Genomic DNA, 60,948 nt, shown 5'->3' on the forward strand with positions numbered 1-60,948 from the left:
CCCTTACCAGAGCCCAGAGTCCTGTCCTGGCGGTAGATGGTGAAGTCAGCCAGTGTGATGCCGTTGTTTGGTGTTGCCAAGGAGAGCCATGTCTCTGTGAGCGCTAAAACACAGCAGCTCTCGATATCCTATTGAAACCTGATCCACGCGTTCAGCTCATCTACTTTGTTCCCTTCGTAAGTATACAGGAGAAAAAAAAGTGCGGGAACGAACGACAAACATAGGCGACGCCACAACCAGCGTGCTCAAACAAAGGCTTGCCTGCCATGAGTATGACGTGGGCCTCGATGGCCACCCAAGCTGAGGTGCTTCATCCTCTTCTGGTTCCGTACTTCCTAAGGTGAAGATAATCAGCTGCAGCAGTATAAGTGTGAGAGCATGCCTCAAGTCTCCACTCTTAACTGCTGAGTCTGTGCTGCAGGGCTCTGTGCGCTTCTGGGGTTGTCTGGTCATGGGTGAATCTTCCCTGTGTGTTGTCCACGTGTTTGCAAACGGCTACATTAGCTCCGGCATAACAGCGTGCCGGCGTGCAGCTGAGTGTTTAACTGGACTGATACAACCCTGAAGGTATGGTTGGGTGCGACAGCACGCTTAACTTCATTCATCCGTGTACAATATGGTCATTGGTGGTGGTATTTTTGCGTATTTAGGTGTACGTATTGGCGGCCCGGGAAAACGGGTTCTTGAGGAACGCTCACTGCCCCTAGACTAAAGTAAATTCAGCAGAGAATATTCACCCTTATAGTTTAACTTCCATCTGAAGGCATGTTTTCTTTTAATTGGTAGAAACTCCAAAAGGTTTACATTTACTTTTTCTATTTACATTATCTGCTTGAATCACGACCAGGTCCTGGTGTGGAGTGTTGTCCCTTGGCAAGCCTAGGTGGCCTCCAGTGCATTAAAGCACAGAGCCTTGGATTGGAGCCACTGCTGTTTTGCCTTGCTGTTTTGTTATGCCCGTTTTACTATTTTTGCTTTTCTTGTTTTGGTTTTGTTAGCCTTTAAATATTTTTGCAATAATCAAACTGTTTAGATTTCTTTTGTATTCTGCTTACTTTGTAATGCTCCACTTCATTAGTGGGTATATTTAAATTTTTGTTTCAGGTTAACATTTGTAATAAGCCTTTTTTTTCCTTTGTTCTGTTTCAGAAGGCATAGGTATATTCACTGGAGTATTGTTGCTAAAAGGGTTGCTTCTAGTTATAGTAGCTTGTAGCCAATTGGTACTAACGATTATTTCCCTTGTGTTTCTAGAGTACATCAGTACCTGCAGCACTTCTTGTGGGCTGGTTACCTTCGGACGGCTTCTTCTCTCCTCACCCTTTTACACTTTGTGTGTGGTGGTGTTGGATTCGTGTGCACTTCTCTTAAGTCTAGTATGTGTGTGTGCACGCTGGTGTGATTTTTAGGTTTCTGGAGGTAGGAGTAGAAATGGCTGAAGTGGTCCTTACCCAACCAGCACATTGCTCCTTGTGTGGAACTTGTGCAGCCAGTATAAGTTGCCTGTCCTGCTCTGGTTTTCCCCCCTTTCAATACCATCATGAAACCACATCTAGACAGAAAAACCAGTGCACACTCCACCTGTAATTAGCAATCAACAGCTACCATTAAGTACTTTTGACTGATTTGGGGCTCAGTGATTCAGTGACAAGGCTCACATTCTCGCATTGACTTCTTTCTAACCAGTAACTCAATTACATATAACATCTCAGACATATCATACCCCTGTTTCACTCAAGTGGAATATAAATCATGTACATAAATCTTTCAGATGGCGCCTTAATACTTCTCTCTTAAAAGATTTCCAATTTGATGGTTACATCCGAAAAGAGTGGGCATCCTTCCTAGAAGTAAATGATTCTCCAGAAACTTCACCAACACTTCTTTGAAAGCCTAAAAAGGACTAAGAGGCAAAATAATATCCTACTCCTCCTATAAGAAGAAAATACAGAAAATGAATCTAAAATGCAACAAAAAATGTATTACATTTATCAAATAAGATGTTAAACAACCCCACAGATAAAACTTAAATGAGCTAAGAAAATGTAACACACAATACAAAGAACTCATAAATAAGAAGACTCAATTCCTAATATACCTCTCCATGGATCACCACCTTATCGTGGTGGAGGGGTTTGCATGCTTGAATGATCCTAGGAGCTATGTTGTCTAGAGCAAAAGCTCCTGGTAGGGTCTCCCATGGCAAACTGGTCCTAGGTGACAGGTCAGACAAAGTGTGATCCATAATAATCCCTATGAAAAGACAAAAACAGGACTTGTTTACCCTGCCCGGAACAGGGTTACCGGGGCCCCACCCTGAGGCCAGGCCTGGGGGAGGGGCTCGCCAAAGAGCGTCTGGTGGCTGGGCATTTACTCATGGTGCCCGGCCGGGCCCAGCCCGAAGGAGTTACATGAGTCCCCCTCCCATTGACCCACCACCAATGGGAGGGGCAGTGTTAGGGGTTCGGTGCTTTGTGGATCGGGCAGTGTCCGAAGGCGTGGGCCTTGGTGTTCTGATCCTCGGTTGCTGAAACGGGCTTTTGGAACTTGGAACGTTACCTCACTGGCGGGGAAGGAGCCTGAGTTGGTGAGCGAGGTTGAGAGATACCGGCTATCGGGCTCACCTCAACACACAGCTTGGGCTCTGGGTCCAATCTCCTTGAGAGGGGCTGGACTTTATTCTTTTCTGGAGTTGCCCATGGTGAGAGGCAGTGGGCAGGTGTGGGATTTCTCAAACCCCTCGACTCGGTGCCTGTATGTTGGGGTTTTCTCCGGTGGATGAGAGGGTAGCTTCCCTACGCCTTCAGGTTGGGGAACGGGTCCTGACTGCTGTCTGTGCTTATGCACCGAACAGCAGTTCAGAGTACCCAGCCTTCTTAGAGTCCTTGGGAGGGGTGCTTGAAAGTGCTCCTCCTGGAGACTCTATTGTCCTACTGGGGGACTTTAACACTCACGTGGGCAATGACAGGGATACCTGGAGGGGTGTGATTGGGAGGAATGGCCTCTCTGATCTGAACCCGAGTGGTGTTCAGTTTTTGGACTTCTGTGCAAACCACAGTTTGTCCATCACAAACACCATGTTTGAACACAAGGATGTCCATAAGTGCACATGGCACCAGGACACCCTAGGCCGCAGTTCAATGATGGACTTTGTAGTTGTGTCATCGGACTTGCGGCCATGTGTTTTGGACACTCAGGTAAAGAGAGGAGCTGAGGGTGGTGAGGTGGATCAGGTGGTGGGGGAAGATGCTGGTCAGACCAGGCAAGCCCAAATGTATAGTGAGGGTTTGCTGGGAACGTCTGGCAGAAGAACGTGTCAGATTGATCTTCAACTCACACCTCCATCAGAACTTTGACCAGATATAAGGGGAGGTGGGGGACATTGACCCAGAATGGGCCATGTTCCGTTCCTCCATTGTTGAAGTGGCTGACAGTAGCTGTGGCCGTAAGGTAGTTGGTGCCTTTCGGGGCGGTAATCCTCGAACCCGGTGGTGGACACCCCAGGTGAGAGATGCCGTCAAGCTGAAGAAGGAATCCTACCGGACATGGTTGGCCTGTGGGACACCAGAGGCAGCTGGCAGGTAGCGACAGGCCAAGCGATCTGCGGCTTCAGTCGTCGCCAAGGCAAAAACCCGTGTGTGGGAGGAGTTTTGTGAGGCCTTGGAAAGTGACTTTAATTCGGCTCCAAAAAGATTCTGGCAAACCGTCAGGCGACTCAGAAGGGGAAAGCAGTGTGCCACTAGCACTGTATATAGTGGAGATGGTGTGCTGCTGACTTTGACTGAAGACATCATTGGGCGGTGGAAGGAATACTTTGAGCACCTTGTCAATTCCACCAACACGTTCTCCAGTGAGGAGGCAGAGTCTGGGGACATGGGAACAGGCTCGTCCATTACTGAGGCCGAAGTCACTAAGGTAGTTAAGAAGCTCCTTGGTGGCAAGGCTCCAGGGGTGGATGAGATCCACCCTGAGTTCCTCAAGGCTCTGGATGTTGTGGGGCTGTCTTGGCTGACACGCCTTTTCAACATTGCGTGGACATCGTGGGTGGTGCCACTGGATTGGCAGACTGGGGTGGTGGTGCCTCTTTTTAAAAAAGGGGACCAGAGGGTGTGTTCCAACTACAGGGGAATCACACTCAGCCTCCCTGGTAAGGTCTATGCAGGGGTACTGGAGAAGAGAGTCTGGCTTATGGTCGATCCAGGAGGAGCAGTGCGGGTTCTGCCCTGGTCGTGGAACACTGGACCAACTCTTCATCCTCTCCAGGATTCTGGAGGGTTCATGGGAGTTTGCCCAACCAGTCCACATGTGCTTTGTGGATCTGGAGAAGGCATTGGACTGTGTTCCCTGGGGTATTCTGTGGGAGGTGCTTTGGGAGTACGGGGTACATGGCTCTTTGCTATGAGCTATTCAGGCCCTGTACAAACAAAGCCGCAGGGTGTCTGGACTCTCCCTTAGAGATAGGGTGAGAAGTTTGGTCATCCGGGAGGGACTCAGAGTAGAGCCGCTGCTTCTCCACGTCGAGAGGAGCCAGCTGAGGGGGTACAGGCATCTGGTTAGAATGCCTCCTGGACGCCTCCCTCGGGAGGTGTCACAGGCAAGTCCACCGGGGAGGAGACCCCGGGGAAGACCCAGGACACGCTGGCATGACTATATCGCCCAGCTGGCCTGGGAGCGCCTCGGAATCCCCCTTGGAGAGCTAGTGGAAGTGGCTGGGGAAAGGGAGGTCTGGGCCTCATTGCTTAGGATGCTGCCCCCGCGACCCAAACCCCGGAGAAGCGGAAGATGATGGATGGATGGATGGATGGATGGATGGATGGATGGAATTCCTAATATAACAAGACACAAACATTTTGAACACAGCAACAAATCTGGAAAACCCCTGGCTAATCTAGCAAAACATAACAAAGAAAAAACAACAATACCAGTAATCAAGGATGAGACAGGAAATATTATGCAAACACCAAAACAGATCAATCAAGTATTCAGAAAATTTTATAAAAATCTATACGCAATCTATATTCACAAGAACATGATCCAAAAACAGAAGATATTGGCACTTTTTTGATAACATAAACCTTTCAAGACTGACCAAAGAACAAACACAATTTTCTGTCAATTATTTATTGGTTTAGGCTTTACAGGGTTAATGTGCAGCAAACATATAGAATGTATGAATCCTGCTCTTCACTCACTCTCTAGCTCGCTCAACCACTGCTGCTCTTTCTCTCTTGTTCGTTGTGCCGTAGGGGCCAATTTTGAATGGCGCATCAAAACAGCTACTGGCAAATTCTGCCTTTAAGGAGTCTAATGTGACAACATCTATCTCTTGTGCCTGGCTGGTTCTCACTATTCATGTGGGGAGTTTAGTGAATTTAGGACAGGCAGTTGAATTTTGGCACAATGATGAAAAGAACGGCTTCCTACTTTCTCACCAAAGAGCCATTGAAAAGAACTGCGTAAATAAATCCATTATCTTACCACACATCACTGTGGCAGCCTGCATTTTTGTGTGTGTGTGTATATATATATATATATATATATATATATATATATATATATATAGTTCATAGTATTTTTCATAGTTTCATAATTCATAGTTCATATATATATATATATATATATATATATATATATATAAAGGCCACACTTGCTACTAGGATACCATAGGGATGCTAGCAGAACTGACCTAGTTCAAATTCATCTTTACACTCTACTAGTATAAATGAATGAAATATAATTTTCAGCATAATTTATCATGTTTGTCATCAGTTTACTACCTCTTAACAAGCTTTCTGTTTTTAAGCTAAAATTTAAAGCGTGAAAAAGCACTAGAAATAGGTAATGTCAGCTGATTTAACCCAAGGTTACCTTTTTCTGTTCACCTGAAATTTCTTTGTGTAAATTTCAAGCCACATGTGCTCTACTATGGTTTTGTGTGGTCTCAAAAAGGCTTTAATTTAATGTTGCAAATGTTGCAAAATGTTGAGTGGCACAAGAAGTAACAGTGGAGTGGCAGAATGTCACTGTGGGCATACCTTCATTAAAAGGTATGGCTTCTAATTTTTAGACTTCTGGATGAATATGTTGAGTCATGTTTCAATTCATCACTCTTATGACTAAAATATACATTTATAACTTACATATATTTAAATATATACATTTCACAGTAGTTAAAAATAAGGGATTAACCTGATCCAATAGAAATCTAACCACAAAATCCAATCAATAAAGTCACTACGCAAGAATAAAAGGTTCAAGAACAAACTCGTACAGAACCTGGCTGCCAAGAGCATTTTTGCAATAATAATTCCTGGGAAACCAGCTCAATTTGTGAGCTATGAGACTGCGTCTGGGGCATTAACCCTTAAAGGTCTACAGTTACTGCTGTTGCTTTGTATATTGTTGCTGTTTTGCTGTAAATAATAAATTTAGCAAAAAATAGCAAAAAATATATGCTGTAATGTGATATGAACTCAGACTTATAGTTCATTGAAACAAGAAAAGAAATTCTGTTGAAACTTTTAACCGATACCACATTTGTGTTTTGTAAGTAGAAGAGGAGATATTGTATAAAGATATGACTTTAATGGAAAGCTCTGTACTGTGCAAATTGTAAATAAAAACAAAATGCAATGATGTGCAAATCATGTAAACCATATATTTAATTGAAAATGAAACAAAGACAACAAATCAAATGTTAAAACTGAGAAATTTTATTGTTTTTTGAATAATATGCCCATTTTAAATTTGATGCCAACGACACATTTAAAAAAAGTTGGGACGGGGACTTGTTTACAGCTTCTTTTAACAACACACTATAAGTGTTTGGAAATGGAGCAGATCGACTGCTGTAGTTTTGAAGGTTAAATGTTTTGCATAGGAAATAGGATTTCACCTACTGAACAGTTCGGGGTCTCCTTTGTCATGATTTTCATTTCATAATGTGCCAAATGTTATGAATGGGTGACAGATCTGGACTGCAGGCAGGCCAATTTAGCACCAGGACTCTTTTAATGCAGAGTGATGCTGTTATAATAAATGCAAAATGTGGCCCAATGGTAAGAGTCACTCCCAGTCACAGGCTATTTCTTTTTTTTTTTTCTAGGAGTGCAGGGAGTTCAAAACTAGTTCTGGTGGTGGGTATGAGAACACCCACAGGTGTCTTCCTCATCTAATACAGACTTAGTCAAAGCAGTTCTACATTCAGGTAAATAATGTGTAAATGAACCTTAATCAAATATGTGACCCCCCCACAGCCCAGAAAGATAAGCAGCTTATAAAATATGTGAGTGTGTGTGTGGGTGAATGTGACTTCTGTTTCACTGTATAAAAATACTACTACCATTATGTCTATGATTAGTTCTTAAGGTATATTAAAACTTAGTGATGATTAAATAGAAGAAGATCAGATATATTCATCCAGATTTGCCATATTGGCAGTGTCAAATTAATATCTTGTTGTTCAGCTTTAATAAACTTGAATGGCTCTACCATGTTTGTTAAAATAACTGGCAGACAGACCAAACACAGTGTCATTGGTAAGATTCAGTCACCAAACATAATGTTCCTTTTAATAATGTCAGCAAGAGTTGTTCTCAGTCCAGCCTTGGAGGTTCCCATATGGTCTTCTTCTACCCAGATAGACAGAGATGGGTTCCAAGTCCTGTACCACACACAGTAAAACAGCTGCACTTACTTAATTTTCTTGTTTACTTTGCAGAGAGTGCAATTGGTGGACAAAACGGTAGGTCACTTCTAGGCCTCTTAACTTCAGAACGGTTTAAGATACAAACATGGTCCACAAATGATCATTCAGCAGACCTGCCCCTAACTAGCAATCGAGCTGTGAAGTCAGCATCAGCGAGTAATTCGGCTTGGAAAATCACCTAAAATCCTGATATTATTGGTCTGCTGCTTGGCCTTCATATTCCAGCAAAGGGTTAAAACAGTGACATGATTCACACATCTGATCACCCATTAGACATTCCTCTCACCATCCAGAGTGATTTCATCCACCTGTGACCATCCATCAGCCAGCAATCCAGCTCTAAAATCACCCACAACCCACTCACAACTGTTATATTACATATCTGCTTTTAGCCTTCATATTATAAACAAAGGGCTTTCAGTTTACATTGATTATTAAATATATCTGATATTAAATATGCAACCCAATTTGTAATAAAAAATAAAGCCTGTCTTGCTGTGTATGAGCATGAATCCAAGAGAACAGAAAATCAATAAAAACATGTATGCCTTATGCTAATTCTTTATATTTATTCATAATAACCAAAAGCATAAATCAACATAAAAATTATTTCACTTTCAGCTCACAGATACTCAAAACTAACAATTTCTGAAAGGTTGGCTACAGCTGCACTTGTTTTCAAGCCAGCACTAGGTGAATCTTTTATTAGAAATGACCAAAATTCATAAAAATATCAAATTTCTGTAAACATTTACATGTCAAACAATGACTTATCTGAGTAGCCCAGGGTCTCCTGAAAATAACAACATATGGCGTTTGTGACTGTCACATGTAGATACTTCATAACTGTAATTGACCCCAAAAAATAACAAAAAATCACTGAAATATTAGTTTTCTAAGGGTTAAAATAAGTTAATTTAAATAAGTCTGCAGAGTCTTCCCAGCATTCTTTGGGGTTTCTTCGTTGCTGTTAGTCAGCTGTTATTTTTAATCTATAAATATAGTTTTCTTTGTGAAACATTATTTTTGTGTTACAGCATGCTTAGGTACTTCTGTAAGGGCATGGAAATGGTACAAAAAGTACTGTCTAAATGTGAAACATGATCACGACAAAGAGCTGAGAACACTGAGATAAGAACAATCTGCTGATTGACATATTCTCTCTTCAATGTCGAATTAGGACCTGACGATCCCATTTAACCACCTTATACACATCTTATGAGCACCTTATAAAAAATAGCAGTTTAGGACCATCTCAGTGAAAGGGGTGTAATGACTCAGGTTATTCTGCTACTATGGTTTCATTCATTTATTCGTTCGTTCATTTTTTCATTCATAATGAATCATTTATAATACACTTTAACGGTGAATTCTTGTTTTGAACTAAATTGAGTTCTCACACAGAGTATGTAATTAACATAACATAACTGTCAAACAATATTCCATCAACAGCCCAATGGTTTTTAATATTTTAGTGGATTAATACAGATTTTAGGTGATGCGTGTAGTCAAAGTTTTTTTATAGAATTTCATAAAACCTTCAAACGTGGCTCATGCAAACAGATTTTCTGTTTATACAGATATAAACAGATGTCACTATGATATACTTGTATCTGTTTATAAACACTTACAACCAGGACTGGGACGATACGAAATTTGGAAAACTGATGAATAGAGACAAAATTGTACACTAACATTCAGTAGACCTAGCCAGCTTCCATTTGTGACAGAAGGGGGCAACAATGCCCAAGGCCTTTTTTTGACTCTGAGTTATGGAGCTTTTATAGACAAAAGAAAAGGTTTGGACTGAGAGTATCTTTCATGAGGTCTGGACTGGACTTTTGGATCCCTCTCATGGTCATTCGTACAAAAGTTTGGGCACCACATTTTGCACAAAATGCACCACATTTCCACACAAGTGGAAATAAGCCAAAACATCCTCTAGAGAGACTCACTTTGGCACATTTTTATACATTTGCTAAATGTAGCAAAAAATAAAACACAAAATGTGGTCTGTGCATTTTTTTCACCAACATATTAAACACACAGGAATCATGTGTGAAGTGAAGTCTTAGCTCATGCAAATATTGAGGCACGGTGTAGATGGATAGAGAGAGAGAGAGAGAGAGAGAGAGAGAGAGAGAGAGAGAGAGTACGAGAGCTTGCCATCTCTGTAAAAATGGCAAATCTGCTCCACTTTAATACAATAATCATGTTCTCATAATATATTGCTTACCAGGATCCCATCTGGATTAAGAGGTGAATGGTGACGATGATGATAATGATAATATATTTCTGTTACACTATGGTTTGTTCCAGGTGATGATCTGCCAGAGTATAAAGTTCTACAGTGAACTGCTCTGAGCCCCAGATCTTTACATGCTCAGCCAATGTATCGTCCCATCTGTACCACTATACAGTGGAAGGTAAAGTGTTTATCTGCTTGTACGTTTCCACCAGGTGCATGGATAATCTCAGAAATCTAGGTGCAGTCTTGCAAACAGTGACAATGCAAGATTCCTAGTTTTTGCTAAATCATAGTATGTGACTAAAATCCTGTGACACTGTCTTTAAGAGTGAGAGGGTGTCAAACTTCAGTCTTTTCAAAGTATTCTAGTGTATGGTTAGCATTAACAAGCAATATGTGGTCTCTTGATATAACATTTGTTTTATAATAAGCATTGCAGCATTCCTAAACTCAAGGTCCACTAGTATCAATGATTAAAACTGAAACGTATCATAATGTCAGAATCAGATAAAGCAATTTTTCTGTTACAAGAAACTGCTACAGAGAAGGGCACATACATAAAACTAAACCACCACAGGAGGTCACAATGAGCCTTCCATTCCCACTTCTCAGTGACTCCCTCTCAACACCAAAACACCCAAAGCCTATTACCACACCTTTATATTAAAAAAACCCTCACACACACACACACACACACACACACTGCAGATGGCAGAATGCCAAGTAAATATTAAGTACCACCCTCTTTTTTTTGCTATAAATGTCTGACAAAATAACGAGTACAGCCATCAGAGCCAGCTGACTCTTCCAGAAGAGAGAAGGACAACAGGCAACAACAGAAGAACAGAAGCCTTTCTTACATTTATCTTCCTGCGCACTTCAATAAAGAAACTTCCAGAAAGGTCAGATAAGTAAAGCTACGTATTACCTTATTATTATTATTATTATTATACATTTTTACACTATTATTGTTGCTATGAAAGCTACAACTACTGCAGCCTTTAAAAATCTGATGGTGGTGGAAAGTGATGAGCATTGATGTGTTTTCCCCCATTTCAGGAAAGCAATGTGACAAATTATACTAATGACACTTATACTAATGATACTAATGAGTACTTTGTTGCATATTAATCAATGAAAGAAGTGTCCATACAAAAATAGATTGTGTACATATATCGTACCAACAGAGCCACATTTATCTTAGATTTACATTTGCAGATACATTATCATTAAAACAGATGCAGGTGTATTTTCATTAAAGCCAGTTTGTAAATAATGTGTCATTTGTCAATTAAATGTGAATGAATTTTGGCTGAAATGTCTTTGGCGGCATGGAATGGAGACTAAATTCCTTACGGGTACTAAACAAAACTTCTTTGACTTAACTTGCTGTAATACATCAGCACCTATCATTAAGGCATTCCTGACAGTGCATAGAGCATAAAAAATAAGAATCCCACATTAAACATGACAGAAAAAGTAATATTTTGCTTCAGGTCATGTCAGTACTAAGATATTTAGTACAAAAATACACTATATTGCCAAAAGTATTCACTCACCCATCCAAATCATTGAATTCAGGTGTTCCATTCACTTCAATGGCCACAGGTGTATAAAACTGAGCACCTACTCATGCAGACTGCTTCTATAAAAATTAGTGAAAGAATGGGTCACTCTGAGGAGCTCAGCGAATTCCAGCATTGTACCGTGATCCAAAGACACCTGTGCAACAAGCCCAGTCGTGAAATTTCCTCACTACTAAATATTCCACAGTCAACTGTCAGTGGTATTATAACAAAGTGGAAGCAATTGGGAATGACAGCAACTGAGCCACGAAATGGTAAGCCATGTAAAATGACGGGATCAGTGGATGTTGAGGCACACAGTGCGCAGAGGTCACCGACTTTCTGCAAAGTCAATCGCAGACCTCCAAAGTTCATGTGGCATTCAGTTTAGCTCAAGAACAGTGCAGTGCAGTTTCCGTGGCTGAGCAGCTGCATCCAAGCCTTACATCACCAGGCGCAATGCAAAGCACCAAATGCAGTAGACTCTAGAGCAGTGGAGATGTGCTCTCAGGAGTGACCAATCACGCTTTGCCATCTGGCAATCTGATGGACGAGTCTGCTTTTGGTGGTTGCCAGGAGAACGGTACTTGTCTGGCTGCATTGTGCCAAGTGTAAAGTTTGGTGGAGCGGGGATTATGGTGTGGGGTTGTGTTTTCAGGAGTTAGGCTCGGCCCCTTAGTTCCAGTGAAAGGAACTCTTAATGCTTCAGCACCAAGAGATTTTGCACAATTTCTTGCTCCCAACTTTGTGGGAACAGTTTGGGGACGGCCACTTCCTGTTCCAAGATGACAGCACACCCATACACAAAGCAAGGTCCATAAAGACATGGATGAGCAAGTTTGGTGTTGAAGAACTTGACTGGTCTGCACAGAGTCCTGACCTCAACTTGATAGAACCCCTTAGGGTTGAATTAGAGTGGAGACTGCAAACCAGGCCTTCTCATCCAACATCAGTGTTTGACCTCACAAATGCGCTTCTGGAAGAACGGACAAAAATTCACATAAACAAACTCGTAATCATTGTGGAAAGACTTCCCAGAACAGTTGAAGCTGTAATAGCTCCAAAGGGTGGGCTGACATCATATTACACCCTGCATGTGAAGGCAGACGAGCGAATACTTTTGGCAGTATAGTGTACAAAGCAGGACAAAATACTGAAAAAAACACAAATGCACATGAATGAGGACTAAATCATCATACGGTACAAATAATATAAATGTTCCCTCAAAAAGAGTCTCAAAAATATATAAAGCACAAATATAATGCATGAATATTAATTTCTTTCTAACTGTGGTTTCAAGGTCCAATTGTGTACCTTGAATAGATTTTTCCAGGTGAAAAGTACATATTAGCACCTTTTCATAAGCTAATTCTGTTTTAAACAGAACAACAAAATAAACCGCCTGGAAATGAGATGCGGTGTGTGGAGTCAATAGAACTGCCCCAGTGATAGTTTTGTGCCTTTATTTCTGAGAGTGTAGAAGAAGTGGTGAGAAGTCTATTTTTGAAGGTTTTTGAGCAAACATCTGAGATGAGAATCTCCAGGACTATAAATACACAGGTAAAAACTTGTCTTGTATTCGTCTTGAAGCTGAACATTTTTCATTTAAATGTGGGTAAATCTTCTCTGCTGTACAGCCCAAATTCGCTCACCAGTTCAGTTTTACCTCGTTTTTGATCAGTTACCTCGTGTAAAGTACTGTAGTAAATTTAGTCCAGGGGTCAGCAATATGTGGCTCCACAGCCGGATTAGCTTTTTAAGTAAGAATAAAATAATCCTCCTTTGCAGTAAAATAAAGCTCTGCTGATCATTCTAACACAGTTATAGCAATAAATGGTCTTAAACGCCGGAGTTTTATTAAGTGTAACTGCTAATTCACCCTTTAACCTTGAAGGTGGCGTGCAGACTGTTGGTCACTATAGTAACATGGACACCCTAGCGACACCCTCGACATTGGTAGATGAATGAACTTATTTGCGATTATATTTGTTATTACATTTGTAGACAAATTGACTTATTTGATATTTTAATCACACCAGCTGGTTTCCTGATGCGTTTAATCACAACTTGAAACTGTCAACCATTATAAAGTCACAAAGCTAAAGTCAGCTTCTCATTCAAATTCTCCCATTTCACATTAAATCATGCAGCAATTACATTCTGGAGCCTCAGATACCATTTAAGCTGGTGAATAAGAAGCTGACAGTCTTGTAAAAAGTCAAACATTGAGAGACATTTTACAAGAAACTGTTCTGCGTTTGAGGAAAAATTTCATGCTGGAGATGTGAGAAAAGCAGCTATAGCTGAGCTAAAGCTTAAAGCAGAGCAAAGTAAGTGTTTTTTTGTTTTTTTGTTATGTGTACATCTTAGTCTATACTAGCACATCAACACACACACAGATATATTTAGAGCCAAAAGGGTAAAATGGACATAACATGCTGTTCTTAACATTTTGGTGGCCGACCCCTGAGTTTATATATATATATATATATACTGTCCTACTCAAAACATCACAGGTTTGTTGTGTTGGTGTGTCAACAGCATATAATACATCTTCTGCACCCACAACATAGGCAATAAACAGAGTGAATAACAAAGCAAAATGACTCAAATTATCTTTCTGTTTTTTTCATTTAACCATGTTTTGGAGAAATTGTCTAACCAAAGAATTGTCATATTAATCTTGACTGCATCCATTTGATTCCTTTTCATTTTATTTATCCCTTTATATGGATCATTCTTTGACTTTAGACTAACTCTTTTGCTTTGAGTGACCTTACACCTTAAAATATGTTCATTTAAAAAGAACAAAAAGACAAAGTTCCATTTCAATTTTAGCTAATTTGAACATCTCAAAATTGCAAGCCAATACATAACTAGCAAACACAGCTTTGAACAATTTTACACACATAAATTCATATATTTTATACAAAACAAAGTGACCATTCTTAATGTTCCACACTGACTTTCTGACTTTGGGATACATGTACTTCAAAACTAAGGGATTTCACTGCTGACTATGTGGCCATGACAGATGCAGTCTCACTTCCAGCTCTAAAATGCAGGGATGTAGCTAAAATAAGCCTCCACCTTTGGACTAAAACAGTTCTGGTAGTAACATGAAAATGTGCAATAGCGTTTTTGGAATAAAGCATTTTATTTAAAAATTAAACTCATGACAAAATATTTCAACTTAACTTTAAAAGAAATTACATTTTTTACTTTACATACAAAAACTGCAAAAAAAAGAAAGGATTATATTTTTCAGTTGAAATGTAAGAGTTAGGATACGGACCAGCTGCTTCCCTATAGAAAACCATAGTACTCTCAATTAATGCCTTGGGTTTAAATAAATCATAATCTTTGTAAATATCTAAGGTCTAATTATGTAAATTGTAATTCTTTGTTTGCTGTGGGATCGTAGTTTGAACTAATTCAATAGAACCGTCCAAATATTCATTTATTTATTGCTTTGTTTATTCATCTTGACAGTCATGGAGCCTAAAATGATTGAAATGGCAGCCCTGGGAAGGGCCCTGTATCCTGGCATGCTGTATGACTGCCGCAGAGATTCTTTCATTCCAGGTAATATAGTGTTGTATACTACATGAAGTATTGTTTACTTCAAGCAAACTCAAGGGAACATATCTGACCATTCATATGTATTTGTCTAACACAATACTTAGAGGCCACAACTTAGTTATTTACTTATTGCCTCATGTGCTAATTGCTAGTACACATAACTTACAAAATGATGTGGCGCAGAATTTAGTGTGAGACATTGGCCCTTAACAAGTGTGCGTAAAACAAAGCAAACAACAAAGCATTTTAGTTGTTTTTTTTTTCTAAAGATGTTTGAGTGCGCAGTGTGATTACAATACACCTATAGTGAACTAACAGGGGCAAGCATATAATAAAGTGACCAGTGATCAAAGAATAAACTTTAGACTCACTCATTTCAGGTGTTACTCTATGGGATAAACAGTCTTTGTCCAAGGATTTGGATGTGCATCGACAGCCCAAGACTGATCTGAAATTTGTTGCTTCTGACTCACTCCGGGATAAGACCAGCGTCCTTGATGTCAGCGCCTCCCTCAAAGCCAGCTTTCTGGGTGGTTTAGTGGAGGTTGGAGGCTCAGCCAGATATTTGAGTGACAAGAAGTCCTCAGACCGTCAGTCTAGAGTTACTATGCAGTATAGCCAGACAACAAGATTTGAGCAACTTACTATGACCCAGCTGGGCAAAATCTCCTACCCTGAGGTGTTTGAGCAGAAGACCGCCACTCATGTTGTTACAGCTGTACTGTATGGAGGTCAGGCCTTCATGGTGTTTGACAAAACAGTGTCAGAGAAAGAGGACAAACAAGAGGCTGAGGGAAATCTAAGGGTAATGGTTAAGAAGATCCCCCAATTTTCCATAGAGGGGGAAGGAGCTCTGAAGATGAATGAGAATGAGAAAAAAATGGCTGATAATATCAGCTGTACGTTTTATGGTGACTATGAGCTCCAGGAGAACCCCACTACATACATGGAAGCCTTGCAGCTTTACAAGAAGCTGCCATCTTTGCTGAGGCAGAGGGAGAATGATGCTGTGCCTGTGAGGGTTTGGCTCTATCCCCTGGCACGTTTGGACAGTAAAGCAGCTAAGCTGGAGAGAGAAATTGGAGAAACACTTGTAGCTAAAGTTGAAGTCTTGTTGGAGGAGCTGGGAGATGCAGAGAGACGGTGCAATGATCTGGGTCAGAACACAACAGTAAATGATTTCCAGGATGTGAGAGAAAGGCTGCAAACATTTCAGGAATCATTTGGTATCTACAAATTGTTGTTACAAAAAGCTGTGGCCACTGTCCTTCCTGCTATTCGGGGTGGGCAGGCAAAAGACAGTTCACTGGCTGACATTCTGACTACCCATGCCAACTCCCCCTTTAGGGCTAGCAAGCTAAAGCAGTGGTTAGAGAATGTTAATGGTGAAGTAGATGTGCTGAGTTCCTACACCAGGGAACTGAATGAAGTCCCGGTAATCACATCCTCAGCCCAGTTCAAAAGCATCCTCTTCAATCCCACGGTGGACACAGTCATATGCTTCTCCTTCACTTCTGTGAAGTATGAAGATCCATATCTGCAAACCGTAACAGAGTTCCTGATAGCAGATCCATTTGAGAAGCAATCAACAGTTCAGAAATCAAGTGACCAAGACATCAAGCCTTGGTTCAGCAATCCTGAAATATCTAAAAAGATGAAAGAGAACCTTTGCCTCTTCAAAAGTTTTTTTAATGCCAATAAGGATAAGAAGACAACCAGGTTTGTCATTTCATCAATCTCAGACCCCTCCAATCCTGGCATCTCCATCCGCCTGTATAAACAAGAGAAAGTGGATGACCGCTTTCAACCAGTGTCCAAGCCTCCTGCTCCCAGTGTGGACATTCAGAATAGGAATGTGATTCTGAAGCTTCAGAAGTCCCCAACTGGAGTGACAACGCGGTACAGAGTAGAATACAAAGTAACACAGCCCAGTGCTTCAGGAGCTGATGGTGGCACTTGGCAGACCATAGACACTCCAGATACAAAGGAAACCTTCATATTAACTGGACTGCAGCGGGCCAAGCAATTCTGGGTCCGGTACAGAGCAGTCAGTGATGGTGGAGTGAGTGAAGTCAGTGAATCTGTCCAGTTCTCCTTTGAAGGGAAGGTCACCGTTCCAATGAACAAGTCATGGGTCAGTGCAGAATTTCTTACTTTTCTCTTTATTGTTTTTGTAGCATTTTGCAAGATTTCACATGATCTGTAATTTTAGCCTTAGGCTTTGGTAAAATCTGAGCAAAATCATTTAAAACTGATATGCAAATCACATGAACCCTACATTTAATTCAGAACAGCATGAAGAGAACACATCACATTTTGAAACAGAAAAATGTTATTACAAATGCACTTCCTATGGAGCCATGCAGTTGTAATATATGTAGAACTCGGTTTTACGCTGTCTTGCTGAAATAAGCAAGGGCTTCCCTGAAATAAAAAAAACCTCATCTGGATGACAGCATGTGGTGCCAAAACCTGTATATATCAATCAGCATTAATGGTGCCTTCACAGATGTCTCAGCATGTAGTTGAAATAAAAGCTGATGCAAAACAAGAGTAAGGGATAATTTTTGCTTTCTAGATTTGTCTAGAAACAATAAAAAACAATGTATGTATACTTGTGGTGTCTCTGGTGGTTTGGAGGCCCTAAGTGAGAAACAGACCTGGAATTATTTTTCTTCACAAACCTAAAGAAATCAAATCAAGAGAATTAAAAAAAATTATCTCATGGCAGTTATCAAATAATGCTCAAATCACTGAAAAATCTATAATATCCTATCATATGTTTGCATTCCACACAGAACTGGACCTCTTTCTCCCTCTTTAATGAACTAAGGAAGAAAATAATGACCAACTTGGGCATCTCACGGTGGAATCTATCGACCATCATGTCAGAAGTTTCAAATCAGCTCACCGATATTGTGAGTAGTTTCAATTAAAGTGTGGGTCAAGGGTGTAATAACTTCAATGAACATAATCTGCAAAATTCTAAACCACCTACTTTAGTTACTATGTAAAACATGTTAGCTCAGGCTGCCTGGTAGCATCTGAAACACTTGTATTAACTTCTGAAAACGTCTGCAGCCCAAAGGAAAATGTAAAAGCATGCAGAGGAGTACATTTCAAACCATTATTTATTATTATTTAAGAGTTAACTGGCTTTAAAAGATTTCTGGAAACCATGTTTTCATTAATCAGACCAGGGAAGTCTTCTAGCCACTGAGCATCATAAAAAACAAGGAAGAGGTTGAAGCCATAGGTAAACATTCATCAGGCGTGTCCAATCCTATCCACAAAGGGCCGATGTGGCTGCAGATTTTCATTCCAAAAAAGCAGGAGAAAATCTTTTTGCGCTTGTTTAATCAATTGGTTTCAGTCTGTAAGACATCTGATTAGCTGAGCACATGCATGGTTGGTATAAAACATTCAGCCACACTGGGCTTTTGCAAATAAGACTGGACACCCCATACATACATAGACGGGTTCAGCAAGGCATGTCAACAATGCTGCCATTACACCTGTAATCATCAAATAAACATAAATCTCCACATCAATTCACTTTGATAATGCATTGTATTAGCTTCCTTATGTACATTTTGTTGAGAAGGACACATCTTGTAAACAAGGACTTTTAGCTAACTTTAATAATAAATTATGGCATTTCTGTGATGGACTGGCGACCTGTCCAGGGTGTTTCCTGCCTTCTGCCCAATGTGTGGTGAGATAGGGTCCAGCAACCCCTGCTACCAAGGAGAATAGGTATTTGTACAAGTAACACTCAGACACAGATGAAATGGGAAAACCCTTTAAGAACCGGATACGTCATCAAGTGTCGTCAGCAACTTTCACGTAAACAGACGAGACGAGGTTTTCCAGCCATTTCCAATATGCCGCCTCCAACTGTGGTGATCTCACTTGTGTGTCACATGACAGGACAGATGAATCATATTTAAAATAGCCTTAAAAATAATCATGATGTTTCCTGCTTTGTCTCCATACTATAGTAATAATGGTTTATCGCACTGACATTTGCTTTTTATCTGAATGAGACTGAAAAACAGGGTGCTCGCAGTGCATTCAGAACTTCAGTTTTACACATCAATCAATCAAACAAGTCACAGAATGAAAAAGAGCACAAACAAAAAACTACATTACTTCATTTACAGCTACTGGTGCTGCTCTGTAGGCGACCCTGCCAGTCTGCAGTGACAGCAGAGGGGAAAGCACAGCTCCTCACTGCTTAAATATATTGAGGGCATCATACACCTTCAAAGAGGGTGATGGCAATTATTTATTATCGCCACCAAGAATTCTTTGGCGAAATGGATACTTTCACAGCTTTTTGGCCTAACTCACCTATACATTGACCTTGATTTTATTTAGGGATATTTGGCAAAGAGCTATGACCTTTTAACAGCTTCATGCCATATCTCTATGTAAATTTTTAAATCACGCATTTACATTAAATTTCCACTTTTTTTTGGTTTGAATTAATGTGAGATATTGATTTTGCCCATCTAAACTAAACATATGCTTTGCATTGTTTCAATCAAATTATTTTTTGAGTTGAATAAAACTAGTTAAACTGTTTATTGTTCATTTGCTAAGTTGAACTAATGAATCATTTCTTTACAGTGCATTCCTTTTGTGGGCCCAATTCCTGGAGGGCTGAGACCAGGAATGGCTCTGTACTTCCAAGGGGTTGTTAATCCAGATGCCAACAAGTATGAATTTTTAAAATTTATAACACAAAATACTTTATGTACTTTATATATATAACTACTCTTCTTTGAAATGAGCCTTTTTTTTGCATCCCATACAGTGTAGTCATAAATCTTAAGCTTGGACCGAAAGATGGCGATGACATTGCTTTTCACTTCAACGCCCGTATCAACAATTCAGTGGTTCGTGACAGCTGCAGGAACGGAAAGTGGGAGGGTCCAGAAGAGACTCAATGGTGTCCCATCGTGAGGGGATCAGCTTTTGATATCTTCATTGTTGTCAAAGCAGATGGCTATGAGGTATGGGCATTAATTGAGTATGTGGTACAAAAAATAAAATAAGTAATGCAAATAAACAAAACAATTTATGAACATAAAAAAAAAAGACACTTATATTTTCTTTCCAGGCATATGTAAATGGCCAGAAGAATTGCTTCTTCAAGCACCGAATGCCAGTTGAGAAAGTGACCACACTTAACATCAAAGGAGAAGTCATCATGAACACCATTGGTTATGTAGCAGTAAGTCATTTACTCCATGATAAATGGATAAAATCTTTTTTTATTTACTGAATGACTTGCTGTAAAACTGTAAAATAAAAACCAAAGAAAATATCACTTAAATTACATGCACTTCAGGTGTTCGTATTATTGGTAGATCTGCATTAAGTAGTATTACTGTTGTAGACACAGCACATTCCACTAGGGCTAGCTGCTAGTAGAAATTTACGTTATTGTTGCAGTTGTAATTTTAGGTTTTGGAATCTACATCTGATATGATCATTTTATTATTTTAGAACTAAAAATGGAAAAGTTCATGAATTCACTGCAGTATACTATAATGAATTGAGTGGAAGTTAATTATAACATAGAATTTAATGAGAATTTGTGCATTGTATCATGTTTTATGTTGCTGGAAATAAGCCTCCTGATTATGAACAACACCCCTCACAAGTAATAAAAACACAGCAACTTGGAGCATCTTGTGGCTATTGTATTATTTTGTATTGTATTTTATTTTTCTGTAACGTAACACATTTAGAATAATAAAATAAATATAATTACAATTACATTATATGCTACAAAGCACAGCAGGTACCAGTGGACAACCAAAGAATTCAAGAAGTACTTCCCAACATCCTTGTAATCCAGAGCAGCCAGGACATTTTTGGGGGGAAATGCATAATGTTTCCTTCATTACCATTCTTTGTCTTCTCTTTGCTCAGAACTGGAGCACATCCACTTTTGGTAAGGAACAAAGCCCAGGAGTCTCACGTGGGAAGTTTTCCCAATTCCAGTTGGGAGTCCCATATCCACTGTCCTACGCTGTAAGTAACATGGCACTTGAAAATTGTTTAAAAGACAAAAAAATGAAACAACTTGAAACAATTCTTATGATCACCACAGGGCATGTCCAGTGTGGCACCACTCACTGGAGGGCTGAAAACTGGAATGGCTTTGTTCCTCCAAGGTCTTGTTCCTTCAGATGGCGAAAGGTATGTTCTCATGATCTGGCCACAGGTGGAAAGTAATAAATTACATTTACTCTTGTTACTGTAGTTGAGTACATTTTTCCCTGTAATGGTATTTTTTGGAGTAACATTTAATCACAGTACTTCTACTCTCACTTAATCTATAAGGAAACACTTTTACCTTGTTAATTTGATGTTTAATAATAGAGTAAAAATATATTATGAGCTTATCAGCTTATAAACCAATTAGAAGAAAGCCCAGTTGAATTGGAAAGATTCACCAATCAAAACACAGCAACTCCCAGCTACAACAACAGTGCACAGACCTCTAGTTTAGTGGACGAAGAAAGAGGAGAACTCTACCAGCATACACAAGGAATAGACTTTATCCAAATGGTCACCTATATTAATTTAAAAAACGAACTAAAGATAACAGTGTTATCACAAAATGTGCCGCGATCTCTGTTTACACAACTCAACTTCAGCTGATGGAGCAGCTGTCAGTCACTGAAAATTACATACTGACTAATCTATTTTTAATTTTGACTCAATTAAATCTTTTTTTATAAAGCTGACTTAATTAAACAAGGACAAATCATGCACAGCCTTTCAGAGCTTCTAAAGTATGTTGTTGGAAACAGATAAACTAGCAAGTCTTATATAATCATCTAACCATGAAGAACATGTATTTTAAGTTTTTTTCTCTCACATATCATGCTTTAGTTTTGTCTATACAGATTATCTCCACTAATTTATCGAACTCGACTCAAAAATTTTAAAACTGTGATTGCAGATATACAAACATGTAACTTGAATAGAATTTTAGAATTTCAGCAAGTCACCCTCTCCAGGATTCTGGAGAGTTCATGAGAGTTTGCCCAACCAGTCCACATGTGCTTTGTGGATTTGGAGAAGGCATTCGACTGTATTGCCCGGGGTATTCTGTTGGAGGTGCTTCTGGAGTACAGGGTACCTGGCTCTTTGCTACGAGCCATTGAGGCCCTGTACAAACAAAGCAGGAGTTTGGTTCACATGGCCGGCAGTAAGTCACACTTGTTCCCAGTGAGATTTGGACTCCGTCAGGGTTGCCCTTTGTCACCGTTCATAATTTTTATGGATAGAATTTCTAGGTTGCAGTCAGGGGATGGAGGTTGTCCAGTTTGATGACCTCAAGATCACATCGCTGCTGTTTGCAGATAGGGTGAGAAGTTCGGTCATCTGGGAGGGACTCGGAGTAGAGCCGCTGCTTCTCCACGTTGAGAGAAGCCAGCTGAGGTGGTTCGGGCATCTGGTTAGGATGCCTCCTAGATGCCTCGCTCGGAACAGGCGAGGTGTCACAGGCAAATCCACCTGGGAGGAGACCCCGGGGAAGACCCAGGACATGCTGGCCTGACTATATTGCCCAGCTGTTCTAGGAGCGCCTCAGAATCCCCCCTGGGGAAGTGGCTGAGGAAAGGGAGGTCTGGGCCTCGTTGCTCTGACCCACTGAGGCAAGAACTCTACAAGAACTTTGGAGGTACTGAGACATGGAACATCCTTGCCATGAAGGAGTGTACCAGGCCTGCTATGATGTTTAAGTAGGTGGCATGTGTCAAATTTATGTCTATATCAATGCCTAGATTAAGGGTTTCCCAGCAGAACACTACCCAGAGCATCACACTTCCTCCACTGGCTTGTCTTCTTCACATAGTGCATCCTGGCAGCATCACTTCCCTAGCTAAATGCTAAAAATGTACTCAGCTGTCTCCTTGATGTAAAAGAAAACAGGATGTATTGTACTAAGTGACATTCTTCAATTGCTCCAAGGTCCAGTTCCAACATCTGTACCCCATTGTTGGTGCTTTAGATGGTGAACTGGGGTTGGCATGGGCCCTCTGACTAGTCTACAACACCACACACAGCAGGGTGCAATGCTCTGACTTGTTGTGACACAATGTTTTTTTTTTACCCAATTTTCTTCCCAATTTAATCGTCTCCAATCCCACCCGCTAGTTAGGTCTCCCACAAAGCTAGGAGGGTGAAGGCTAGCACAAGCTTCCTCCGAGACTTGTGAAGTGGCATTGCATCTTCTCAATTGCTCACACAATGAGGAAGCGGTGTGCGCGGGGGCAGATGAGGGGCAAGCAAGGCTGAAAGCTAATTCTAACAGACCAGATTCAGTCACTGTTCCTGGCCAATGTACACTCCCTGGACAACAAGTTGGACCTTCTGTGGCTGAGGATGAGTGTTTCCGGAGAGATGAGGAACTGTTCTGTACTCTGTCTTATGGAAAAATGGCTAAACAACAGCATGTCGGACTCCAGCCTTCCAGATCGCCAGCTGGCTGCTCTTCCGTGTGGACCACAACCAGCTATCAGGGAAAGCCTGCGGGGGTGGTTTATGTGTGTATGTAAACGGTTGGTGCACAAACTGTCATGATTAACAGCTACTGCTCCAAGGCAATAGAATACCTGACTGTAAAGTGTTGGCCGGATTATTTAATTTGTCAGCTCACAATGGTCTTCATCGTTACGGTGTACATCCCGCCTGGTGCTAAAGCTAATTACGCGCAGAAGGAGCTACATGATCACATCAGCTCACTTCAGAACAAGCACCCGGAGGCATTTTACATGGTGGCTGGGGATTTTAACCATGTAGACCTGACAAACACTCTGCCGAAGTTTTTTCAGCACGTCACTATACCAACACGGGGAAATAACACACTGGACTGTGTGTATAAAAACATACGAGACGCATACAGAACCGTGCCCCGCCCCCACCTTGGCCTCTCTGATCACATCTCCATCATGCTGGTCCATACCTATCATCTCATGCTGAGATGCTCCAGACCCACACAGAAGACCATTACTGTGTTGCCCAGTGATGGTGAATCTGTGCTGCAGGACTGCTTCGAGTGCACAGACTGGCAGGTGTTCAGGGATGCTGCTGTGCATGATGGGGAGCTGGATCTAGAGGATTATACATCTGCTGTCCTCTGATACATCAGCAAGTGTGTTGAGCATGTCAGCACCAACATGACTGTGATGTGCTACCCGAACCAGAAACCCTGGCTGAATGCAGAATGCAGAGGTCCGATCTCTGCAGAAATTCAGGGATGCTCCCTTCAGGTCTGGCGATTCACAGAAACTCAGGAGATCTAGACATGAGCTGACAACAGGCATAAAGAGGGCCAAAGCTGCATACGCTCAGAAGATCCAAGGTCATTTTTCATCAACGGAGCATGTGGAAGGGCATCAAGTGCATCACAGACTACAACACCACAGATGTACAGTGCACTAGGCACTCCTCACTGCCTGATGCTCCCAATCACACCCCCCCGCCACCAGACTCACTCCACCACCTGGAGAACAGCCCCTCAGTGTGACCCAAACTGAGGTGAGGAGGATCCTTAAGAAGATTAATCCTCACAAACTCTCCAAGGTGCTCGCAGACATCTTCAACTCCTCTTTAATCCAGGCAGTTGTCCCCACCTGCCTGAAGACCGCCACTGTCATCCCAGTCCCTAAGAGCTCCACAGTGACAGGACTGAATGACTATCGGCCAGTAGCCCTCACCCCGATAGACACAAAGTGCTTTGAAAGACTGGTTATGACCCACATCAAAGCCAACATTGAAGTCAATGGGGATCCACACCAGTACGCGTACCAGAAAAACCGAGCCACAGAAGATGTCATTTCCTCTGTGGTCCACACTGCCCTCACCCACCTGGAGAGTAAGGACTCTTACGTCCGTATGCTCTTTGTGGATTTCACATCTGCCTTTAACATCATGATTCAACAGACCCTGGCTTACAAATTCCATATACTTGGACTGAGCACATCTCTCTGTAATTGGGTCCTGGACTTCCAGACTAACAGGCTGCAGTCTGTGAGGATCCACAACATCTCCTCCTCCACCATCATCCTCAGCACCGGCTTCCCTCAGGGCTGTGTGGTGAGCCCTCTGCTGTTTACACTGCTTAGGCTGTCATATTGTAAAGTTTGCGAACAATATGGCAGTGGTCGGATGGATCACAAATAGTGATGAGTCTGGCTACAGGCAGGAGGTGGAACACCTGGAGAGTTGGTGCAGTGAGAACAATCTCTGCATCAATGTGAAGAAAACAAAGAAGATGATTGTGGATTTCAGAAGGGGCAACACCATCCCTCCCCTCCCCCTACACATTGGAGGATCTGCAGCAGAAGTGGTCTCCAGCTATAGGTACTTGGGCATACACCTAACTAACAATTTTACCTGGAGTAATAACACTTCCAGCCTAATCAGGAAGGCACATCAGCGCCTCTACGTCCTCAGACGGTTGAGGTGTGCTGGACTCAGGACTTGTGTCATAGTATCCTTTATGTAAGTTTGGATCAGACAAAATAGTATTAGTTGCCATTGCACATGAGTGAGCCTTGGGTGTCTTTGGTTTGTCCCTCCTCGAACCACTATAGGCAGGTACTCCCCTTTGCTGATCAGGAGCAGCCCACTAGCCTTGCCATTTCAGAGATGCTCCAACAGCGTCTTCTTGGCCATAATGATGCTTAACTGTTTGCACTTTTGTTTTTGACACAAAATAGTTAGGCTTATTTGCTTCATCTGTAAGTGTTTTGTTATTTTTTTGGTTCATCAGTGTATATTAAACAAGCACTGCATTAAATAGAAAATATATATTTTGAGATTTACAATCTGGAATAGCCATTTACAGGAATTTCAAAATATAATTTAGGTTCAAATATTACTTTTTTGTGTTGCTTGCAGCTTCACAATAAATCTGAAGGCTGGGCAAAGGGAAGGAGATGACATCGCATTCCACTTCAACCCCCGTGTTGGGACAGGATCTGTTGTGCGCAACAGCTTCAGAAACGGGCAGTGGCAGAATCAAGAAGTGACCTCAGGGGGCCCATTTGTGAAAGGAGGAGCCTTTGATTTGTTCATCGTTGTTAAACCAGAAGGATATGAGGTACAGAGCTTGAAGAAGTAAAGCAAGTGAATTAACAACTTAAGGAAAATAAATTGTTGTACAAACAGTTTTGCTTCATTTCCTTCAGGTAATTGTGAATGGGTACGTCTTCTGTATGTTCTTGCACCGTATGCCAGTGGAGAGCGTGTCTGCGCTTAATATCCGTGACGACGTTTTCATGACCAACTTTGGCCTCATTGAAGTAAGTAGTTTTTTTTTCATGTACTTTTTGGCAACAGTTCTGGATAGAAGCACATTCATTATATTATCCATTAAAAATAGTGTATATGTATCAATTTTAAAAGTATTTTTTCTTTCCACCAGGTGGACAATGTTAATATGAATGTCACCATGCCTGCCCATATTTGAGGATACTAATCATCTCCATTAAGTTTTTTTTTTTTTTGTTCTGTCCTGATCACAGAATAATAGGGTAAAAGGGGGCTAACAAAATATGCAGAGAAAAGATGGACTAGTCTGTAATTGTAGAACTGTAATTGTAGAGCTGATAAAATGGTCAACGAGCATAGAAATAAAGAGGTGGTCATAATGTCATTCCTGATCGGTGTAGGTAATGAGGTTTCAGATAATAATCCAGTGCTTTGGGTGTCTGCTGGTTGATGGTTTATCAAGCTAAGAGTTAAAGGTAAAGTTTTCCTAATTTGATGAAAGATTGCACATCACACAATAACCAACTTCTGTCAACGTAACTGAGGCAGTTGCTTCTGTAGAATTTGAAAAACTTGTGCATCTCCTTTCAAACGTTCATAATGTGAATGTTTTTTGCTTTCTCCAATTAAAAATGACTCAATGACTCAAGTTCAGGGACAAGGTATGCACCCGTGCTTTATGCTTACAATATAGAATGACTCTTACTTCATCTCTCTTTAAGCCAAGGATATCCCTGCTGTCAGAAGAATACGTCGTCATTTATTCAGTTTTTGACATAATTTGCCTGTCGCCCTTTACTTTTTGTGTGTGCTAACTAGTTGCTAGCATTAGCAGTCACACTTTATTTGGATGGTCCCCTATAGATGCTCTATAGATACTTAAATCACTAACAAACTTTCTGGTAATACTAAGTTGATTATCACCAACAGTATGGTTATGCTTATGGTTAGGAGTAGGTGTAGGGTTTGCCTTGAGGTTAAGGTTAGGGTTAGGTTTAATGTTAGGAATAGATGTATTAAAGTCTTTGATACTAAAATTGAATTTCAGTTACATGTAATAGATATTTAGTTGGATGTTACTTAAAGATATACTGAGCATTTACAAAGCATCTACAGTGGACCATCTAAAATAAGTGCAATTCTCTCTAACCAATCAGTAGTCTGTAGCATTTTTAGGTCACTTTCTGGTATTAGTTCACCTCACTTGGAACCTTGAGAAATACCAGATTTGCCTAGTAGAAAATAAAAAAACAAGTCGAGTCAAGTCGAGCTGGTACCATGCAGTGAAAAAGAGGCTTTAATGTAACTGTTATGTGATTAACGCTGGAAAATCACAATCACATGTTGTGACACTGTGCAATCACAATACAAAAATGTGACAGTGCATTACAATAAATTTTGTTGATTTTCTAAGTGAAAACAACTGAACACATTCTACAGGAACCAAACATAAATGACATTTTAAAAAAAATTAAGGCAAAATTTATATTTACTTGTTGAGGTTTGGGGCAATATTTGGGAAAAAAAATTAAATTTAAAATGTGCCATTTTTTCACAAGACATATTTTATGGTTAATTTTTCCCAATATATTAAATTCAGCAAAGCAAAGAGTGATTGTGCAGAAGTGTCCTCCCCATAGAGGATGTAACTTATTTTCAATTAGAAACAAACACTTTTGCATACAACTGTAGTTACAGTTTTCATTTTCCTTTATTCTTTAAAATTTTGTTCAAAATAGTATCAAGAATTGACTTGATTCATTAGCCAAATGGTTTGCTTTGCTATTACTGGTAATCTAAATTTCTTAGTAAATTTGGCAGACATCTAAAGAATAATATGTTAATCTAAGAAAGAAAAATCACAGATTTCAGTATATAATTTGAATAGAGAATACACGTTTATTTAATAGGACACATAAACAGTCTATTGAAGATAATGTTTAGTGCAGTGGTCTTGATTTTTTTTTTATTTAACAGCTTAAATGGGTGAGCTTTGGCATTATTTGCTTAGATTTTTCTTTAACATTGTTTCTTCTGCTTTTTTTCATTGCCACATCATGCATTTTATTGTTATCCTCTTGAAGCTCCTGCTATCCAGATGTAACAAAAGATTCTTGTTGGATGAAGCTCTTTGAATAAAGTTTGACAGAATCACATCAGTGGACTTTTGTGTTTACACTTAAAAAATCTGAAATGGAGCAACAAGAAGAAATTTTAAGAGTCACAGTCTTTGGTGATTCCAACTGAAAGACACTTAGCATTAAGAGCTTGCATACACACATATTTTCTGTGAAGAACCTCTATAATAGCTTGACTATTTGATTATGTTCCTGAAAGTCACCTGAAAACATCACATGATGTCTAGGCACAGCGGAGGTTTTTGTTTTCTCTGCATCTCAAAAGCCACAAAGAAACTGTGAATGCTAATGAACAGCCAAAAAAAGAAAATGATCACTTAATAATTGGCACATATAAATAATATCTAACAGCAAAATAACAAAAAACAAACAAAGACATAAACCTAGACCCAAAGGTTATGTTACAAAGTATTGAGTTGAACTTTTGTTATTGACCAAATACTTATTTTCCACCATAATTTACAAATAAATTCTTTAAAAATCCTACAATGTGATTACCTGGATTTTTTTTTCTCATTTTGTCTCTCATAGTTGAAGTGTTCCTATGATGAAAAAAAAAGGCCTCTCTCATCTTTCTAAGTAGGAGAACTTACACAATCAGTGGCTGACTAAATACTTTTTTGCCCCACTGTACACTTATGAACATCCTTGTGTTCGAACTTGGTGTTCATTATGGACAATCCATGCCTGGCACATAAGTCCAATAACTCAAAAAACATGTACATCATTATTTTATTATGATGCTAGTAACCCAACTACCCCAACATTGTAGGTAGCATCTTATAAGAAATAATACAAAGCTGAAAAAAAGAAATTGACATGTCCAGACTGACAAGGCAGTAGATGAATAATTAAGAAAGCTGTACAAAACTGAGGCGCAGTTAATTAATATCCAGAATGCTGTGTATCTGAAAAGTGGCAATCAAATATTAAGGCAGATAACATGTCAAGAAATTACTATAAATAAATATTTACAAAATATTATTCAGCATTAAATATATATCATTTAACCTTTATTCCCAATAAACTTGAAAAATATGAAATAAAACACCTACAATATTGTGGCAACTGCCACTTACTCTAGATTGCAGCAGACCCTGGATGCATGGCATGCAGATATGGGCCATGCTGCCTGTTCTGGTTTAACCAGCTGGTTATAGATTGGTAATGGCCTTTACAGGACTCTCTGTAGAAAGGACTGTAACCATTCAAGTGGTTGCCGGTGTACGTTCACATATATGTACATATACACATAATGGTAGCAGTTTCTGAAACAAAGGAAAGAAAAGGTCTACGCCATGTTTGGATATACTCTTAACAATCAGCAGTAACTAACAAAGGTCCACACATCCACAACAATGACTATTCAGTTAATCAATCAATCAATCAATCAATCAATCAATCAATCCTTTATTTTGACTCGGAAGTACATTGAGGGCAACCCTCATTTTCAATGTAGCCGAGCCGATTTACAAAAACAGGGATTCACATGACAAAGAAAATAATAACTACATTTAATCATTTTAAATTAAAAGAAAATTTAAAATAACAGTGAATAAAAGATAAAAGTAGATAAAAATAGAACTTGAGATTTAAATGGTAAGAAATTAAGATGAAAAATAGATAAGAAATTAGTAAGGTAATAGTACAATATCACAAATTTAAAAAAGTAATGATAAAAAAAACGTAAAAATAAATAAATAAATAAATAAAAAGAGATAAAGAACTAAGGAGAACTAACACAAAAATAAAAGTTACGAATAAATATGAAAACAGGTACAGGCTGTCTGTTAAACGACACTACACTCGGTACCTTAGCTCGTCGCCCACCTTGTGAAAATGAAATGTGTATTTACATTCATAATAACCCTCAAAAACACAGATAGCATTTAGTTCCTGACTCCCTTAACTGAAGCCTCTATAGATTATCTGTACCTTTCACTTAGCAGTTTAAATATAGAATATAAACTCACATCATCTCTGACTGCTGCACAATACAATATTTCACAATACTCCCCGTCTCCCACCTACATCAAATGGACTGTTTTGTGTTGTTAATGACAGTGTATGCTAGCACTATGTATTTGTGCTATTCTGTGTCAGGGAGTCAGCTTAGTTAGATTAAGGGTCATGAAGCAGAGTTGCGCTGTTAGAAGTGACTTTCCCTGCTAACTGGCTGTTTGCCATGTGTCATGTTAGATTTTTCCCATTCGTATCGGGATCTGAACATTTTTATTTAACAGAGTGCGATAGAGGCGACTTTTCCAAAACCCTACTCATTCTGGCCTTAGAGAAATGGGGCTTAGACCCAGAGTTCCCAATATGGGCATAACGAGGACTACAGAATGACACATGACTACAGTGGTCTATGGGGGAAATATGAAGTGGCCAGGCCACAGACGGTTTATGAGGAGCCCGATCACTCCATATCCCCCTCATTATATCAAAACAGGACTACTAAACAGCAGAGGGTGCCCGCGAGTGATTCCTTAATGAATGGGCATGAATGGAGCACAACGGCTAAAAAGAAAAAGTTAAAATAATTTCTAATCACTCGCCCAGAATGTTTCTTTCATTTTTGAAAGTAGAAAGATATATTTCACTAAAAAAACTCACCTAGTTATATATTTCCCTTTTTCTACAGCAAACGGGTTTTGGGCAGCAGAAGGGCGGGCATTACTGCTAGAGTGCGATGATTGATTGGTGAGCGGAGCAGCTCATTGGCTGTTCACGCTCACTGACATCATGGACGTTCATGTAAACTCCTATAGCTCGAGTTAAAAGCTCTTAAAAATATAACAGCGGTGTTAAAATGTTTGATGATATTCACTGTTCAGGAAATGAATGTACTCTTTTACATTAAACATGTTTATATCCATCCATTCATTTTGGACTCACTCAGGAGCGCCCTCTAGTGTTTGACAAAACCAGAAGACATTGCAGAGTGGCAGTTCTCCTGATAAACCGGCTCTGCTATTAACGCTCACAATAGTTAGCTAACGTTAGACCTGGGTCAACAATTTAGCTCAGAGTCAGCGCATTAGCTTCAGAGTAGCTAATCTACCTAGCTAACGTTAGCTAGCTATCTTAGCTACTCTGAACAATTAAAATGAATAATTGGTCACAATGAATTAGCAACAAATGTTAACATAGCTAACAAAACCTTGAACCGACAGCCATTTTATTAACCTAGCTAGCCTGTCCTTTTTAAGTGTTATGCCACAATGGCATTGCTAGCTACAGTTTTAACTACATTTTCCATACTGGAACCATTTCATTTTAGTTAATCTCACTAAACTAAATATACACATCACAAATCATGTTAAAGTATGTAAATGTGCTTTTAAAGTAAAATACGTGTGTTAAAGCAGTCATCCATTTGTCCTCTCTTCAAACCTAACCTAGCTTGTCCATTTCAAAATAATGAACTCTGTGGGAAATTTTGTTAAGTTAGGGGTTTTAGCCCTTAAATGTCAAGCGTCCACTGTTTTCTGTGACTTCAGGACTGGGCCACTCATGACACGCTAGACTTGAGCCAAAAGCCCTGAGGTGTAAATCAACAGGGCACACATCTGAGGCAGCTTAACGGCGCTGTGGTCCTCTTCCTTCATCTGCATTGTTGGTCCACAACATTCATGTTAGAATAGGCCCTTAAACATGAGTATGAGTCAAAACCTTACACAGCTGGCTCAATTCTGGCCCACCTGCCTAAGTCAGCCAACGCTGGTGTATGTGAACCAGAATCGGCCCAGGACTGTTCTGGGATGTGGAGAAAGCCATTTGCTCTGGTTTGCAGAGGGGCCCTGGAGGCATGGTATGATATCAACCTACCAGGATGACATAAAATACCATCAGAGTCTACTGGACACCACCAGGAGCCAACAGAAACATGTAATGGCTTCTATGATTTATTTCAGCAGGGATATATCTTATTGTATTTCAGTCTACATTGTTATTATATAACTAAAAAGTATTATTGTTGTTATTTTTGTTGTTGTTGAATTAAAAAGACGGTCACGTTGATTAAACGTGGCGAAATGCGTTCTGGAAGCTTCTCCTGCAGGTCTGTGCGCATTGTGGTACAGTCCACCAGCAAAGGCAGCTTGAGTCATCAGCTTCGCGCCAGAGTGAGTTTTGTCTCGTAACTGTACAGTGAGGCGACATTTCGGATCTAATACTCCTTAAAAGCCACGCTTTCCCATTTCATCACAGCTTGAGCCAAAATGTCGTCTTTGCCGTGAATGCAGCTTAGCGACCGTTTTCCAGTCGTTCAAACGGTTCAAATGGTACAGTCCGAATGAACTGTGGTGTAGCAAGATGGCAGCTTCATTGGAAGACGAGTTTGAAGATGCGCCCGATATAGAGCCTCTGGAGCCCACGCTGAAGAACATCATCGAGCAGAAATCTCTGAAATGGATTTTTGTAGGAGGCAAAGGTGGAGTGGGAAAAACAACCTGCAGGTAATACGGCAGTAATTAAACATTTCTTAATAAAGCCGACCGGCTACAGTTAGCTGGCTAACGTTAGCGTTAGCGTCAGCGTTAACTGGGGCAGAGTCCCAAATGCGTCCGCCCTCCCTGCGTAGTGCGCATCGCTGGCCTCAAAATAGCAGCTTCTTGGTCGAAGTAGGGCATTATGTGTCTGCCAAAGAGCCGTTTGGGTTTTAGACACTTTAGTACAATTCCCTACTCGAAGTATACTGCACTTTCGTGTGTCCGGAGGCCAACGTTTCTTTACTACTGTATTGCCCTACGCAGGGAGGTGGGAGCTATTTGGGACTCAGCCTAGCTGTGCTGTCAGTGCTGAAGCTAACGCTGTTTAGCCAGCAGTACATTGAGTGTTAGCTGTTAGCTGATGTTATTATATATTTTTTGGCCCCGTTATCATACGTTTCTGATTTATACTGCAGTCTGGAATTGATTCCGACGTGTCAGAGAGTCTCTTTCACGGGCAAAGCTGTGAACGTGGAGTATTTTGTGTTTACGCGCGTTACAGTAATGCTAGCTGAAGAAGACAGTAAATGAGCAAATCGATATTATTTGACTGGGCGGTTGCAGATTTTGAAAGGATATGTTGCTAGATACCGTAACGGCTTGTTCTGTAAATAGCTGCGAGGTAACTGACCTGTTCCCTTACAGAACTTTCTCCGCTTATTGTCACAAGGTTTACTGGCAGCTAACTTCGTTAGTAATACCTTGGCGTTTTAAGCAGGAGCAGACAAAACCTTTGCACATGCAAGAAGCTGTCTAGCTTACAGGGTGCCAGGACGGGCTTAGCTGGTGCTTAAACGTCTTTGAGAGATTTAACTGCGTGCTTGTGATTGAAGCATTTAGAATGGCAGGTTTGTTGTGGTTGCAACAGGTGATCATGTTGTAAGTACACTAGCTGTGTGCGTCATGGATAGGTTTCAAACATGAATTAAACCTAGCCTTGGAGTGAACTGCAATATCGGTGGTGTTTCACCATTAAAAACCACATTTAGTTCGGGTTTAGGCAAACAGCTTGTATAATCTCAATAGTAAAAGCATTGCCAGTAGAATGGGACGCTCTGGAGCTGCGGAGCTCCATCCAGTATCTTTGGGATGAGCTAGAGTGATCCAGAACTGACCGCCCAACATCAGTGACCTGACCTCACTAATGCGCTTGTGACTGAATGCAATCAAATCCTTACACCAATCTTCCAATATCTATTGTAAAACCTTCCCAGAAGTGTAGAGGCTGTTACTGTGAGTTCTCTGTGAGCAGACCTGGTTTAAGCAGTGTGCCCTGGTAAGCCTCTCTCTATCTCTATCTCTCTGTCCTGTTTGTGTTGCAGCTGTAGTTTGGCTGTTCAACTGGCCGCAGTGAGAGAGAGTGTCCTCATCATCTCCACAGACCCGGCACACAACATCTCTGACGCGTTCGACCAGAAGTTCTCCAAAGTGCCCACCAAAGTGAAGGGTTATGACAACCTCTTTGCCATGGTCAGTGCTCTCGGTATGCTCGTCAGTTGATATTGTAGGTTTATGAATTTGTTTTGTACCTCCTGAATGTAGTTTTAATATTAGTTTTAGTAGTTTTTAATAAAAAGCTACAATAGGCAGTGTATCTTCCTTTATGAGTATCATTAGTACTAGTAATAATCCAAAATATTTACACACAGTTATTTCCACATACAACACTTTGAATGAGCAGGGACCTAGAAACGTGAAGCTTCTAACTGCATCAACATTTCAAAAACATATTTGATATCACTGGTGAAGTACGAGGAACATTGCATGAATAGTTTGTAGTGTTTTGTTCAAATAACACACAACAGTTTTTCGTGGTGTTCTGTCTGCTGCGCAAATCTCCTCGATGACATGCTGCTTTGCCCTCTTGCAGCTTTTTGAGCTAGTGAAATGTCTCCTCATCTTTTATAATGTCTCTTGTGCTTGTCAGACAAATTAAAGGGCCAAGTTTTCCTCAGAAGACTCTGACATACAATGTAAATATTGTTTCAAAATATACTGTTCACTTCCAGGTCCATGCACTCCATATATGAAGACTAAGGTGTAAAAACACTGTTTTGAATTCAGTGTTTTTGTGATGTCATGAAAACCAATGCATTTGCATGCACTTTTTAAAACCATTTATCTTAGCGTTTTTTAAGTGTTTTTTAAAAGCAGTATCCCATTAGAATAAAGGCAAACAAACATAAATACTGAAAAAGCAGCAACGTTTTTTTTTCTTACTTTGAAAAATGTAGTTAAAACATTGTGTGATGTGGGTAGAACAGCAAAGTTTGGGTCAAGATATCTGGTCAAAGTCCCCAGCTATCACATAGATTTGTTAAATTCCATCTCCAGCACTGATTTAACATAACAAAGTACTTATTAGTCAGGCTAGGTGTTGGATGTTAACTATAGTTAATGCTGGCCTTGCTCTGTATTGAATTAACACACTAATATATGCTGCTGTCTGAGCAAAACGTCATATCTCAGTTGTCCAAATAAAAAAGCTTTTTATAAAATTTTCTTAGACTGATTTTTGATGGAGGCACAATATAATGCAATCAGAACATAGGGCATTTACATGTATCAGTCTTTAAGATATTTTACGTAAAACGTGTTTTTTAATTCTAAGATTCATGTAAAAATGAATAGTTTCTTTACCGTGGTGGTTATAGGAACTAGGGGACCGTATGCTTGCAACACAAATATACTGATGTTATTTACTGTACAAAAAAGTGAACTGTCATGTGTCTTCTGAGATTTTTATGTAATGTTGATAATCCTAAAATGTTGGTAAATGTGAAATGGTATGTTTTATCTGTTTACACTTTTTCCCTTACAATATCCTGTATGTATCTCTACTCTTAAAAAGAGTGGATCACAGATATAAAACCCACCCTCTGTATCCTCTCCCTGTCTTTGTAGGAGATTGACCCGAGTCTGGGGGTGGCAGAGTTGCCGGATGAGTTCTTCGAAGAGGATAACATGCTGAGCATGGGCAAGAAGATGATGCAGGAGGCCATGAGCGCCTTCCCTGGTATTGATGAGGCCATGAGCTACGCTGAGGTCATGAGGTCAGATGTCAAAGCAGCTAGTGAATTTGTCACACCGTAGCTTCTGCCTAGATAGAATCTGTTCTATTTTATAAGATGGCTAGTTCTTGTTCTAAAGTCTGATTGGCTGAGCTTCATTTGAAGTCATTATATAACTGCATGCAGTTATGTAAAGCAAAAACAGAATGCGTGCTGCTGTTTAGCTTGGTCCCGTTCATAATCAGTATTTCAGCATTCTCCTTCTGATTCACTCTTCATGTGTTTTACTGTATTTCTGTGATGCAGGTTAGTGAAAGGAATGAATTTCTCAGTCGTGGTGTTTGACACAGCTCCCACGGGCCACACACTGCGTCTGCTCAACTTCCCCACCATAGTGGAGCGTGGCCTGGGCCGTCTCATGCAGATCAAAAACCAGATTAGCCCCTTCATATCTCAGGTATGAAGTGATGCATGCCACGAAATGTAGTTTCTGGAATGCACTATGCAGATACAGTACACACGAAACATTGACTACAAGGCAAGAAGTATTTTAATAAATTGAATATTATTGAGTTTTAGAAATTTGTTTTGATTGTGGGTTTTTTGTTTTTTGGGAAATGATCCAGTGAATTATGAAAAGTGAAAGATTCAGTGATGACTCTCATAACAAGATTATTAAAAAACTGTAATCACTGTTTATAGTAAAATATAGACAGTAAAAACAAATCAGATGTTTTTGTTGATTATTAAGTTCTGAAATAGACTATTTTATTTTGGTAAAAGAAAGGAGCTCATGCCTCTTTTTAACATATAAATTTAACTGTTTATAATCAGGGATGTTATATTTATGCATGTAATTGGTAGGGATGTGTACTCAAGCACTTTGTTTAAATTAATCAAGATGCCGGCATTCGTATATTGAAATCATTTTCAGCTATTTGATGCTTTTTATCATGGGAAGACTTTGCTACTCTGAAACACAAGCACCTTTGTCATGGACACAGTAAGGAAATAACTGATAGCGCAGCTTTTATCACTACAAAAGAAAGGTTGACGTTAGATGTAGAAACAGTTTTTATGCTGCTATGGTGGCGCATTGTCCACTGAAGAGGAAAACAGCTGTAGAAGACAATGATTTTGCTGCAGCATACTGTGTTAGCTGTAGTTTTAGCTAATTAACACAACCAAGGCACATATAATACAAATAATAAATAACCAATAATTACTGATTGACCTGTTGTCTACTTCGTTACATTCTTGGAAATTTAGTCTAATAAGGTGATTTTGATTCATCTCTGTAGATGTGTAATATGTTGGGACTGGGGGATATGAATGCAGACCAGCTTGCCTCAAAACTGGAGGAGACTCTTCCTGTTATCCGCTCAGTCAGTGAGCAGTTTAAGGATCCGGTGAGTTACTGATTTTAATCAATCTGACCGCCTTGATTCTCACTAAGAAAAGCTCTGTAAAAACACTACTTACTAGGGTACAAATAATTTGACAGTTGTCACCCATATGGATTTTAAGGAGTTAGAAATTCAAATAACCTAGAGTGGTCCATAATATGTTATTTTATATGAACTATTAAAAAACAACTATAATTTTAGTTAAAGTCAGCTTGAAATTTAAACGAACTTTTTATTTATTTATTTTTTTAAACCTTGTCTGTTCATTTACATAACATTCCATCAAATACCAATAATATTATAACACATTTTCCCCTCCCCTTTCTTGTTCTCCTCATGAGCCTCCAAGATCTTGGTTTGGTTTGGAACACGTTTCCTCTTCTGATTACATACCACAGGATAAATTCATGTTATGCTTATAATTATTTTTTCTCCCAAAAGTCTTGTTTCACTTGGAAATACCCCACATTTAAAGGATAAAAACATCTCTGCTCCCCACCGATGCTACATTTTAAAGCTATATTGAACTCCTAAATTGAGCGAATTTAAACTGCATATTCTACATTTACATTACATTTACGGCACTTGGCTGACGCTCTTATCCAGAGCGACTTACAACTTGATTATTTTACACAGGGAGGCCAAGGTGGTGTTAGGAGTCTTGCCCAAGGACTCTTATTGGTATAGTGTAGGGTGCCTGCCCAGGTGGGGGATTGAACCCCAGCCTACAACGTAGAAGGCAGAAGTGTTAACCACTATACTAACCAACCACATATTCTACTTAACAAAAGCATTTTACACGTATACTGGTTTTACACACACACACATGCACCTTGCAGTATACGTTTGGTTTTGCAAAATAGCGCCACATCTCTGAACGTGCTTTTCTTTTTTAACATTTAAAGAAGTGATTGGTGAGATTTCCATCAGTGCTGTTTAATTCAGTAATTCAATATTAGTCAGTGATTTAACATGTGAAGACCACCATCAGCTGGAAGTCCAGGCTGAGCCTTTACTAGCGGTGTCCTTTTCTCACTGTGCTGAACAGGAGCAGACGACGTTCATCTGCGTGTGTATTGCAGAGTTCCTGTCTCTATATGAGACGGAGCGGCTGATTCAGGAGCTGGCAAAGTGCCGTATTGACACACACAACATCATCGTCAACCAGCTTGTGTTCCCAGACACTGAGAAGCCATGCAAGATGTGCGAGGCCAGACACAAGATCCAGTCCAAGTACCTGGACCAGGTGAGGGTCTGTTTAGTCTAATGGAGGAAACACAGAAAGACTACTGAAGCCATCTAAAAGTGGCTGTTTACTAAAGAAGAAGATTGTTTTTTTTTTTGTTTGTTTGTTTTTTTTTTTTTTGTTTTTTTGTTTGGATATCCTTGAGAATTTCAGTCCCAACAGTTTTCACTGCTTTTGAATGAGCTACAGTACAGGGCAGGGAATTAGAACAGAGGTCATATACATATCAGTATAAACAGCCTGTTTAATTGTAATAGAGGTTTGTAAATGGTCATGTAACAAATTGCACCTGTTTTTTGTTAATAAAACCACACTATCAATTACTTGACGGACACACAGATCATGTGTTTAACAACATTGTTGATCTGTTTCAGATGGAGGATCTGTATGAAGATTTCCATATAGTTAAACTGCCTCTGCTGCCTCATGAGGTACGAGGAGCAGACAAAGTCAACACATTCTCCAAACTTCTTCTGGAGCCCTACAATCCACCCAACAAGTGACTTATATTCTCCTAAACCTAAACCCACTGTCTCTCGCTCACACTCACTCGCCCTCACCGTTCTGACGCTGCTCCATCAGCTCTCTCAGAAACCACAGCAACATAAAAACATCTTCATCTTCACCAACTATTATTATTATTATTATTATTATTATTATTATCATTATTATAGTCAAATTGGGAATGACAACAGTCTGATACAGTAACACTAAAGTCTCTCTTTTCTTTTTGTTTTTTTCTGTTTCTCTTTCTTTTTCTGTCGTCCCCCCCCCCCTCTCTCTCCTTTTTTATCTTTTACCTTCTCTTCCACACTTATTCTGTCTTTTATTTTCTCCTCATTTTTCTTTCTGTTTCTGAACTTTTCTTTTTCTTTCTCTTTTCTCTTTACATCCTCCTCTCTTGCTTTCTCTCTTTTCTTTCTCTTTATCCTTCTCATATCTATATTCCACACAGCAACAATAATGTTCACTTTACTCCTTCTTCAGTAATCAAACAGTAAAGTGGATCAGCGTGGTTCATATTGTACATTCATTCAGATGTTGTTGATGGTTGTTTAATTGTGATGGTGATTTTTTTGAGTGTGTATATAAAAAAAAAAAGTATAAAAACTGCTTCAAAGTTGGTGGAAACATCCCTCTCCTGCTTCTGATGAGTGAGTGTGCATGAAGGAATGTATTCAATGTATTGAAACTGAAAGGGCCCAGCTGTCTGAACGCTAATGTAAATCTAAACTGCGAATCAGCCGCAGTCTTATTCCACAGTTGTACAGTTCCAGCCTCAGAGTTAACGCCTCTTATTTTAGTTAGAAGAGCTGCAATACAGTCTTTCAAGTTCACCAGTTCATGTTTTTCATTCTCTTCCTAATCCTACCACACCTAAGCCAGATAAGCAGTTTTTCTAGTCCACAGGTTCCCAACCCTGGTCCTGGAGGACCCCCTGTCAAGGAGGGTTTAGTGTTTTCACCAGTCCCAACACACCCATTTCAAGTGAGGAAGGGCTTGTTAATGATCTGATTAGTTGACTCAGGTGTGGTGGTACTCCAGGACCCGGTTTGGCAACCACGGCGCCAACAATTCGCCACCATAAGATGTGTTTGGAGCAGAATAATACAAAATGTGGACTGGATCGGGCCCTTGTGGATTGGATAGGAAGTCCCGAGATAGCGCAATGATTTTTCGTTTACTCATCTGATTTTTGAATCCGTTATTATGGCAGTAGTTCAGCAAAAGATCAAATTCGCACAGTTGTTTCCTCTTTGCTTGATGTTGATTGTTCAGGGTTAAGCTTCTATTGCCTCTTAGCCTCATAGCACCAGTACAAAGCTGAAAAAGCAAACATGTCTTGGCTGATCAGCTACATTTTGGGGATAGGGACTGTGTAACTAGTTTTTTAGTGAACTGCCGCATTATAGCAGTGAGGTGAACAGAGCTTAATGGTTTGACATAGTGGATTGACAAGGCATGTAGGGAGCTGAAGTCAGGACTGTCTATAAGATCAAAGTGTCTGCTGCCTAGATGAATATTTACTTTATGGTTATTAGTAATTTCAACACTAGCCCAATAATGTGACCCAAATTTGCCCCTCAGATGGACAATAGCTGTGCAGTTTTAACAGCCATATTCAGCTCATTGTCAAACGTCTTTTCATTTAATTATAAAAATGTAAACAAGAATATTCCAACAATAGTCATGCTGTTTTCCTTCAGAACAGCCTTCAGAACCAAGGTTGAGAACACTGGACTAGACTGAATGATGCATTTATCGAGTACCTGGGTCTGCACCATACATCCGATTGCAATACAGCTCTGTCCTACACTTGCTTTGTCTAGCCCATCTCTGGAGAGCTCTTGTTTAATTTCATTACATTTGTCACATTTTACTCTGCAGTGAAAGATTTCTCATTGTAATTCTTGTGTACAAACAATGTAATTATTGCAGTCAGTTGAAGTGCATTGTATTTATACAGATTAATATTGGGAGTATTTGTTTTGTTTGCTTTGATTTCAGGATGGAGTCGCCATAATGAAGCACATAGTAAATGAAACTTTGCTTTTATTGTCAGTTCCTTCTCTCTCTCTCTCTCTCTCTCTCTCTCTCTCTCTCTCTCTCTCTCTCTCTCTCTCTCTCTCTCTCTCTCTCTCTCTCTCTCTCACTCTCTCTCTCACTCTCTCACTCTCTCACTCACACACACCTACACTACTCGTTGATGCAGTTTGAGGTACATAGATTAGCAAATTCATTGAATACGATATATTATTGTTCCCTCATAAATTATTATAAAGTATTGTTTTTAAAACCGAGTTGGACTAAAATCCCTTTGCTCTGAGTGGCCCTGTACTTTAATTCTGTTTGTTTCTTAAAACAAATGATTGAGGTTCCATTCTGTCGCTACCAACACAGTCATTACGTTTTGGGCTTAACTCAAAAATGATTGGGCCAGTGCATGACTAGCAAACTTAGCTTTGAACAGATGTACACGCATCATGTTTTTCATTAAAACACAAATGTATTTACTTAAATTTCAGAAAATCTCAGACTTTGGGACACATTTACTTCAAAACAATGGAATCTAACTGCTCACCATGTGGCCAAATATAATGAAGGGCTGTGGCTAAAATAAGGATCCACCCATGATTCCTTGTGTTTGGAAAGGGACATGAAATCAAGAAGGATCAAAACATAATACTTGTAAATATCTAAGGTCTGAATTTTTTAAAATTTTTAATTTACTGTGCACCGCAGTTTCAGCTTATTTGATCCATTTCCATATGTTCAGCTGCAGTTTAGCTCCACCCATTCATATTTAAGTTCTAAGCAGTTTGTCAAGTCTGAGTGCATCATTTGAATGAGGCTCAGTGCAGAACAGCCAATCAGAGCAGAGCTCATTTATGTTATAGAAGTGTTAAAGGCACAGTAACCATCGCAGCCTGTTTAAGTCATAGCTATCTTGTGTACTGCACAAGATACGGTGATAAGAACTTGGCAGATTGTGAATTTAGTCATGCTGCATGTCAGATTATACAGTAATGATGTTCTAGTGATAAATTTATAGAGAACTTTTCTTCTGTCCACTGCTAATTCACTGCAGGTCACTGTATGTATGCAAACAAAAAACAAGGTAATATTCTTAAACTTTTGAGCAAAAAAGTTGCCTTCATATATTCTTTCTCTCCCACTTACATGCACACATTATTTTATGGTGTTGCTTATTGGCTGATTGTATCCATGTGACGTAGCAGGGGTCACACTGCCAGGTTTTGGACCAAAATTGCCAAAACATTTTAAAACAATCTGGCTCTGTCCAAAATGGTGTACTTCCACACTGTATGGCAAATAGTGTGTCTGAATATGTAGTGTTCATCAAACAGTACACAAAAATAGATGACCTACTGCATTGGGAGAAATTTTGAAGTGCGCGACCACAGCACAGTGCCCTATCCCATGATTACACTGGAACTGAAAAGCCGTTCGAAGTGGAGAGTTGTCATTTCACAATTAATTTTGAGTAAACAAATGCAATAGAAAAAAAAAACAAGCAGCATGTTTTAAGAGGTCCTTCAAGTAAAAATGAATATAAATATGACCCTTTGATGGTCATTATGTATCATTTTTATATACCACTAAACTTGACACTTTAACGTAGAAGCAGTAGCACTGTAATTACAGTAAACCTACAATTGCCAATATGTGCTGAAAACATGTTTACCGTTTTCCAAAAATGATTTGAATCATACTGGCAGTCAGTGCCACTCCATTACTTAAAAGATAAGAGCAAAGCACTGTCAAATAGATAAATATTAATAGTACACTGTAACGTAATAATTGTTTTTTTTCTTTTAATATTAAATTTTTTTTATTTTTTTTATTTTTCCATGTCAGATTAGATTGAATTTGAATCTTTTATATGTATTTTTATCTGTTATTATACTTTTATATGTTACTGTTATTGTATTGTATTAGACTTGTTTTTACAGTGTGTGTGTGCACAGTGCAGGCTTTGTAGTACTAAAGGCTGAGTTTAGAGGAGGTTGGCAGTAAAAGCAGAGACCTGACAGCTTTGGCTAATTTGTAAAGATGTGAAGTGACCGTGGCCACCTTTCATCCTCCACCATAACCTGCACAAACAAGAGCTCCAGCCGGGTACAGTGGACCGCTTCAGAGAGTAATGAGGATTAAAGTGGACACATCAGAACACGCCATATAGACACAGGCTGGAGCCTCACCCATACTGCAGCAGAAGTAATACTACTCCAGTAGTATTAAAATAGTTAAAAAAGTAGTAAAAGTAAAAAGTAGTAAAATTTGTGCATAATTACATTGTTAATGTAAAAAAAAAAAAGAAAGGAAAATATACTGGAGACCTACAGATGGTCAGAATTGTTCACAGTGGTGGTAATGGGAACCGGACGTCCCAAAAGTTAATCATCTCTAAAATCCACCTTGCAGAAAGTTATTACAGAAAATGGTGTACGCTGCCTGATGCCTGAGCCACCATATTAAGAGGTTTTGGCCTAAAACTAAATTTCTAACCGCATTCAGGGCAGAGAGGTACATTTGGGACAAAATACTCCTCAGAGATCATTTCCTTTTCTTTTCAAATATACCCCATTTTACCATCGTCAACATATAACAACTCTGAAGACACATGTAGGTTCAGTGGCAGTTTTGGATAGTAACTAAAATGGCTAGATTTGTGTTGCAGAGATTGTGCCTGCTGGTTCCTATCACCACTACTGTAACAAAATCCATAAATAGCTCTACAATGCACCAAAAACAACTCGTGACGCACACAGTCTGGTTAAAAAGTGGTCTATATGCATTGTTATAGATGATAATAGCCTGGGTTTTCACCAAACTTGTATGACTATAGCTGCTGGAACTCCTTTTTTTGGTGGAAGAAAACTTCAATATTAAAATCATAATTGAAAACAGTGGTGAGAGTTTCATTGTTTTCTTTATATTAATATAATAGGGGGTGATAAGCAGTTCCCTTAAACATAAACCTTTTATGTACATTCATATGCAACATTTTGGTGCCTCTTACAATGACATTTGTTAATTTTCTAAGTGAAACATGAACCTGTCCTCTAGGGGACATTCTGCACAATTTAATGAACAATCACAGTTTAACTGAATGTAACACACAGTGCCCTCCACAAATATTGGCACCCCCGCAAATAGGAGCAAAACTAGCTGTAAAAACATTGTGTTTCCTTTTGATCGTTCATTCAAAATTTGAACAAAAATCAATCCTTTTTTTGAAGCACAATGATTGACAAAACCCTAAATCTTACCAGGAAATCGATTAACACTGTGCAGCTTCCCTTTGAATACATAATGATATAATAATTAGTGAGACCATTCCTGCATACAGAACCTCTCCAGATCCTTCAGATTCTGATGTCCACACTGTGGGCTTTTTTCAGCTCATCCCACAGGGATTCTATGGGGTTTAGGCCAGGGGTCTGGTGTGACTACCTTGATTCTGTAGCCTGTGATCCATTTTTGTTTTGATTTTGAGGTGCACTTTGGATCATTGTCCTGCTGGAGATCCAAACTATGGGCCAGTTTCAGCTTTGTGCCTGAGGCAGCCAGGTTTTGATCAAATTTCTGCTGGTTCTGGATGGAATCTGTAACACCATGTGTCTAAGTACATTGACCAGGGCCTTTAGAAGAAAAACAGCCCACAGCATCCCAGCTCCACCACCATACTTCACAGTGGGGATGAGGTACTTTTCTGCATGGCTATCTTTGTGTCCACACCAAACTCACCTCTTATGTTTGTTGCCAAATACTATTTTGGTTTCATCTGACTAAAGAACTCTGTCCCACTGAAAGTTCTAGTAATGTCTGGCAAACTGTAGGAGCTTGGTTTTGTTGACAACAGAGGCTTCCTTCTAGCAACCCCCCCAAACAACTTGTGGTTATGTAGGTGGTAGTTGATTGTAGAGTGGGAGACGTTCTGACCCCAAGACCTAAGTAATGTCTACAATTCCCCATCTGTGATCCGTGGAGATTCTTTGTCCACTCAAACCTCCTCACTGTGCGTGGGGTGAATACAGATCTACGTCCTCTTCCTGGCAGATTCTTAACATCTCAAGTTATTTTGACCTTCTTAATTACTGCCCTGATGGGCATTTTCAACTGCTTAGCTATTTTCTTGTGGCCATTTCCGGATTTGGCAGCTCAACAACCTTATGTCACACATTATTGCTGTTTTCTCTGGTCTTTCTCATTATTGTGGATGACTGAGTGGCTGTGGCCTGTGTTTCATCTCATATTTACAGTAATCCCTAGTGAATCAGAAAGTCATGGCTGACCATTTGAGTGTTTCTAATCACTCAAGTCAACTTAAAAGCATGAAATATAAATGGGATCTAGGTTAGGGAACCAGCCTTGTGACCACATGACAAGATTGACTTTTTCTTTCAATCATTATTTCCTAGAGGTTAGATTGTTGCTAACATTTTGAATGAAAGATCAAAAAGAATAAGTAATTAAGATGATTTTTTTACACCTCATTTTTCTCATGCATATGTATTTAACAAGAAACACAGTATGCAGTAATAAACTCTGTTTAATGTCTATCCACCACATGGGCAAACCATGTTTTGAGCTGGTCTCTATCAGCAGGAGTTTGTGTGCTAACGAGCTTGATCTGCCCCTGCTGGGCTGAAGGGGCTCCAGCAGGATAATAAGGGATTTAAAGGCAGTGAAACAGTAAAAAAATGGGACTATTGCACAAGACATCAATGTCTGTGAAGTGGCCACATTCATCTGCACTGCACGCAGTGCTTATATACATATATATATATATATATATATATATATATATATATATATATAATGCCTATAAATATAGATTTGGGATTTTTTGTTTGTTTTTTGTAAGGTTGTTTACATGCATGTTCTCAGACAGGGCCATTTATAAAATAATCTGGAGAAGACCACCCTTTTTTTTTTTTTTATTTCCAGTCAAAATGTCCATTAAATACAAACTACTCTTTGTTGTTTTTGTTATGAAAAAAGTAAAAAAAAAACATATTTAACAGAAGCCTCAAAAACTGAATATAATATCTATATTTTAACACTACCTGTGTAAAATGATCAAGTTGTAAGTCACTTTGGATAAGAGCGTCTGCCAGATGCTGTAATTGTAAATGTAATTTGACCAACCACTTATACCTGTTTGTTTACATACACAGATATAAACTAAATAGCAAATTAATGTAAGTTTGCCATTTGTACAACATAGGCTCATTTTCATTTGAACTACAACAGGCTTAATAATAAAATTAAAAAAAATCTATTTAATAGTTTTTGTGTGTGTGTAAATGTAGATCTGTAGTATAATCAGTATTTGTGTATGTGCTGGCTGGACACCGCTGGGACAAGCTATAGCTGGTAGTGTGGCAGCAGGAGTAAATGCTGAGAGAGTGAAGACAAGCGGAAGGGCGGTGAGCTGGACAAATAAGAGGCAGTGGAGGAGCAGCAGAGTTTTAAATGGCCCTGTAGAGCTGTGAGGAGGATCACAGACAAACACAAACTTGCTGTCTCCAACACTGCTCTGATCAAAGGTAAGGATGCTCCAAACTGACAGAGATTTCTTTATAACAAAATGTTGTTTTAAAAATGTTTAAAAAGATCTACTGATCTTTTCTAATCTGAAGCAGGCATGTTCAGTTGCATGTTGTTGCGCTAAGAAAATGAATATAATAAATGTCTGCTTGTGACTGATATATTGGTTAGTAATGTGTCAGAAGTGGAGACTTTCTTTTTTCGGTTTGCTTTTATTTTTCCCTATAGAGTTTTTGTGACCTAGACTTTCTAGATCTTTTCTTCATTGTAGCGTGTTTTGCATTCTAACTTATTCTAAGTTTTTCATTCTGGTTATCTTGTGTTCTTGATTTTTGGCAGTCTAACTTTTTTCGTTCATTTCAGTTTTTTTTTCATTTGTTTGTTTTAGCAATTTTGCTTCTTTGCATTCTGGATTTTTTGGATCTATTGCAAACTGAGTCTTTTTATTATACACTGTCAGAAATAAAGGTTCTGTGCAGGTACATTTTTTGTTCATCAAGGTACAAACAGTGTAAATCTTACGTCAAAGGTACAAAACAGTGGTTTTAAGATCCAGTTGTGGACCTGTAATAAGTTTTTCCAGGTGAAAAGTAGATAAGAGACGAGAAATAAAAGACAAGAAGGGGTGTGTGGAGTCAGTACAACTAAAAATAGAATATATTTTTAATGGATTATGGTCCTGAGATGTACCCCCAAATTTTTCATGCCATTCTTTTTTTTTTGCAATCTTTGTTTTATAGCTTTTAAGATTTTATATATATATATATATATATACATACATAGAGAGTAAAACTTTTTTCCATTCTAGTTTTCTTTTCAATCTATACCTTTTGCAATCTACAATTTTGGCTATCTAGACTTTTTTCAATGTAGGCTTTTGTAATCTGTAGATATTCTGGAAGGAAATTATTGTTCAGGAATATTTTTGAAGATAGATAGATAGATAGATAGACAGACAGATAGACAGACAGACAGACAGACAGACAGACAGACAGACAGATACTTTATTGATCCCGAAGGAAATTGAACAATGGCTGGGGACGTATATTGTCAGAGAGGTCAGACTGGGACAGTCATGAAACACGTGCGTCAGTCTGAAATGCGCTCCTGCAGCGCGAATAAATGAGTGTGGCTGTTCAGTAGGTTTGTGTTGGTGTGTGTGTAGTTTATGTAACTGGCCCTCATCGTGGTTAACAGGCAGAGACAGACATGGGGGGCGAATGGGATCTCCCTTCAGCTCACTGAGTTTATATCATTCTGCCTGCTGTTTACACTGCACCGCTGCACACAGTGAGCAGACAGCACTCCATCTCAGGAAAGAGCACACTGGCTTGTTTTTCTCTTTCTTTTTCTCCATTTTTGCCCCAAGCAAGAGATGTAGGCATGAACCACTCTCTCATTAAGCAGCACAGGCTTCACTGTGGTGGCCACATCCCCTCAGCTGACCTTTATGTACAGTTGTATGCAAACGTTTGTGCCCCTGGTCAAAGGACATGCGTTGTTGGTTTTTTTTGTGGATTAAAAACACATTTAGTGTAAAAACATAACTTAGAAAAGTTAAAGTGGAAAATCACTCAGAAAAACAAGATGTAATCTGACCTGAGGTGGTCAAACTTCTGCATACAAAGTTTTCTGTGTTTATATAAATAACTGAATGGTAATACTAAGCCTAGTCCATTCACTTAGTATCTCATAAAAGCTCAGGTTTGGTATTGTTAGATATACAACGTTGGCTTTAATTACTCAATTGTAAAAATAATCAGTGGATTACCCATTTAGCAATATAATCAATAACGACCGTGCTTATTTACTGACTTGTGTTTGTTTACTTACTTGCTTGTTTCCTGTTTGTTTAGAACAGGGGTGTCAAACTCAATCGCACAGGGGGCCAAAATTCAAATCACACTTTAGTTCACAGGCCGAACAGAATAAACATTTATTGAACACACTAAAACTAAATGTTTTTTGAACATAAATATGAATAAAAATAGACAGGAATGTTATTCTGGAATAAAAAAATAAACTTAAACTTTAAATAACAAACTTGTTGCTCTCCATAAAAATATATCCACTCAAAATTATACAAGTTAGAAATATGAACATGCTGCAAAACAAAACAAAACCTGGAAATATAAATGCATTTTGTGCTTTTCAGCAACAACAAATAACGAATGAAAACATTCAGTTTTCTTTGCTCTTGTGCCGTTTTATCAGAGCTGGATGCTTGGCATCTTTTTTTGAGGTCCCGTGTTGTGGAGCCTCTCAGGATGGACTGCAGGTGCTCATCAGTGAGACGACTCCTGTGTTTTGTTTGTCTTCATCACTGAGAACATCTTCTCACACAGAGATGTGCCACCAAACATGCACAAGGTTGGAGTGAATGGAGTGAATAAGCTCTGTGGGCCCTGCAGGGTCGTACTTTGCCTTTAGTGTCTCATTACACTGCAGCTCAATCAGCTCCATCTGAATCTGCACAGGTGCCGTTTCCACGTCGACGGCGAAATCCTTTATTTGTTTTTCAGCGTCACCAAAGCGCCGCGCGAGCTCCGTGCGCACTGCGCGCAGTTTGTCAGCAAAGCGCGTATTAATGAACAACGCTGCGCCGACTTGGTTCAGCACTACTTGGCATCAGGGGAAGTGCGGCAAGTTGCTCTGGTGCATTTGTTTCTCCCATAAAAGCAGCTTCACGTGAAACGCCTTCACTGCGTCATACATCTCAGTGATCATGCGGTCACGGCCCTGGAGCTGGAGCTTTAACGCGTTGAGATGAGCTGTTAAATCAGCCAGAAACGCCAACTCACATTTCCACTTTTCATCCCGCAAAACGGTGGAATCTTCTCCTTTACTGTCCACGAACTGACAGATTTCGTTGCTGAGCTCAAAAACTCTGTTGAGAACTTTTCCCCGACTTAGTCAACACACCTCTGTATGATAAGGGAGGTCGGCAAACTCTGAATCTATCTCCCACATAAAGGACTGAAACTGCCGGTGATTTAAACCTTAACTTCGGATAAACGGTTTGTTTAGAGCGCTCATCACATGGTCCATCTTCAGGACTTTGCCACACAGTGCTTGCTGGTGTAAGATGCAGTGATATGCTGTTAACTCACCAGTGCAGGTCTCCTCCTGCACCTTCACTCGCATCACCGCTCTAGTTCACTCATTTCACCGCACATAGCCGCTGCCCCATCAGTTGTAAGTCCAGTAAGTTTGTCCAGCAGTTTCATGTCGGTTACACTTTGACATGCGTTTTCAAAAGTGTCCTCTCCAGTCGTCCCGGGCATCGATTTAATGTCCAGTATTTCCTCTGTAACGCGCAAGTTGGAGTCCACCCCAGGGATGAAGATGGCCAGCTGTGCAGCGTCAGTCATGTCAGGACTTTCATCCACAGCAAGAGAGTCAGCAGTAAAGTCTGTGCTTCTTTCACTCAACTGTGTTCTTAAATCAGTGGCCATCTCACAAACTCCACCAGCAGCCGTATTTCTACTCGGGCTTAAATTGGGCAGAGTCTGTTTTTTGTCTGGACATACGAGGTCGCGCACCTTGATCCCGCAGCTCTTCAGAAAGTCTCCCTCGGTGGACGGCCGGGCTGCTTCAGCGATCTCCCTGCTTTCCCAGCAGCTTCACTTTCTGATTCTGCCCGGGTGAAAACCGTCCTGCTGACATGTCGGCGTCTTTTTAACTCTTCTACTTTCTGTATCTTTTGCTCTGCATTCAGGTCTTTCAGGTTATCCTGATGTTTTGCCTCATAGCGCCGTCTTGGATTCAATTCTTTCAATACAGCCACAGTAGCGCCACAGATGAGGCAAACAGGTCTACCGGCAATGTCAGTAAACAGACACTCGGCCTCCCATCGGGTTTGAAAGGCTCTGTTTTCACAGTCAGCTTTTCTCTTGGGCATCGTGAGGGGCTGGCTTCGCAATGACTTGTAGCAACAGACACTAGACTTGATTGGAAAGGCAGCTGAAGCGCTGCATTATGGGATCTGTAGTTTACTGTGTTACCAGCGCTTCATATTGCCGGGCCATTAGTGCAATAATATAAAATGATCTCGCGGGCCGGATATAATTGCAAGCCGGGCCGAATGTGAGTTTGACACATATGGTTTAGAAAAAGTCCCACATCAGCTGCTGCATTGTGTTCAGGCCTATTTGTGTGTTTTGTAGACTTGTTCAAAAGGCAGCTACTCTAATATTATTCTATTATCTAAGGGGAATTCCACTGACTTTTCAAAATGACTGCATAATTCAGTCACCGAGATGTAAATAAACCCACTCAGAATAGTTTGGTGTAAAATGCAGAGATTGTAGAGAAACGTACAACTCAGATGTCTTTACTGTGGTGGTGATAAGAGCCAGTGGTCACAGTTGTCTACAACACAAATACAGACATTTTATTTACTATCAAATCCACCAGTGAACTTACACACGTCCTTTAGGTTTTTATATGTGATGTTGATGATGGCAAAATAGTGTTAAAGCTGAAAAAAAGGCCAAAACATTTCTCAAAACTATCATAAATAATGTGTCAGGTATCAGGCTGCAAATTGGTCATTATTTCATGCAGTATCATTCTGTGATTACAGGACATAAAGTCTCATCAGACATCTGGTTCCTATCAATACCACTGTGAACAATTCTGACTTGGTAAGATTCTCTGGACTGGTGTGTTTCACATCAAACCACTCTGAATGACTTTGATGTTGACATCTCAGTGGTTGAAATATGCAAAATTTGGTGGAATTCCCCTCCAAGTCCATCTTTGGATTAATGTTTTCTTTCCTTTTGGAAAAGTCCCACATTGGCTGCTGTTTTGTATATGAGGTGCAAATGTATATTTCGCTGATTTGTTTCACATTTCCGTGTTTATTTTCAGTGTTTCTGCCATACTCATGACGGTGACGTACACGGCCCGTGTGGCCAATGCACGTTTCTGTGGCTTCTCCAAGCTACTGCTGGCCTGGAGGGGTAGCATTTATAAAGTCCTGTACAAAGAAGTGCTGGCCTTTTTCATCATGTACACCGGCATCAGCATTACATACAGGTGAGAATTCCTCCTCAGTTATGCTGAATGTCCACGTTTGTAGGCTGCTTTTAATGCGTGAATTCAACTACTTTAAGGTGCTTCTGTTTCTTATACAGGTTGTCAATTACACACACGTAGCTTGTATAATCTCCATACAAAAGCATTTCAAAAATAATCAAACTCACTATGCCTTATGCCAAGTGTCTTCTAGAGGGGTGTAAAGCCCATCACTACTGGGCAGTGAAGCAGTGAAACTCTGTTCTCTGGAGTGATGGAGCTCCAGCCAATATCTTTGGAATGAGCTGCAGTGATCCACACTAATCATTAACATCAGCACCTGACCTCACTATTGCCCTTGTGGCTGAATACTTTCAAATCCTTGCAGCAATGTTCCAACATATAGTGGAAAACAGGGGTCACGATTACTTGATTTAAAAAAACTAATCAATTGAAATTAATGTTCTCTGTTAATCAGCCTAGTGATTATTTTGCTATTCGAATAAAAAGCAGTGTATTGATAGGCCATTATAAAGCTTTTAACAGTCTGAACGTTCTCCACAATGGGAGCTATGTGAGCATTATTGAATTAGAGGAAACCCACACCAACAAGATCTCACAATCTTTCATGTATGTTTGTAGTTACAAGCATATTTGCTGTTATAAATTGTGTGTATAGGACTACTTGATCATAAGAATATTCTCTAGATTACTCAGTAGTGTAGCTATAGTGTAAAGCTTTCCCAAAATAATTGAGGCCAATGTTGCAGCAAAGCGGGGGCCACGCTCCCAATTACCCTTGATTTCAGGAGAAATGGACTAGGCGCCTACAGACTTTATAGGCAAGGCAAGGCAAGTTTATTCATATAGCACCTTTCATACACTGCTGTCATTCAAAGTGCTTTACAAATGAGATAATACCTTTGGATATATAGAGCTCATTATGATACAGTTAAATACACACTCAACAAAATAGTGGCTACGGGTATTTAGGCCATTTAATAATAGGGGCTACTTTAAGAAGCTTTACTTTAAGAAGATTCCTTGGATTCCTACCCTTAGCAAAAGGAAACAGTGTAAATATGCTGTATGCTCTCTTAAAATACCTGAACTGAGTCTATGTGTCTTTTCAGATTTTTTCTTTTGGATGAGCAGAAGAGGTACTTTGAGAAACTCTCCATTTACTGCAACCACTATGCCAGCCTCATTCCAATGTCTTTCGTTCTAGGTACGTATCAGTGCTGTCATGATGATGTGGCAACTTGGTTTACAGCAAAGTCTTGAGCAACTGCAGTGTTTGGTTAAATGGAATAGTATGTTATATGGTCTTATGGGCAATGTGTTATTTAAGCAATATAACACAGTTGTTCGATTTGAACATTTGTCAGTTCTTACTAAATAAAGTCAGCTTGGAGAATCTGGGTTTACTGGAGAATATGGGGTCATTATGCCGTATCCAGCTGGACACTAAGGGACACTGCAAGGGTAAAGTGAGAGCTTTGCATACTGATGCTGATGTTCTGGTGTTCTGCAGGGTTCTATGTGACACTGATAGTGAACCGCTGGTGGAGTCAGTACACATCCATCCCCCTGCCGGACAGCATCATGTGTGTGTTGTCGGGGGGCCTGCAGGGCGGAGATGAGCGTGGCCGACTCCTCCGCCGCACACTCATGCGCTATGCCAGCTTGGCCTCCCTGCTCATCCTGCGCTCTGTCAGCACTGCCGTCTTCAAACGCTTCCCCACCATGGACCATGTGGTGGAAGCAGGTGATTGTGGAAAAAATGTTCTAATGAAAATTGAGATAAATCCTTGGTCCATGTATTTAACAAGAAAATAAGCATATTAGTGACAACATTAGTGACCAAGTCAGGCTAATTTAATAAAATACAGACAAGTGATAAAGGAAAAACCTGAATAAATGAGTGAAGAAACGATGAGTGCAGATTCTTCCAGACTAGTGATGGCCATTCCAGCTCTTTTCAGTGAGTCAGCTCACCAACAAGAGCCAGTCCTTCAGGCTCCTAGGCTCTTTGAATAAGTCAGATGTTCATAAGTAGTTTCACTGGATGAATTTTGAGAGGCAGAGCTCAGCAGATGGGCAAAATGCAGGCAAATCCATTAACTAGTCATCAACAAACAAAGGCAGGTAAAAGTAACAAATACAAGAACTGAGGACGCACACTTGAAAACACAGCTGAGAATGACATGAAACTGCCAGGAATAAAAGAGACAAATTAACACAGCAAGCAACAGGTGTTGGGGATAATGGGAGTCACAGGGGTACACAGGGGTAATGTCATCCTAGAAGAGACCTTTACAGGGCATAAGGGGTCACTGAATTATTTGAAGAGTATGAAAATGATGCAAATTGAATGCTATGGCCTTCATGGTCACCAGATCTCAACCCAAGTGAACACCTGTGGGAGATTTTGGACTGACGCGATAGAGTTCTCCTCCACTATCATCAAAACACCAGCTGGGGGAACAGTACAGTTCCAGAGACTTACAGCATCTATGCCAAGCTGCACAGAAGCTGTTCTGGTAGCCCTACACATTACTAAGACAGTTAGTTCTTCATTTAATTCGTCTTCCATCTATTTAAGTGACGTTACGATTTACATTATCCTTTCTGTGTTAACATTAACCTAACAAGTACAGCACGGCTGTATTTACTCTGGTAGTTACTCTTTACTGGGGTTTATTAGCAAAAGAAAACAGAACTCAGAGCAGTGCTAAAGCCAGGATTCAGAGTACAGCGTTAGAGTAAGCAGTGTTAAATTGCTTAAATTAAGATAAACAAAAACGCCAATGGCCGTAACACAACAGCAAAAAAAATGTTTTGATATTATTGGATTATTGATCAGCATGCAAATAACAAGAAATGCTAACTTCTCTCTCTCACTCTCTCTCTCTCTCTCTCTCTCACTCTCTCTCTCTGTCTATGTCTCTTCCTCTGTAGGTTTTATGACGCGGGAGGAAAGGAAGAAGTTTGAGAGTTTACATTCTCCCTATAATAAATACTGGATCCCGTGTGTGTGGTTCACTAATCTGGCCGCTGTGGCTCGATCTGAGGGCAGAATCAAAGATGACAACACTTACAAACTGCTGCTGGAGGTGATCAAACAATGAATTAATCAGCAAAACCGATCTAAATAATCATTAACACATTTGTGAAATTTAGAACACTTAGACGTGGACCACTCAAACTGGACACACTAGTTTTACAGTACAATGATTTTAAACATCTATGAACGCTTAGAATATATGAGCACATTATTAACATTCATGCATCCATAGGACATTACATGCATACATATTAATAAAAATAAAGCAATATTATGGGTTCTAAGTCATTGAAATAAGGTCTAAGAATTGTTCATAACATCTGTCAGTGGCAAAGAAACAAACCTGCCTAATCATAAACTCATACTGAGGCATGCAACAAATACTTTTTACAACTTATGAATTATACTTCTCTAAAATGAAATAATAACTCTTGGTCCTATTAATAGTCATGTTTATAATGCCTTATGAATGCACTATGTCATCATGTTATGAATGTGTTTCTTATAGACATTTTGCTCATAGAAAGTGTTGCTGTTTTGGTTAAGGCTGGTTTAGTCAATGGATAAATAACTTTGGAGATCCCATAATACCTTATGATATTTAATGTTAGGCTGTAGATTCATTTCAAGATAAAATCCATAATCATACTGTATAAGAATCTATTGCTTTAGATCTCCATGCAGTGGAAAAGTCATTTATAATTTTGCCTGTTTGTTGTTTTACAATGATCTGCAGGAACTCAATGTGTTCAGAGGGAGGTGCAGCATGCTGTTCCACTACGACATGATCAGTGTGCCTCTTGTCTACACACAGGTGAGAAAAGGGTGTATATGTAGGTGATAGTGTACAATTACATATTAGTACACATTGATAAATTATTGATATTATTGACATATGATTGACTAATTTGTAAAAGGTTTTAAAAGGTGGCTAGTTGGATTTCACTTCTCTATAACATATGGTAGGTGACCATGTCCAATTAGAACAACAGAATTAGAATAGACCAGTGTATCACTAGACAACAACTGAGCTAACAGCATGATTAAATGACTGAAAACGTTTTAATTACACGTTACTGAAAGCACAATTCATAAAAAGCTACAAGATACTTACATAAGCCTTTCATTACAACTGACATGAACCTACATTTACAAAGGTTTATTCCAACAAGCTTCAGATGACTGCTGTGATTTCACTGACAACTCACGCTTGTTGGAATAAGCCTTTATAAATGTCTATGTAGGTTTATGTCATTTGCCATTAAAGGCTTACATAGGTGTTATGTAGCCTTATGAACGCTGATCTTCAATAAAGTTAAAGTTAACAGTATAATGAATGTAAAATAAATCTAAACAAAGATAGCAAGGCAGTCTTTTAATGATGGACATGTGCAAATTAAGCCATTCTAAAAGAAAGTGTATATGATAGAAGTCTTCATTTTCAGCATTAACAAACAAAACTCAAAACAATTCTACCAAAAAACCTTCCATCTTCTCTCTCAGGTGGTGACACTGGCCGTCTACAGCTTCTTTCTCGTGTGTCTGATTGGCCGGCAGTTTCTGGACCCCAGCCAGGGTTACCCAGGTCATGACCTTGACCTCTATGTGCCCATCTTCACCCTGCTCCAATTCTTCTTCTATGCTGGCTGGCTGAAGGTCAGGAAAAGCTTGTCAGCACATGAATGCCTTCCTCAGTTTTCTTTCCCTTTATGTATTTTCATTGTTATTTGTTGTTATCAACTTTACTCCTCTGTACTCTCTCTGTACTAAACGTGGATTAATCACAGTCTGAGTATCTAAACCTGGATTAATCACAGTCTGAATAACTAAACCTGGATTAATCACAGTCTGAGTATCTAAACCTGGATTAATCACAGTCTGAATAACTAAACCTGGATTGATCACAGTCTGAGTACCTAAACCTGGATTAATCACAGCCTGAGTATCTAAACATGGATTAATCACAGTCTGAGTAACTAAACCTGGATTAATTATATCTTGTGTTGTTAGGGAGTCCCCAAAGGCCACCAGGAACTAAGTAGCTGCTTTTATCACTTATTAGGTAGAGCTGGCACTGGGTGGATAGCCTGAATGTTGGTGCTCACTGATTGTACATAATGTTGCAATTGTACATTTCAGGCACAGACAATTAGCTAGTTCACCTTAGCTAATGCAAGAGCTAACTAGATATTTATACTCGCAGTAGTTACAAAATCTCATTTTTTTGGTTATGGTTTAACCTCATTCATAATTTACTTCATCGTTTAGTACATGGTATGCATTTTTAAAGTTTTGTTTGTTTAGCATGTTGCTTTTGTTGTTTACTTATGGATTGATGTTTGTAAATAGGTGGCAGAACAACTCATTAACCCATTTGGAGAGGATGATGATGACTTTGAGACCAACTGGCTCATAGACAGGAACTTCCAGGTAATCACTCCTTCATTTATTCATTGTATGTCACTCAGTCACTGAAATACACTTTTATTCAAATAATCTTTTACTTTCTCAAAAATGACATTGCATAGGTGTCAGACAATACAGATTTTTCCATTTCTAGTAATGAATCTATGTTTAATTATTCTCTCAACACAAAAGTACTTTTATAATTAACATCTGTAAAATGTATACTGTTCTATTTATTAGCTTCACCAAATAGGACTGTCAGTTGTCAAAAGAAGGTAAAGATAGAAACATTTTGTTTTGTCTCCACCCAAATTTTAATAATTAAACTTTTTTTAGCAATGGTGAAAAATCTAAAACTTTAGCTTTTCTTTCTGGACTATTTTGTCGCACAGCATCCTGCATGTACACTATATGTCCAAAAGTATCCAGACAGCCCTTTTAATCAGTGAATTCTACTTTAAGGTGCATATATTGCTGAAACAGGTGTTCAAGTGCACGCATACCGTTTGTACCTCCATAGAAAAGCACTGCCAAAAGAATTGGACACTATAGAGCAGCTGCACATGATCCTAAGGTTGTCATGCTTAATACCAAGTGTCACCTAGAGGGGTATAAAGCCCCCCAGTGTTGGGCTGTGGAGCAGTGGAACTGTGTTCTCTGGAGTGGTGGAGCTCCATCAAAAACCTTTGGTATGAGTTGGAGTGTCCAGAAATAATCATCCAACATCAGAATCTGACCTCACTGATGCTCTTGTGACTGAATGCAATCATATCTCTCACAGCAATGTTCCAACATCTAGTGTAAACCCTTCCCATTTCAAGTAATAACTTTCTTGATTTGTATGTGTGTGTGTGTGCGTGTTATATTCACTCTCCAGGCGTCTATGATGGCAGTAGATGAGATGTATGGAGACCTGCCCATGATGGAGCGCGATCGTTACTGGAATGATTCAAACCCCCGGCCGCCGTACACAGCCGCTACACTCTTCGTCCTGCGCAAACCCTCCTTTCAGGGCTCCACCTTTGACATGGCGTGAGTCAACAGCAAATTAATAGAGACTTGCTGCAGCTATGATGACATTAGTAAACGTTAAAGTTAAAACTACAGATGGGTTTAGTGAGTAGCTTTTCTTTTGACATCATTCATAGAAATCCATGAAACATTGTCTGCATTTTAAATAATTCTTATTCAGTGTTTAATAGAATGGATAAACTCCAAACCTCAAGCTTGATACAAATAATGAGTAAAAGACTCAAACAATACCTCTACAGAAAGGGATTAGAAATGTTAGATTAGAGATGTTAGAAATGACTCATTATTATTTATGAATTGGAAGGCCCGTTAACATTTTTGGTTGACGTACTCGCTAGTGAGATTTGGTAGAAAAATGTGATCCTCGTTGTGCCCTAAAAGCTGCTTACTTCATGGGCAGTTGGGATAGATCCGCATTTCTGCAGTTATATTGTTGATATGTAAACAATGTAATTCAGAGTGGTTTGAAATGGTTCATTCCAGAGAAACTGACTTTGATTTCTTTTACTTTTTCTTTTTTCATGCCTTTTTTTTTCTTTTTAGTGGTGATAGGATCGAAGAGTTGTGCCATCTATGATGCAAATATAGCCAAGTGAACCAACACATCTTTTGAGTTTTCATACATTTTGTTAATAACGTAAACAGTGATTTCATGTAATAGCTTTCTGTCAGGTAGCTTTTAGGAGCATTAAACTCTTCTGACGTCTGGTTCGTCACTATTACTGTGAACAATTCTAACTCCTATCATTTTTCCTCAAGTCGCATTTCTCATAAAACCACTCTGACTGCCTTAGTTTATATCTTAAGTATTTAATTACATAGAAATCAGTAGAATTCCTCTTTAAAACATGATCAACAACAAAGTCTGGTAAGATAAATTGCTTGGAAAAATTAGCTGTCAAGGAATTTCAATGACTAAAACTACTTGTGGAACAAAATTTATAGATTAATAATATAATATAGAGCATTCATGTGCAACAGAAACATGTGAAAGCCCAGTCTGGAGCCGCTGTAATTTGCAGACTAGTTTTAGGTAACCTGGCAAGAAAGGCTTTCAAACAACAATGCTATAAAACACGTTTTGAAACAACACTGGAAATAAATACAGGTGTGATACAGAAAATTGCAGCTGAAACTTTGTGTTAAATTTTAAGAATTTTATAAACATTAAAAAACAGTTTTTTTCCCCACTTTCCAAATTCAGAATCCCCAAAGAGGAGATGCACTTTCAGCCACTGGAGGAGATTGCCGAGAATCTGGAAGAATCTGTAAACCGGAATCGCAACCTTGCCCTTTTCAACCGCCTCTTAAGCTCCGCCCCCTCTCCTACTGGCTTTGTGGGCGGAGCCTTCCGCAGAACATCTGCCCAGCTGCAGCGTTTGACACATTCTGTCAGCCCTGATCCCTCCTACTCAGACGGGGAGGAAGAGGCAGAGGGCTGTGTAGGGCGGAGTGGAGGTGCAGGTGGGTCACTGCCGTCTGGATTGGGACAGGATACCCAGAGCACCATCTGCAGTTGTGGAGGAATCAATCCTGCTTTGCCTGTAAACAAGTTTAATGAGGGAGTAAATGAAGACGGACCAAAGAACTTGCATAAGAAGACAGAGGGAGATGAAACGGAGAAGAAGCAATTGCCAGTGCCAAAGGTAACAGCACCTTTACCAAGAGAACCTTCGGGCCTCAACCAAGGAAGACCACTTGAGAGACTCAAAGCTGCCCGCTCAAGTGCTTTTAATCTGGGTACGATAAAGCCCCCAGCTCCCACCAACCGATCCATACCAGACTTCTTCTCCTTCCAGCCAATTGGAGACCAGGCCAGGGTCCTGACCCCGACGACCAATGGCAAAATGCCGTCAGGTATGTCGCTCTTGACAGTTCCGAGCTTTGATATTCCATCATTCCCTGAGGTAAGGGATCCAAAATCACCTCCTGAAGAACATACACAGCGCCTACGGAGCATCAGCGTGGGCTCAGAGGTCGTCAGCTCGTCTAACAAGGCATGAGGAGAGACTAAGTAATTTTTGATGTTTGGTTGTGAAGCAGGACAAAGGATGTTTCTCAATATACGTTCCTGCATTCCAATATTCAAGAATGTTAGGTACTGAGAACAGTTATAACAACTATAAATGACCTTGATTCTCCTTGAATAACGAGAATGCATCTGCTGGTGACTTGCCAACAAGAACAAGTAGTCCCATAACTAACTGGGATGTAATGTCTCACGAAGTTTAAAATAGTTTACTCAGTATAATTTACTTTATTAACAGTTATATAAAACATATCTGTAGAAACCATTTTATAATTTGGTAATCTGTAATATAGCTGCATGCAAAGGTTTGAGCTCCCCTGGTAAAATGACATGTTGTGTTGATGTTAAGTGAAATTAAGGTAAAACAACCTCTACAGAGAACACACTTCTGCACATTGTAATGCACAATTACTGTTTATTTGCTGAATTTACCTTATTGAGAAAAAATGTAAATATAAAATGTGACCAGTGCAAGTTGTGTCACAAAAAGATGTTTTATTTATTCCACTAAGCACATAAATAAACAAAAAAACATGCAATGTGTTTATGCAAAAGTTTCAATACCACTCAAATTGCAAGTTGTGTTAACTGAGAATAAGTTAATACACCCTCTAC

At 39.6% G+C, this 60,948-nt stretch overlaps 3 protein-coding genes and 1 pseudogene across 3 annotated transcripts; 3 read left to right on the forward strand and 1 right to left on the reverse strand.

Annotated features, from left to right (window-relative positions):
- The first annotated feature begins 10,774 nt into the window (after positions 1–10,774).
- On the forward strand, positions 10,775–26,734 carry LOC108441194 (stonustoxin subunit beta-like). The gene is made up of 12 exons (XM_017720589.2): positions 10,775–10,858; positions 15,014–15,106; positions 15,484–17,237; positions 17,902–18,021; positions 19,736–19,824; positions 19,923–20,121; positions 20,229–20,342; positions 21,047–21,148; positions 21,228–21,316; positions 26,033–26,234; positions 26,323–26,436; positions 26,559–26,734. The coding sequence occupies exons 2-12, from the start codon at positions 15,016–15,018 to the stop codon at positions 26,601–26,603; spliced, it is 2,919 nt and encodes a 972-aa protein (XP_017576078.1). The 5' UTR covers positions 10,775–10,858; positions 15,014–15,015; the 3' UTR covers positions 26,604–26,734.
- Positions 26,735–32,789: 6,055 nt separating this feature from the next.
- Positions 32,790–41,260, forward strand: get3 (guided entry of tail-anchored proteins factor 3, ATPase). The gene is made up of 7 exons (XM_017720586.2): positions 32,790–33,002; positions 34,358–34,505; positions 35,940–36,088; positions 36,353–36,503; positions 37,348–37,455; positions 38,501–38,698; positions 39,073–41,260. The coding sequence occupies exons 1-7, from the start codon at positions 32,860–32,862 to the stop codon at positions 39,199–39,201; spliced, it is 1,026 nt and encodes a 341-aa protein (XP_017576075.1). The 5' UTR covers positions 32,790–32,859; the 3' UTR covers positions 39,202–41,260.
- A 5,438-nt stretch (positions 41,261–46,698) lies between these two features.
- Positions 46,699–50,678, reverse strand: LOC108441193 (annotated as a pseudogene).
- Positions 50,679–51,668: 990 nt separating this feature from the next.
- best2 (bestrophin 2) lies at positions 51,669–60,307 on the forward strand. Its single transcript, XM_017720588.2, has 9 exons — positions 51,669–51,820; positions 52,933–53,027; positions 53,334–53,567; positions 54,761–54,915; positions 55,603–55,680; positions 56,370–56,522; positions 57,216–57,296; positions 58,150–58,304; positions 59,509–60,307. The coding sequence occupies exons 1-9, from the start codon at positions 51,669–51,671 to the stop codon at positions 60,305–60,307; spliced, it is 1,902 nt and encodes a 633-aa protein (XP_017576077.2).
- Positions 60,308–60,948: the final 641 nt, after the last annotated feature.

Source organism: Pygocentrus nattereri, chromosome 12 (genome assembly GCF_015220715.1).
Source record: "Pygocentrus nattereri isolate fPygNat1 chromosome 12, fPygNat1.pri, whole genome shotgun sequence".
In the NCBI taxonomy this organism is placed as follows: Eukaryota; Metazoa; Chordata; class Actinopteri; order Characiformes; family Serrasalmidae; genus Pygocentrus; species Pygocentrus nattereri.

What these genes read in the sequence shown, in the direction of transcription:
- LOC108441194 (XM_017720589.2), top strand. Translation starts at nt 15,016, where the DNA reads ATGGAGCCTAAAATGATTGAAATGGCAGCCCTGGGAAGGGCCCTGTAT. An exon ending in CAAATCAGCTCACCGATATT is followed by an intron (nt 18,022 to 19,735) that starts GTGAGTAGTTTC and finishes ATTTCTTTACAG; the next exon opens with TGCATTCCTTTTGTGGGCCC. An exon ending in CATATCCACTGTCCTACGCT is followed by an intron (nt 21,149 to 21,227) that starts GTAAGTAACATG and finishes TGATCACCACAG; the next exon opens with GGCATGTCCAGTGTGGCACC.
- get3 (XM_017720586.2), top strand. Translation starts at nt 32,860, where the DNA reads ATGGCAGCTTCATTGGAAGACGAGTTTGAAGATGCGCCCGATATAGAG. An exon ending in TTAGCCCCTTCATATCTCAG is followed by an intron (nt 36,504 to 37,347) that starts GTATGAAGTGAT and finishes TCATCTCTGTAG; the next exon opens with ATGTGTAATATGTTGGGACT. An exon ending in GTGAGCAGTTTAAGGATCCG is followed by an intron (nt 37,456 to 38,500) that starts GTGAGTTACTGA and finishes TGTGCTGAACAG; the next exon opens with GAGCAGACGACGTTCATCTG.
- best2 (XM_017720588.2), top strand. Translation starts at nt 51,669, where the DNA reads ATGACGGTGACGTACACGGCCCGTGTGGCCAATGCACGTTTCTGTGGC. An exon ending in CTTACAAACTGCTGCTGGAG is followed by an intron (nt 54,916 to 55,602) that starts GTGATCAAACAA and finishes AATGATCTGCAG; the next exon opens with GAACTCAATGTGTTCAGAGG. An exon ending in TCTATGCTGGCTGGCTGAAG is followed by an intron (nt 56,523 to 57,215) that starts GTCAGGAAAAGC and finishes GTTTGTAAATAG; the next exon opens with GTGGCAGAACAACTCATTAA.